The sequence below is a fragment of the Pseudophryne corroboree genome, chromosome 5 (genome assembly GCF_028390025.1).
Source record: "Pseudophryne corroboree isolate aPseCor3 chromosome 5, aPseCor3.hap2, whole genome shotgun sequence".
NCBI classification, from domain to species: Eukaryota; Metazoa; Chordata; class Amphibia; order Anura; family Myobatrachidae; genus Pseudophryne; species Pseudophryne corroboree.
This window is the reverse complement of record NC_086448.1, coordinates 875,092-947,180: the sequence shown is the minus strand read 5'-3', so window position 1 is coordinate 947,180 and position 72,089 is coordinate 875,092. Positions and strand designations below refer to the sequence as shown.

The window sequence follows — 72,089 nt, the reverse complement described above, 5'->3', positions numbered from 1 at the left end:
AGGCACATAACAGAGGGGCTGCTCCAGGCAGCCCTGAGAAAAGCTTTTTACTTCAAGGGCAGCAGTGGTGGTAAATGTCTTGTGACATTCACTGCTGCAGCTCCAGCTCTCCCCAGCGGCGCTGTACACTCCCGAGCCCTGGTTGCCGGGTACCTACAGCGGAGGCTCCGGTTTTCTTCACGTTAGACACACACGGCTGGGGCTCTCCAGGATCGCGTGGCCGCGCTTCGGGAGGTGGTAAGTGGGTCCCGCTTGCGGGACCTGGGCTTTATCGCGATCCGGCACGGTCAGTGGGAGGCGGGCCGCGCGCGCTGGACACTGTGGCAGTACAGGAGATCCCACTAGTTCACCAGGGCATGGGTGCAGGTCAGGTTTTCTCTCTAAACCAATTCTTGTATCGCCCACAGTACCCGGTGGTTTTGCCAGCAGAGGAGATAAGGCTTAGACCTGAAGCCCCTCCCCCAGCCCCAGGGAGCCATTTCCAGCAAGTGTTCCCGCCCTGGAGCTGCATATCTGTCTCTCCCTCACTCCCTGGCAGTGTCTGCGGCGCCATTACTCCTCAGCTCACTGTTCCTGGGACTGCTTGGGCAAATCCTCCTATGTAAAGCCGCCTGGTTGTCAGCGCTGTGACTTTACAAGACACTTAAGTCTTCTACCTGCCTTTTTAGTCAGTGTTAGTTAAGAAAGAGTGCATTTAGTCAGGGGTTTATAGTACAATTACCCTGTGATATACATCCAGTTCTTACTGTGTACTGTTATATCTATTGTTATATAGCTGTGTAAGCTAGTCCAGTGCAGTATTATTGTTAGTAATAACCTCTGCATTGTACAGACTGTGACTTTCTGTGTGTGCATTGATAGCTGAGTGGTGTCCATTTCGTGTCTTTCACTCAACCTGCTATCCCTATATTCTATAACCTGAGGGGGCTTGGTGCGTCAGGTGTTATTTAATATAGGATTTTCACAAAGATATACTGTATTACGTATTTTTCTCTGTGATTTAGTCACCATATCTCTCCTTTATCTCTGCTGGTGCTGACTACACTGCGCAGGGGTTTGGGTTTAGGGATATAGTGCTGCTGATAATTGTACTGTGTTACGTCATACTGCAAGTTATATCATGTCTGCTTCTGAGGGTAATGGTTCTGGGGCGGAACACACTGCCGGTGTTGCTGAAGCCACAGGTCCCTATGAGGAGAATATAGCAGCTGTGGGCTCTGGTCCTGGGGGCTCCTTACCCCCCAGTGGGACTGTGGCAACGGAGGCACATACTGACCCACCGTGGGCCGCTTTTTCCACGCTTCTGCATACGCTAGTTCATAAACTAACACCCCCTATGGGACCCCCAATGCCGGTACAACCGTATGTGGTCCCTGCAGCTAACCCGCCGTGGGCGGAAGATTTATCTGCTCAATTAAAGAAGTTGAACCAGTGCCTGTGTCACGATCTGGGTATCTGGACGCCATTATTTACCTTTCAGGTGTCTCCTAAGGCTGGCTCAGCGTCCTAGGCCCGGTTCCCAGCTATGTCATGTCTCATCTTTGCTGATCCGTGGATATTGTCCTTCCAATGCCCGGGCGACTGGCATGGCGTCACCTGCCGGCGGGGCCTCGGGCATCGTCTCCGTATTCTCAATGCATTACAGGGTATGTGGCACTCCTCACCTACTGCGGCCGCGGCCGTCCATGCTGGAGGTTTGAGACGCAAGTCGGCGTTCTCTGTGTTCACTGCCGCCATTACAGAGGAATCTCCATGTGGTGTTACAAACAAGGTTTCCCTCCACTGGCCGGTATGGGCGCAGCCATCTTAGTTCCAGTCACATGATCCTGACCTCCAATCCATAGCTCCGCTGAAGTCTGCCTAATTGCTCATCCAATCCCTGCATACCTAAGGGTATAAAGGGATTGAGCCTGCACCAGGAAATCGTCAGTGCTTTGGTTGTCAAACCTTGTTTCCAGTCTCTCTCTCCTGTGGTTGTTTTCATTCCAGGTTTCCAGCTCCTGTTTCCAGTTACCACTAAGAGACCCGCACCAGCTTACCACCTTGCGGTGCAGCCTGACTCTGCAGTCTTCTGTGTTTGCTCCAGCTTCCAGCTACAGTTTAATCTGCTTCCAGCGGTCAGCTTCCAGCAGTGATCAGCTTCCTTAAAGACCCGGTGCTTCTCCAGCGGATACCTGCATACCATCGGTACCCGCACACCATCGGTTCCTATATCCTCGCTCCCTAGCTTCATTCTACTATTTTGCTGGTTCCATCCAGCATCCACAGCAGCTACCTCAACTACAGTGTTACCGGCTTCCAGTGATACATCTGCTGGTGTGTTCCTTGGCTTCACTTAATACTACGGACAGGTCTGGTAAGGACATTCCATCTCTGGGACATTAAGAACTGTACCTACTGCTACCAGTAACCTGTGGCCATTGCCAAACCCATAGTTATCCAGGAACTGTTTTATCATATCTGCTGTATATCTTCATTCATTTATCACTGCTGTGAATACATGGAGTTCTGTTAATAAACTTTTATTGACTTTTAATTCTGGTTGTCATGGTCACGCCTTTGGGCAACCTTTCTACATCCTACTCGTATGTCCAAGGGTCTGATTAAACCTCCGAAGTTTAGCTTCACCTCAGCCCCTACAACTGAGGCTTCCTCCCGTCAGCTCAGGCCCTCAGTTGTGACACCCTGACTACTAAAAAGTCTGACCATCGCTCACCTAAGTCCAAGGGGTACTCTAAGCGAGCACTTGTCTCCTCACAATCTACTGCTGCCACTGACACCTCATCTGATGAAGACGGCACGTATACTGACCCCACAGGTTCTGACTCAGATACGGCTGATGGGGAGGCTAGTTCACATGTGGATGTTCCTGATCTTGTGGAAGCTATTAAGTTAATTCTACAGATTACGGATGATCCCGAGCCATCCATTCCTCCTAAGAAACCAGATAGGTTCAAGCGTCAGAAGGTGGTTAAACAAGTTTTACCTCACTCTGACCACCTAGTGGATATACGTCATGAACCCTGGGAAAACCCGGGTACGAAGTTTGTGCCTCACAAGAAAATGCTGGCTCGCTATCCCCTCGCGCCAGAGCTAAGAATTGGGAAACGCCTCCTCCAGTGGACTCACATGTGGCTAGGATGGTGGTTTCCTCAGGTCTGCCTGTCACTGGCGTCACGTCTCTAAAAGAGCCTACGGATAAGCGTGTGGAGGGTTGTCTGAAAGCGATTTACACCCTCACGGGTGCTGCGCAAAGGCCCACTATTGCAGCTACATGGGCTGCCGAGGCTATTGAAGCATGGTCCTTGGAGTTAGATACTGAAATCTCCTCTGACCATGCTAGACAATGTCTGTCATATATTGCCACAGCTTCTCGCTATATTAAAGAGGCGGCTTCGGATGCAGGTATCCTAGCAGCCAAGGCCTCTACTACGTCAGTCCTGGCTTGCCGGATATTGTGACTGAGATCCTGGTCTGTGGATCTGGACTCTAGAAAAACCCTGGAGGTACTCCCTTTCAAGGGAGATATTCTGTTTGGGGAGGACTTAAATAAGATAGTGGCTGACTTGGCTACTGCCAAAACTGCCTGTCTACCAAATACCGCTCCTTCTGTGTCGAAGGCTAAAGGTACGTCCTTTCGCCCTTCAGGTAAAGCAAAAGGTCAGGCGTACCACAAGCAGGCCCGCACTTCCAAACCTGGTAAGCCGAAGCCCAAAAGAGCCTGGGCTGCCCGTCAGCCAGCTTCCAAGACCGATAAGCCTGCCGCATGACGGGGCGGGCCTCCCCCTGGGGGATCCCAGGGTGGGGGGCCGGCTTCTAGGGTATACCCAGGAATGGTTGAAGACCACTTAAGATGCCTGGGTACGGGAAGTCGTCACTCGAGGTTACGCCATAGCCTTCAAAAACCGACCCCCTCATCGATTTTGCCAGACAGACGTCCCATCGGACCAGACAAAGGCAAACACTCTGCATTCGGTGGAACAGGCCCTCCTGGATACAGGAGTCGTAGTACAGGTGCCTCTTGCTCAGAGGGGCCGGGGATACTATTCTCCGCTGTTTCTAGTCCCGAAACCGAATGGGTCCTCCCAGCCCATTCTCAACCTCAAGGCATTGAACAGGTTTGTGAAGGTTTCCAAGTTCCGTATGGAAACCCTTCGCTCTATAGTTCTGGCCTTGGAACCTGGGGACTACATGGTCTCCCTGGATATACAGGATGCTTACCTGCATATTCCTATAGCAGCGTCACATCAGCAATACCTGAGATTCGCTATTGGCAACCTTCATTACCAGTTTCGGGCGTTACCTTTTGGTTTGACAACGGCTCCGCGAGTCTTCACCAAAGTAATGGCGGTGGTGACGGTGGCACTCCGCCGTCAAGGGGTCAGGATACTGCCGTACCTGGACGACTTGTTAATCCTGGCAAATTCCCCAGAACTTCTCCTGTGTCATCTGAATATGACGGTCCGGTTTCTACAAGCCCACGGGTGGCTAATCAACTGGAAGAAATCATCCCTGGTCCCTGCTCAGAGCATGGGGCACCTGGGAGCGCTATTGGACACTCGCAACCAGCGGTTGTTCTTGTCTCAGGAGAAAGTCCTGAAGCTTTAGGACAGGATTCGTTGCTTCCTTTCTCGTCCGCAAGTGTCGATACATTCGGCAATGCAGGTGCTGGGCCTCATGGTCTCAGCATTCGACATGGTGGAGTATGCTCAATTCCATTCTTGCCCCCTTCAGAGGCTGATTCTAGCCAAGTGGGATGGCCTGCCTCACCGGATCAGGTCTCACATGATCTCATTGACTCCGGAGGTCCGTCTGTCGCTACTTTGGTGGCTCCGGGACCAACAGTTGTGCAGGGGCCGTCCCTTCTGGATATCCAACTGGGTCCTGTTGATGACAGATGCCAGTCTAAGAGGTTGGGGCGCGGTGCTGGAGCAACACTCCCTTCAGGGTCGGTGGACCAAGAAGGAGTCTCTCCTCTCGATCAACATTCTGGAATTGCGGGCTGTCTTCAATGCGTTGAACCTGGCCCAGCATTTTATTCAGAACCGTCCTGTTCAAATACAGTCGGACAATGCCACCACTGTGGCTTACATAAATCATCAAGGCGGCACTCGAAGCCGTTCAGCAATGAAGGAAGTCTCACGGATTCTACGTTGGGCGGAACGCCATCTACCGGCCATATCGGCAATATTCATTCCGGGAGTCCTGAATTGGGAAGCGGACTTTCTCAGTCGTCAGGACATGCATGCCGGCAAGTGGAGCCTCCATCCAGAAGTGTTTCAACTCCTAGTGGAAAAGTGGGGTCTTCCAGATGTAGATCTGATGGCGTCTCGACACAAGGTTCCGGTCTTCGGAGCAAGAACAAGGGATCCTCAAGCAGCATTCGTGGATGCGCTGTTGGTGCCGTGGAGGTTTCGGCTGCAGTACGTGTTCCCTCCGGTGTCACTCCTGCCCAGGGTAATTCGGAAGTTCAAGCAAGAAAAAGAAAATCTGCTTCTCATAGCTCCGGCATGGCCCAGACGGCACTGGTTCTCAGACCTGCAAGGCCTATCGTCAGAGTGTCCACTTCTGCTTCCACAACGCCCAGACCTCCTCGTTCAGGGCCCCTGTGTCTACCAGGACTTAGCCCAGCTGTTTTTGACGGCGTGGCTCTTGAAGCTTCCGTCTTGAGGGCTAAGGGTTTTTCTGAAGAGGTCATTAAAACTATGTTGCAGGGCCCGGAAACCGGCTTCTGCTCGGATTTACTATAGGGTCTGGCATTCCTACTTTATTTGGTGCGCATCTAATAATTATGACACTTCCAAGTTTAGTACAGCCAAACTTAAGGCTTTTCTGCAGCAGGGCCTAGATTTAGGCCTGCGTCTGGCCTCCCTCAAGGTTCATATTTCTGCCTTTTCGGTGTGATTTCAGAGAAAAATTGCGACTTTACCTGATGTTCATACTTTCACTCAGGGTGTGTTGTGTATCCAACCTCCCTATGTCCCGCCTGTGGCCCCTTGGGACTTGTCGGTGGTTTGGAGGCGTTGCAGGAGCCTCCATTCGAACCTCTTGGTTCAGCTGACCTTAAGTGGCTTTCCCTTAAGGTGGTGTTCTTGCTGGCTATTGCCTCTGCTAGAAGAGTGTCGGATCTGGGTGCCTTGTCTTGTAGTTCCCCATATCTGATTTTTCACCGTGACCGGGGCGGTTCTTAGTATTCGTCCCGGATATTTACCTAAAGTGGTTTCTTCATTCCACCTTAATCAGGAGATTGTGGTTCCGGCCCTTGTCTCTCCTGATCTGTCTCCCAAAGAGAGGTCTTTGGATGTGGTACGGGCTCTCCGTATCTACGTGAAGAGAACTGCTTCTGTTCGAAAATCTGATTATCTCTTTGTTTTGTTTGGATTTCACAAACGTGGCTGGCCTGCTCACAAACAGACCCTGGCCAGATGGATTAGAATGGTGATTGCACATGGTTATGTGAAGGCTGGTCTATCAGCTCCTACTAACATTACGGCCCATTCTACTCGGTCTGTTGGACCTTCTTGGGTGGCCCAATGTGGTGCGACCCTTGAACAATTGTGCAAGGCGGCTACGTGGTCCTCCGGGAACACGTTCATAAGGTTCTATGCCTTCGATACTGCCGCTTCCCAGGATGCTTCCTTTGGACGCCGGGTTCTTGTGCCCGCTACAGTGCGTACCCTCCCATAAGGAACTGCTTTAGGACATCTCCATTGTCCAATCCTTGTGGAGCCCAGTGTACCCCGCAGCAGAAAACGAGATTTATGGTAAGAACTTACCTTTGTTAAATCTCTTTCTGCGAGGTACACTGGCCTCCACAAGGTGCCCACCCTGACGCACTTAGCTTCTTTGGGTTGGTATGGCATTAGCCACTGACACTTCTCTTGTCGTGAGAGTGTGGTGTATGTGGCTACTAACCGTTGTCGTCTCTTTTCCTGCTACTGCATTGGGCTGGTTAACTAAAAACTGAGCTCCTGTGCAGGGAGGTGGGGTTATAGAGGAGGTGGTGCTGTGCATTCTGGGAACAGTCAAAGCTTTGAGCCTGTTGGTGCCTCGGATCAAGATCCTACTCTACACCCCATTGTCCAATCTTTGTGGAGCCCAGTGTACCTCGCAGAAAGAGATTTAACAAAGGTAAGTTCTTACCATAAATCTCGTTTTTCTCTTACGTCCTAGGGGATACTGGGAATCCATTTAATACCATGGGGAAGTACCAAAGTTACCAAACCGGGTGGGAGAGTGTTTTGGTTCCTGCAGAACAGATTGACCAAACTGAAGGTATTCAGAGACCAAGGTATCGAACTTATAAAACTTAACAAATGTGTTCAAACCCGACCAAGTAGCTGCTCGGCAGAGTTGCAATTCCGAGACACCCCGGGCAGCCGCCCAAGAGGAACCCACCGACCTAGTAGAGTGGGTCTGTACAGATTTCGGAATCGGCAAACCTGCCGTGGAATAAGCATGTTGGATAGTGAGCCTGATCCAGCGTGCAATTGCCTGCTTTGGAGCAGGGCACACAATTTTTTTGGCATGAAAAAGAACGAACAGCGAGTCCGATTTCCTGTGACGAGCAGTTCGCTTTACATATACCTTCAAAGCCCTTACAACGTCCAAAGACTTTGAAGTAGCAGAGGTGTCAGTAACAACCGGAACCACAATTGGCTGGTTGATGTGAAACGCCGACACCACCTTTGGAAGGAGTTCCTGACAAGTCCTGAGTTCAGCTCTGTCCTAATGGAAAATCAAGTAGGGGCTCTTGTGAGACAACGCCCCCAGCTCCGACACGCACATTGCTGAAGCCAAAGCCAACAGTGTGACAGTCTTTCATGTAAGATACTTTACGTCTACCTCCTGTAATGTTTCAAACCAGTCCGATTGGAGGAATTGAAGAACCAAAGTGAGATCTCAAGGTGCTGTGGGAGGCACAAAGGGAGATTGGATATGAAGAACACCTTTCAAGAACATCTGGACCTTAGGGAGAGAAGCCAATTGTTTCTGAAAGTAAATAGACAATGCTGTGATCTGAACTTTTATGGAGCCTAGGCGTAGGCCCACGTCAACACCCGACTGCAAAAAAAAAAGCAGGAAACGTTACAGATGAAATTCCACAGTGGAATATTGTCTGCTCACACCAAGAGACATATTTTTTCCAGATACAATGGTAACGCTTTGACGTTACCCCCTTCCTGGCCTGGATCATAGTTGGGATGACCTTGTCAGGAATCCCTCTCCTAGCTAGAATCAGTCGTTCAACTTCCATGCCGTCAAACGTAGCAAGTCTTGATAAATGAACGGGCCCCGTTGCAGAAGATCCTCTCGAACAGGCAGAGGCCATGGATCTTCTATTAGCATCTCGAGAAGATCCGCATACCAGGCCCTTTGTGGCCAGTCCGGAGCAATGAGAATTGCTTGAACTCTTTCCCTTTTTATTCTTTTTTTTTTTTTTAAACAATGTATTTATTGAAGGTCAAAGCAGAACACAGTACAACAGAAAACACAAATTACATGAAACATATTGAGGCATTAAGTCTGAAACCAGCAGAGTTAGGTTAATGGTGGAGACGAAGGCTAAATCGGCCAACATGTAATATGTGTCACTGCAATAACCGATTTTAATTTATATCAACAAAAGACGTCTAGAAACATAAACAGCATAAAACAATAGACTAAAGGGGGGGGAAAGAAATGCAAGAAAAGTAAATGGCGTGGCTAGAACCATTAAAAAGAAAGGAAAAGAGACAGAACAATTGGGAAAAGATAGAAAAAAGGGGGGTTTACGTAAAAGGAGAGCTAGCTTTAAAGAAGGACAGCCAGGGGCCCCATATTTTGTCAAAAGATTTAAGTTTAATCCCTTTTCATTATTTTAAGAATTCTTGGGATCAGAGGAATGGGAGGAAACAAGTACACCAGCTGGTAGACCCACGGAGTTGTCAGGGCATCGACCGCTACAGCTTGTGGGTCCCTCGACCTGGAACAATACGGCTTGAGCTTGTTGAGTCGAGAGGCTATCATGTCTATTTGTGGATACCCCCACCGACGTGTCAGCCACTGGAACAGCTCCGGGTGGAGGCCCCATTCTCCCGGGTGCAGGTCGTGTCTGCTGAGGAAATCTGCTTCCCAGTTGCCTAAGCCCGGAATGAAGACAGCCGACAACGCCATGGCGTGTTTTTCCGCCCAGAGGAAAATTCTTGACACCTCTGACATTGCAGCTCTGCTTTACGTTCCGCCCTGTCGGATTATGTACGTCACCGCCATCACATTGTCCGATTGAACTTGAATGGCCTGATTCTGAAGAAGATATGAGGCCTGCAGAAGGGCATTGTAGACTGCCCTGAGCTCCAGGATGTTTATAGGAAGGACGTCTTCCTGACTTGACCATCTTCCTTGACTGCACCCCAACCTCTGAGGCTTGCGTCTGTGGTTAAAAGAATCCAATTCTGTATCCCAAACCTTCGACCCATCACTAGGTGAGAAGTTTGTAACCACTACAGGAGGGAGATTCTGGTTTTTGGCAACAGACGAATCCTCTGATGCATGTGAAGATGCGATCCGGACCTTTTTGTCCAACAGATCCAGCTGGAAGGTCCTCGCATGAAACCTTCCGTACTGAATTGCTTCGTAGGAAGCCACCATTTTCCCCAGAAGGCGGATGCACAGATGTACTGAGATTCGGGTCGGTTTCAAGATGGCCCGAACCATCGACTGGATTACTAATGCCTTTTCCAAGGGAAGGAACACTGTCTGAGACTCTGTGTCCAGTATCATTCCCAGGAAATGAAGCTTCTGTGTTGGTTCTAAGTGAGATTTTGCTAGGTTCAGAATCCACCCATGATCCAGGAGTAATCTGGTTGTGAGACCAATGTTCTCCAAAAACTGCTCCCTGGACGTAGCCTTTATCAGAAAATCGTCCAGGTAAGAAATTACCTTCACTCCTTGTTTGCAGAGTAATATCATCTCTGCCATCACTTTGGTGAACACGCCCTGTGCCGTGGAGAGACCAAATGGCAGGGCCTGGAACTTGTAGCGGCGGTCCTGCAGTGCAAACCATAGATAAGCCTGATGAGGCGGCCAGATCGGAATGTGAAGGTATGCATCCTTAATATTCAGAGACACTAGCAATTCCCCTTCTTCCAGACCTGAGATCACTGCTCTCAGAGACTCCATCTTGAACTTGGACCACTCGTAAGTATGGGTTTAATGACTTGAGGTTCAGAATCGGTCTTACCGAACCGTCCGGTTTCAGTACTACAAACAAGCTGGAATAGTGACCCTTGTTTTGTAGATGAGGTGGAACTGGAACAATGACCTGAGTCTGTAACAGTTTTTGAATGGTGTCTTGTAAGGTTATTCTTGCCTCTTGTGAAACTGGTAAGATTTGAAGAATCTGTGAGGTGGGAGATCCTGGAACTCCAGCCTGTAGCCATGGGATATAAGGTCTATGACCCAGGGATCCTGGCAAGAACTTGTCCAGGTGAGACTGAAGAATTTTAGCCGGGCTCCCACCATCGCGGTCCACCATCATGCGGAAGGCTTTGAGGAGGCAGAGCCAGAGCTCTGTTCCTGTAAACCAGCAGCCGCTAATTTGCGTGGTTTACCTCTAGCACCTCTGGCGGCGGTAGAAGAGCCTCTGGCCTTGCCCCAAAACTTTGCAATCCGAAAGGACTGTAAATTGGGTCCCAAGTAGGCCTTTATAGCTGGCGGAGCAGCAGAAGGTAGATAAGTGGATTTACCCGCAGTAGCTCGCGAAATCCACTTGTCGTGTTCGTCGCCAAATAAGGCCTCACCTGTGAAAGGCAGGCCTTCCACACCTTTTTTGGAGTCCGCGTCAGCAGTCCACTGATGTAGCCATAATCCCCTGTATGCCGACACTGCCATAGCTGTGGTGCGTGCATTAAGCATTTCCTTAATGGCTTCCACCATAAAGTTTTCAGTATCTTGGATGTGCTGCAGGAGTAAAACAATTTCCTCTTGAGGTAAGGGGCCAAATGTAATAGAGAGTTTCAGAAAGTGAGAGATTTGGTAAGGTTTTTTTTAAGTGGCAATCATTTACACTGCAAAACCAGGTTGATCTTGCTGTGTAAATGATTGCCACTTTAAATAAAACTGCAAAACCTCACCAAATCTCTCACTTTCTGAAACTGTCAAGGCCAGTACTGACGGGAGGGATGTGTGCTGAGCAATGTTAACACAGACCGCTCAGCACACATCTCTCCCCCCGCTCAGCACAGCGCGATGTGCTGAGCGAGGAGGGGCGGCAACGGGGGGCCGCTCACTTCACACAGCGCTGGCCTACATGCAGGCTCAATCGAGCACCGGCGATAGCGATGCGCGCGGGGGGACAGACACACGACAGATCCGTGCTTAAAATCTAAGCAATCTGGTCAGATTGCTTAGATTTTAAACACAGATCTCTCCGTGTGTACCCCCTTCACTCTATTACATTTGGCCCCAGGAGTCTAAATTAAATTACCAGACCATTTATCAATGGCTCGAGTAATCCACCCACATGCTATAGCGGGTCTCTGGGCCACCCCGGTAGCAGTATACAAAGATTTGAGTGCAGTCTCAATCTTACGATCAGCTTCATCCTTTAGGGAGGCTGCAGCAGGAACAGGTAATACTATATTGCGTGAGAGCCTGGAGACTGATGTATCCACTATCGGTGGATTTTCCCATTTTTTCCTATCCTAAGGAGGAAAAGGAAAAGATGATAACCGCCTGGGAATTTGACATTTCTAATCTGGATTAACCCACGGTTCCTCAAACAGGGTATTTAGTTCCTTTAAACACAGGAAAAGTGGTTGAGGATTTTTTCTTCACATTAAAGAAAGATTCCTCACACACCTCTGTCACCTTATCAGGAATATTAGGACTTCCCTGATAGAGTCTATGAGAGCCTCTACACCTTGTGACAGAGTACCCTCCACTACCTCTATGTCCACCTCATCTTCCTCCATTTCTGACCCTTCATTATCAGAGTCAGAATGCAGGATTTGGGCTAAAGTATGTTCTTGCGGACAAATGGTAGAGGACTGAGACGCTGGTCTGAGTACTGAGGGGGTCAATCTGACCTGATCGCACACTAGCTATTTTTTGCAGCGCTGCGATCAGGTCAAAACTTAGCAAAACTGCGCATGCGTATGTACCTCATTGCGCAGGCGTGTCGTACGGGTGGGTGCTGGGCGATGGATTTTACGAAGAACAGCCGATCGCAAGAAGATTGACAGGAAGAGGGCGTTTATGGGTGTCAACTGACCGTTTTCAGGGAGTGTTTGGAAAAATGCAGGCATGTCCAAGCGTTTGCAGGGCGGGTGTCTGACGTCAATTCAGGGACTGGACAGGCTGAAGTGATCGCAGCGGCTGAGTAAGTTCAGAGCTACTCAGAAACTGCACAAAACTTTTCTGTACCGCTCGGCTGTACAAGCGATCACACACTTGCAAAGCAAAAATACACTCCCCCATAGGCGGCGACTATCTGATCGCAGCGCTGCAAAAAATAGCTAGCGAGCGATCAACTGGGAATGACCCAGAGTCGTTTTGCATAAACTCAGTCATAGACTGTCTTAAGTATTGTGTCTCCTTCTCATTACGAGATAATTTAGTAGAGATGGTGGAAATCATCCCCCAAATGGAGTCCAGCCATGTTGGCTCTGTCCCACTAGCCTGAGAAGGGATACTACACTGAGTACACGCTAGTGAACCCCCTGGAGAAGAGGAACACTGGGAGTCATTCCGAGTTGATCGTAGCCGTGCTTAATTTAGCACAGCCACGATCGGAAACTCAGACATGCGGTGGGACGCCCAGCACAGGGCTAGTCCGCCCTGCATGTCAGTGCCGTCCCCCCCGCACAAATACAAAAGCATCGCACAGAGGCGATGCCTTTGTATCTGTGGAGAAACTCCTGGCCAGTGCAGCTCCTGCGGCTGGCAAGGAGTTGTGTGTCGCTGCCGCTGGCCGCAGCTACTGCGTGAGACGTCACGACGACGACGCGCCACGCCCCCACAACGGTCCGGCCACGCCTACTAAACGGCAGCGTAACGCCGCCATTCAGCCCCCTCTCGCCCAGCGATCGCCTCTGTCTCAGAGGCGATTTGCTGGGCACCGACGACTGCCATGCGCCGGTGCACTGCGGCGCCGGCACATGCACAGTTTCAACCCGATCACTGCGCTGCGACAAACAGCAGCGAGCGGGTCGGAATGACCCCCACTGTGCCTTGCATGATACACACTCTTTGCCTGACATCCTGCATTAGTAACAGCACACACAGGAAAAGGTTAAAAGCACAATTAAACCACAAAGAGCCCTTCCCGAGAGACACAAAGAGAGGATATAACCAGCACACGGCGCCCTTATCGCTAAAGCCGAGCGTAGGTCGCAGACTAAGTACCTAGATCAGGGGCTTAATACACAAGTATAAAGCTCCCCCCCGCTATGCCCCCCTGTACCGCTGAGGTAATCTGGAGTCTCTCCGGAGGAGCTGCGCGTCCCTGCAGTCAGCGTCTGTGTAGCTGCAGTAGGGTAAAATGGCGCTGTCAGGAATCGGGACTTAACGTCACAGATCTTACCAGTGCGCAGCCTAGTCCGGCTCCGGTGGTCCTGCAGGTGTCATGTCGCCTCCCACTGTGCTGGCTCCAGTACCCCTGAACTCCATTCCAGCTCACCGCTATCCTCCCCGCTGGCCGCAGGTACTGGGCGCCGCCATGTTGCCGATGATCAGCTGACCGCAACTCTACCAACCACGGCTGTCGGTTCAGTCACATGATTCCACTGCCCAATCACTGTCCAGCAAGGGGGATAAAGGGGCTGGGCAGGGCCCTAGCAAATCGTCCAGAACAACGTCGCTTCCTAGCTGCGTCTAGACTCATACTTCAGGGTTCACTCCTTGTGCCCTGAAAGCTCTTTAAACTACCTGTGATTCCAGCTCATTGTATATCATCAGCACAGAGACTTCAGTTCTTAGCAGCATTACCAGCACTGTGATTTCAGCTCAAAGCAAGCATTACCAGCACTGTGATTTCTACTCACTGCAGCAATACTAACACTGTGATTCCAGCTCATAGTAGTAACACCTGTGCTGAGTTTCCTGAAGTTAAATAATCTTCCAGTGTGTCCTTGAGTGTGCTGCTGCAAGCATTCCTGAAACAGCTCAGTCCAAGTGCAAGCTAATCAGTGTGAATTCATGTGGACTCCAGTTCCAGTTGTCTCACCGGATTCCAGGCCGGTTCAAGCAAGTCTGATATTTAACTGACTCCAGTTCCAGTTGTCTCACCGGATTCCAGGCCGGTTCAAGCAAGTCTGATATTTAACTGACTCCAGTTCCAGTTGTCTCACCGGATTCCAGGCCGGTTCAAGCAAGTCTGATATTTAACTGACTCCAGTTCCAGTTGTCTCACCGGATTCCAGGCCGGTTCAAGCAAGTCTGATATTTAACTGACTCCAGTTCCAGTTGTCTCACCGGATTCCAGGCCGGTTCAAGCAAGTCGGATATTAACTAACTCCAGTTCCAGTTGTCTCGCTGGATTCCAGTCCGGCTCAAGCAATCCAGATATTGAACTGATTCTTTTGCCAGTATATTTCATGTAATCTACAATAAAGCATATCAATATTAACCTCATCTTCCTGTGTACCTCATCCGCAAGTCTTATCTACGCCCACCAAGTTTCCTGCACTGTGCGCCCACCACAGAACCACATATTGATTTTAACTTGGATACACAAAATACCAGAGTTCTGACAGTTTGTTCTGGACCAAATGGATTCAAGTGATGATCAGAGTGTTGGTCCAGGGGCTCTTCAAAGTCTTATAACCAGTCAGGAAACCGCCCAGTGGCAAGTGGTTCAGTTCTTGCAAGAGGTCTCTACACATCTTAATAACATGCAATCATCTTTAAGTTCAGCTACTCCAGTATCCAGTCCTGCACCAGTTACATCAATCCAGCTAGCAACAGCCGACACCCGGGTGTCACATCTTCAGCTGCCCACACCTTGCAAGTTTGACGGCAATCCAAAACTCTGCCGAGGCTTTTTAAATGTTTGTGAAGTACACTTCGAATTACTTCCTCATAACTTTCCTACGGATAGAACTAAAGTGGCCTATATCGTGTCCTTGCTGTCAGGTTCTGCTCTGAACTGGGTGTCACCATTATGGGAGCGTGCTGATTCTCTGTTAACCAACTACAAGGACTTCGTGAGCACCTTCAGAAGAATATTTGATGAGCCCGGCAGGTCTTCCTTCGCTTCTGCTACCATTCTCCAGATACAGCAGGGATCACGCCCTGTTGGGCAATTTGTAATTCAGTTTCAGACTTTAGCATCCGAGCTAAATTGGAATAATGATGCTTTGGTGGCTGCTTTTAGGCATGGACTTTCTGATAAACTAAAGGATGAACTGGCAACGCGTGATCTTCCGACTAAGTTAGATGACTTGATCTCCTTATGCGTTAAGATTGATCTACGTATGAGAGAACGGATTAGTGAGAGATTCAGGGGTGACCATACAAAGATACACTCTGTTCCTCGTGCATCTTCTCCATCTGCATCCTCAGAAGAACCAATGGAGATTAATCGATCACGCCTATCCTCTGAGGAGCGCTCTCGAAGACAGCGATGGAAGTTGTGCCTTTATTGTGCTGCTCCAGGTCATTTCCTGGGTTCTTGTCCCACCCGTCCGGGAAACGCCAGAGCCTAACCTGTAAAGGGGAAGTCAGGTTAGGAATCCTTCAGAAAACTTCTCCACAGAAAGATTGTATTCTGCCTGCAACTCTGGAATACTTCCATGGTACAAGATTTCTCTCAGCACTCCTAGACTCAGGAGCTGCAGGCAACTTTCTGACCCTCTCTGTAGTACATGAATTGGGTCTGCCTACTAAAACATTACTCAGGCCTATAGCTTTGACTGCGGTTAATGGAAGTCGCATACCAGAAAGTAATATCACCCTTCAGACAGCACCTTTGTCTTTACGTATTGGGATTCTCCATTCTGAACAGATTGAGTTCTTTGTGATTCCCAAGGCTACCCACGAGATGGTTCTAGGTCTTCCATGGCTGCAATTGCACAATCCATCCATTGACTGGTCCACTCTTCAGATTTCTGCTTGGAGCCCCTCTTGCTTCAAGTCCTGTTTACAGCATGTTATTCCCGTCCGACAGACTAAAGCTTCAGATGTATTACCAGATGTATACCAGGACTTTTCAGATGTATTCAGTGAGCAAGCTGCAAATGAGTTACCTCTTCATCGAGAGTGGGACTGTCCCATTGATATCATTCCAGGGAAAACTCCACCCAAGGGACGTACCTATCCACTATCTGTTCCAGAGACTACAGCAATGTCAGAATACATTAAAGAAAATCTCCAAAAGGGTTTCATTCGGCCTTCCTCATCTCCTGCAGGCGCTGGGTTCTTCTTTGTTAAAAAGAAAGATGGTGGTCTTCGACCTTGTATAGATTATCGTGGTCTTAATGATATTACAGTTAAGAATGGTTATCCTTTGCCCTTAATTACCGAGCTTTTTGACAGAGTTAAAGGAGCCACTATCTTCACCAAGCTCGATTTACGAGGTGCCTACAATCTTATAAGAATACGCAAAGGAGATGAATGGAAAACAGCTTTTAACACTAGAGATGGTCATTATGAATACCTTGTGATGCCTTTTGGGTTAAGTAATGCTCCTGCAGTGTTTCAGCATTTTGTAAACGAAATCTTCAGAGACATTTTGTACAAATTTGTCGTTGTTTATTTAGACGATATCCTCATTTTTTCTCGAGATCTTGCAACACATCGTCAACAAGTCAGAGAAGTTCTCAGCCGTCTTCGTCAGAATAGTTTGTATGGAAAGTTATCAAAATGTACATTCGAAGTCTCATCTATTCCATTCCTTGGATACATTATATCTGGCTCTGAACTCTGTATGGATCCTGCCAAGTTAGATTCCATACTCAATTGGACTCTTCCTACAACTGTGAAGGCAGTACAAAGGTTTTTGGGATTCGCTAACTATTACAGAAAGTTTATCAAAGGATTTTCAACACTGGTAGCACCAATTACTGCTTTAACCCGCAAAGGTTCTGATCCGGCTCACTGGTCCAAGGAAGCTCTGTCTGCTTTTCACCTTATCAAGCAAGCTTTTATCACCGCACCAGTTCTCCATCAGCCTGATGTTCAGAAGCCTTTCATTTTAGAAGTGGATGCGTCCACAGTAGGTGTGGGAGCAGTTCTCTCACAGACTTCTGATGCTGGAAAGTTGCATCCATGTGGTTTTTTCTCCAGAAAATTTTCCCCTGCAGAAAGGAATTATTCTATTGGTGATCAAGAATTGTTAGCAATCAAGTTGGCTCTGGAGGAATGGAGATATCTTCTAGAAGGAGCTAAATTTCCTGTATCAATTCTTACAGATCATAAAAACTTGCTGTACCTCAAGTCTGCTCAATGTCTCAACCCACGTCAGGCCCGGTGGGCTTTATTCTTTTCTAGATTCAGTTTCCTTATCACATTTCGTCCTGGGTCTCAAAACGTGAAAGCGGACGCCTTATCACGTTCCATGGTTCCAGATACAGAGGCAAATTCACAAGAAGAACGTCCTATTATTACTCCAGTATCATTTGCTACTACTCAAGTTACGTATTCTACTCCTCCTCCTGGCAAAATGTTTGTAACACCAGAATTGCGGAAGAAATTACTGACTTGGGCACATACTTCTCAGTTCTTTGGACATCCTGGAGTTCTTAAAGTTTATAAAACTCTTCAAAGGTCCTATTGGTGGCCCAACATGAAGTCCGACATTCAAGATTTTGTGCAGTCATGTCCCAAATGTGCTCAACATAAAACCTCCCGGCAGTCTCCAGCTGGAACTTTACAGCCATTATCTATTCCTACACGACCATGGTCCCATATTTCTATGGACTTTATCTCTGAGTTACCGCCTTCCCGTGGTCACAATACCATCTGGGTAGTGGTCGACAGGTTCTCAAAAATGGCTCATTTCATTCCACTCACAGGGCTACCATCAGCAAACAAGCTGGCCCAGCACTTTCTTCGAGAAATCTTTCGTCTTCATGGACTTCCAACTGAAATTATATCTGACCGAGGAGTACAGTTTGTGGCGAAGTTTTGGAAAGCCCTCTGTTCAGCTCTTCAAGTAAAACTGAAATTCTCCTCAGCATACCATCCACAGACAAATGGCCAAACAGAAAGGGTAAATCAAGAATTAGAAACATTTATCAGGCTTTATGTCTCTTCATCTCAAGACGATTGGGTAGATCTACTACCCTGGGCAGAGTTTGCTCACAACTTTCGTTACCATACTGCCACTGACACAACACCTTTCTTCACAGTTTATGGCCAACATCCACGAGTACCTGATTTTCAATCATTACCGGCAGTTGATGTCCCAGCTGCTTCCGTTTCTTTACAACAATTCTCTAAAGTGTGGAAGTCAATTCATCAGTCTTTAAAGAAAGCCTCCGCCAGATATAAATTTTTTGCTGATCAGAAGAGACGAGCTGTTCCCAGTTTAAAGCCAGGAGATCGAGTTTGGCTGTCTACTCGTAATCTTAGACTCAAAGTTCCTTCCATGAAGTTTGCTCCAAGATTTATCGGTCCTTTTCCTGTGGAACAAGTAATCAATCCAGTAGCTTATAAGTTGACTTTGCCCTCATATCTAAAAATTCCGAATTCTTTCCATATCTCTCTCCTCCGGCCTCTAGTGCTCAATCGCTTCCAACAGACTCCTCCAAAAGCTCCGAAAGTTGTTACCAGCCGTGGTGTGGAATTTGAAGTTGACAAAATTCTTGATTCTAGATGTCGTTATGGTCGTCAGCAATACCTAATCGACTGGAGAGGATATGGTCCTGAAGAGAGAGCTTGGATCAATGCTTCAGATGTGCATGCTCCTTATTTAGTCCGAGTCTTCCATAGCAAATTTCCATTGAAGCCTAAAAGGTGTCCGGTGGCCACCCTTGAAGGGAGGGGTACTGTCAGGAATCGGGACTTAACGTCACAGATCTTACCAGTGCGCAGCCTAGTCCGGCTCCGGTGGTCCTGCAGGTGTCATGTCGCCTCCCACTGTGCTGGCTCCAGTACCCCTGAACTCCATTCCAGCTCACCGCTATCCTCCCCGCTGGCCGCAGGTACTGGGCGCCGCCATGTTGCCGATGATCAGCTGACCGCAACTCTACCAACCACGGCTGTCGGTTCAGTCACATGATTCCACTGCCCAATCACTGTCCAGCAAGGGGGATAAAGGGGCTGGGCAGGGCCCTAGCAAATCGTCCAGAACAACGTCGCTTCCTAGCTGCGTCTAGACTCATACTTCAGGGTTCACTCCTTGTGCCCTGAAAGCTCTTTAAACTACCTGTGATTCCAGCTCATTGTATATCATCAGCACAGAGACTTCAGTTCTTAGCAGCATTACCAGCACTGTGATTTCAGCTCAAAGCAAGTATTACCAGCACTGTGATTTCTACTCACTGCAGCAATACTAACACTGTGATTCCAGCTCATAGTAGTAACACCTGTGCTGAGTTTCCTGAAGTTAAATAATCTTCCAGTGTGTCCTTGAGTGTGCTGCTGCAAGCATTCCTGAAACAGCTCAGTCCAAGTGCAAGCTAATCAGTGTGAATTCATGTGGACTCCAGTTCCAGTTGTCTCACCGGATTCCAGGCCGGTTCAAGCAAGTCTGATATTTAACTGACTCCAGTTCCAGTTGTCTCACCGGATTCCAGGCCGGTTCAAGCAAGTCTGATATTTAACTGACTCCAGTTCCAGTTGTCTCACCGGATTCCAGGCCGGTTCAAGCAAGTCTGATATTTAACTGACTCCAGTTCCAGTTGTCTCACTGGATTCCAGGCCGGTTCAAGCAAGTCTGATATTTAACTGACTCCAGTTCCAGTTGTCTCACCGGATTCCAGGCCGGTTCAAGCAAGTCGGATATTAACTAACTCCAGTTCCAGTTGTCTCGCTGGATTCCAGTCCGGCTCAAGCAATCCAGATATTGAACTGATTCTTTTGCCAGTATATTTCATGTAATCTACAATAAAGCATATCAATATTAACCTCATCTTCCTGTGTACCTCATCCGCAAGTCTTATCTACGCCCACCAAGTTTCCTGCACTGTGCGCCCACCACAGAACCACATATTGATTCTAACTTGGATACACAAAATACCAGAGTTCTGACAGGCGCCTGTGAGCTGCTGGTTCCGCTCATAGTGAATCCCCGCCCCTTCAATGGCACGCAGTCTTCCCGCTCTTCTTTATACTGGTGTTATGTGTCTAAGTATAAAATGTAAAATGGAGTAAGCCCCCTTTTAAGCTGTAATGCCAGTCTGGGTACGGTGTACACATGCTGTGTACTAAGTCTGGAGACTCAGTCTGCCTCCTTAGAAGCCGTGCGCCTCTGTACCCTCATGCCGCCATAATGGCCAGCAACCCGCTAACCAGGATGCCGACTTAGCACTCACCACTCTTCATTGTACTGGCTGTTAGGGGTGGCGGCGTTGCTGTGGGAATGTACGCTCGCCGTGGTGGGGCTTGCGAATAGTTCCCTCAGGAGCTAGCATCCTGTCAGCAGGGAACGGGACCATTAACCCTTAGTGGGGTTGGGATGTTCCCCCCCCCCCAGTCCCATAAAGCAGACAGGCTGGTGCTATCCAGTCCTGCCTGAAAATAACAAACTTATAAAATAAATGCAGAAAACTCTTCAGGAGCTTCCAGAGATGTGACCGGCTCCTCCGGGCACATTTTCGAAACTGAGTCTGGTAGGAGAGGCATAGAGGGAGGAATCAGCACACGTTATCAAACTTCCATAGTGCCCATGGCTCCAAGTGGACCCATCTATACCCCATAGTACTAACTGGATTCCCAGTATCCCCTAGGATGTAAGAGAAAAGGAGATTAAGGGGGTCATTCTGAGTTGATCGCTCGCTAGCTGCGATCAGATAGTCGCCGCCTATAGGGGAGTGTTTTTTCGCTTTGCAAGTGTGTGAACGCCTGTGCAGCCGAGCTCTGCAAAAACATTTTGTGCAGTTTCTAAGTAGGTCTGAACTAAGCCGCTGCGATCACTTCAGCCTGTCTGATCCCGGAATTGACGTCAGACACCCGCCCTGCAAACACTTGGACATGCCTGCGTTTTCCCATACACTCCCAGAAAACGGTCAGTTGACACCCATAAACGCCCTCTTCCTGTCAATCTCCTTGTGATCGGCTGTGCGAATGGATTCTTCGTTAAATCCATAACTCAGCAACGATCCGCTTTGTACCCGTACGACGCGCCTGCGCATTGCGGTGCATACGCAGTAGTGACCTGATCGCTGCGAAAAACGGCAGCGTGCGAACAGGTCGGAATGACCCCCTAAGAGGGGACATGATTAACATTTACAAATATATAAGGGGACAATACACAGAGCTAGTGGAGGATTTGTTTTGGTAAGATCATCACAAAGGACACGTGGTCACCGGCTTAGGTTACAGGAGACGGAAAGGTTTCTTCACAGTAAGGACAATACATATTAGTAATTCCCTCCTGAGAAAGTAGTAATGGCGGACTTGCTTTTATAAATGGGCTAGATAAATTCCTAATGGAGAAAGATATACAGGGTTATGGTGGGTAAATCATGTACTATAGTATTAAAACCCCCCCAAAAAAAACAAAGTATTTTAGTTTATGGCTAACCATTCTCTGCAGGTTGAACTTGACGGACAAATTGTCTTTTCAACCTCGGTAACTAGGTTACTATGTTCCATTTCTCCATCCTATCTGTCGACTCCTCACACAGAAAACACAAGAGAAGGGTGAGCAGTCTGCAGGAACCATTTTAATTCATTTCTCAGCAGAAGAAAATAAAACATACACAGATGTAGAGAGACTGGATCTACTGGACTCCATCGTGTGCACATGTTCCAGCAGAGGATCAGTCCATCCATTTCTATCCACAGGGGACTGGCCCTGAGACCATGTACAATTGGGGTACGTCATGTCTTCCTTCAGACTATCTCCAAATGACAAAAATAAATAAGTGTCCAGCCCAACCCTAGCAGGAAAATGTGCTTCATGTATTCGGAAACTCCAGGGACCTTACATTCATAATATATTGCATACGGGATTCCAGTTTCTGAAGGTTTCATAACAGCAGTCGCCCAGTAACCAGGAGGTATAAGCAGCCACATCTGTAAGACCATAATTATTCTGTAAACGGAATACAATGTCTGGGGAATCGCCCATACAGTGCCCGGACTCCACTTATCACCGCCCATCACCCCCATTCCATGGACATCCCAGATACCCGGCCCCTGATCACACCGAGCTACATGATAAACGTTCCACATCACAGCCATCCAGTACCCGGACTCCACTTATCACCGCCCATCACCCCCATTCCATGGACATCCCACAGACACCCGGCCCCTGATCACACCGAGCTACATGATAAACGTTCCACATCACAGCTATCCAGTGCTCGGACTCCACTTACCACCGGCCATCACCACCATTCCATGGACATCCCGCAGACACCCGGCCCCTGATCACACCGAGCTACGTGACACACATTACACGTCAGAGCCACCCAGTGCCCGGACTCCACTTATCACCGCCATTCAGTGGACATCCCACAGACACCCGGCCACTGATCACACCCAGCTAAATTACACACATTCCAAGTCACAGCCATCCAGTGCCCAGACTCAACTTAGCACCAACCATCACCACCATGCAGTGGACATCCCGCAGACACCTGGCACTGATCACGCTCAGCCAAACGATACACATTCCACATCAGAGCCATCCAGTGCCCGGACTCCACTTATCACCAGCCATCACCGCCTTTCCATGGACATCCCACAGACACCCGGCCCCTGATCACATCGAGCTACATGATAAACGTTCCACATCACAGCTATCCAGTGCTCGGACTCCACTTACCACCGGCCATCACCACCATTCCATGGACAACCCACAGATACCCGGCCCCTGATCACATCGAGCTACATGATAAACGTTCCACATCACAGCCATCCAGTGCCCGGACTCCACTTATCACCAGCCATCACCGCCTTTCAGTGGACATCCCAAGGACACCCGGCCCCTGATCACATCGAGCTACATGATAAACGTTCCACATCACAGCCATCCAGTGCCCTGACTCCACTTATCATTGATAATCACCACCATTCTGTGGACATGTACAAGACACCAACCACTGATCACACCATCTCAAACAGTTGTACTCCATAAGTACAGTAACTAACCGATAATCCACAGATTTATGAAGGTACAAACAGAAAACACTGCACCTCTGTGACAGAAATTAAACAATTCCACACAGCACCTTTAAGGAAAGGACCCAAAGTCCTGATAAAAACAGGGACCTATCCGTTCAGTATATGTGTGCGTGACAGCAGATCTATATGTTCATGGTGTGTGCTGCCCATGTTATTAGTCATCCTCGTTTGGCTGGTGGAGTATTTAATGGAGATGGATAATCTGAGGCATATTGAGTTTAGCTGCCCCATGTTTTAATATAAACCTGTATTCAAAATGGATGATTACATGACCCACTTAAAGCCGCAGAGGTAAGTGAATGGATTAGTAAATCCTACGTCTAGTACTACTCCATCCAATCTCATATCTCAGCTCGCACAATCAGGCGAGACCACAGAAGAGTCCATCATCTCCAGCAAACTCTACATAACGTGGTGGAGATATTTCTCGGCACACGGGCAGTGGAGCTGCTTTCACACTGTGAGGAATGTCGCAACAATGGTGTTCTAGATCAGGCCTGGCCAACCTGTGGCTCTCCAGCTGTTGTAAAACTACAAGTCCCATCATGCCTTGCCACAGTTTTGCTACTAGGGAATGCTGAAACTGTAGCAGGGCATGCTGGGATTTGTAGTTTCACAACATCTGGAGAGCCACAGGTTGGCCAGGCCTGTTCTAGATGGAGGCCGGTGACCCTGCCACATTGTCCACAGAGCTGCATGGAGTAACCAGGCTGCGGGCGTCTGTGGCAGGAGATACCTGCCTGAAGGGTAGATGAAACGTTTCGTACAGAAAACAATTCTATTTATCTGCTGCAAATTGCGGAATGAAAGTAAATTTCTGTCTGTACCCACTGTGGATATCACCACCTTCTGTCCACCAGGAGTTCCATCATTTTCCTGCCAGGTCCAGATTAATAATCCATTAACAGTGCTTTGCCCAGTACTATAAAGTATGGAGTGCTATCGGCGGGAAGAGGATTACTCCATACTGTGTTAGCAAATACAGGCATATTTACTAACCTAGAATATACAGAGGAGTCAGGGAGATGGAAGCCACATGGACACCAATATCACATATATGGTCTAGCATAAGAGGAAAATAGTCCTTAATGGTGGCAGAGGTCACTTATAGGATGGCCTTCTCCAGCACACATCGCACTAAGCCTATCCCAGGTGGGAATCCTAAACCTTCATAGATGGAGATCTGAAAATACGGACGTTCACTAGGAAGAACAGAAACAATGGTGTATCGGTAAAATAAAGAGCGGGCACGGAGGCGGCAGGACGTGGGCAGGCTTTAATAAGCGCTGAAATGAGGGCGTGATAGGGGGACCCACACAAGGAAGAGAGTGGATAAATATCTAGCATACACATGCAAATTACAAATTAAAAGCAAACAAATTAAAAAGAAACACAGAAAGCCCTCCATCTGTCCACATCCCTTCTGCTAAGAAATAGGTCTACTCTAGAAGCGCAGGTTGGACAAGGAAGCCGGCTGAGGTAAGTCAGGGTCACTTCTGGATCTGGAATATAAAGAGCCGGAGATTGATGTTCTTTGCGGCCAACAGTTTGTTACATTCCACAGAGTCTATGATGGGTAGAGGTACATACTCAGTCTCATTATTCTCAGTGGTGAACACAAAGTGATAGATAACGGGGTGGATCTTCACGTCGTCATAAGGGCCTTTGAGCAGCAGGAAGGAGCACTCCATGGAGAAGTTGATCTTGCTTTTTAGAATGAGCTGGAAGGAGAGGGTTCGCTTGCAAGACAAATTGGGATTCCTCTCTGAGTCGTTGACACGAGCCTTCAGGACCCAGGTCTGGTTGAGCACCGTGAAGCGTGGGGTTTCATAGTACAGGCGGGTTATGAAGTCGTCTGTTCTGTACGGCCGGAACTGGACTTCTGTGACAAAGGCGGAGGGAGAAGAAAGAAACAATTACCGTGTGAAGAGGTCATCGTACATTCCCCCGTCTACACCACATTACCTGATACCGGCGAACGTTCACGTGTTGCTTCTGCACTGGTTTGCCTCAAAAAGGGGAAAGGGAGATGAATGCGCTAACTACTTTTACAAAACATATGCAGTGAATGGTGTGTGACACAGATACAGACACGGTTCATTTACAGTATACCTGGCAATAGTATAACCCTACGCCAGCCACAGAGGCTACCTGTGTGCTAGATATACACTGCAACATTCACTAACAGGAGAAGATGTCTTCAGAGTCCACAAGTGAGCATCTGATTTGGAACTTCTCTAGGAGACACAGAATGTGACTTCTGATTGGACAATTTTCTAGGACTAATAAGCCGCAAGAAGCATCCGCCATACATCTGGTGCTCCTGGATAGAAACTCACACGTTGCATCAAGCGTTTGCATCTTTTACTACACAAGGCTACACTGTATTCTACAATTCAGCTGTGGAACTGTGTGACGTTACCAAACTTACAACACGAGTTGTTTGATACAACTTTAAATGCATTTTGTAAGAACACACGGGACAGATCCAGTTCAGAAAATAAAGCAAGTTTATTCCAATGTGTTAGCAGTACAGATCTAGAAAAAGCAGACTGCAGGTTCATACAATGCTGAGGTCCCCGCCTAAGGGACCAGAATAGACATTACAGGAGTAATTCACAGTCAATGTGTTCCTCTGGTGGAAAACGTATCATACAGACATGTTCAAAGACCATCGAAGGCAGTTATGTAATATACACAAGGCCTCATGTGACAAAAGTCCATCCGTAATAAGGGTGAAGACAACATTAAAGGTTATTTCCAAGGAGCATAATATTTCATCATCTGTACTAGACGTCAACACTTACCTGATGTCCCTGCAAGCAGCTTATTAATCCCTCTCCACCCTCTATAACACATGCCTGCTGGGACATGACCAAGAACTGGAGCCCAGGTCCAAACCCTATTTACCTAGAGCTCTGTCCTGGAGCTGGACACAGAAGACCGATGTGGGCAGGTTAGAGATATCAGAATGTAATGAGAAGAGAAAGATCCAGGAGAGAGAGAGAGACAAGGAGAGAGACTCTGTAACTAAAGGTCCTCCGCAGGTCACAGCCCCCCATTACTAACAGCCATCTCCTGTCTACTTGTGGTATCACGAAGCAGATGTGATAATTCTACATTCCCGGGTGTAAGATATTTCCAGGTGGTTTCCCTGCTGCTGGAGCACAAAACAAAAGGGTTCTGCCTTACCTCCCACCAGACCAAGCTGAAAGGCATCCATAATCCGAGCGGCCTGAATTGGTGACTGGGATGGGATACAGGGGGGAAGACTGCCTGCATAAGTGGGGCACAGTCCTGCTTTTATACATGGGGCATCTCTCCATCTTCTTCTCAGGGCTGCTTCTCGACAACAAGAATGATAACAGACACTCTTAACGCACTGCCTCAAATCTACAGTGCGTATGGAGAACATTATTGCGTTACATGCCATCAAGGAGACCGAAACTTGAGGGTCACTTCACAAAGATCAGCAGCTGAGTCTCAGTGACAGCTGCCCCTCTTCATGTCCTTGGTGACTCTTACCCTAGAATAAAACATGAAACGCGGGGATGTTGGACTAACCAAGCTCTTCAGTGGCTGCAGAATGAGAGATAGATCCTTATCGTCACCTGGAAAGCAAAAAAGTGACATGCACAAAGAACGGGTGTGTATAATCTAATCAGTGAAAGCCCCACAGACACGTATCAGCGATACAGCCAAGTGGCCCAGGTGTAGACCTTACCTGTGTAACCGATCTTCTCAAAGCTCAGCAGCCCGAAGATGCTGTTGTACAACTGCATCTCCTTCTTGTGGGACTGATCCATCTCATCTAGTATCTCCATAAGCTCGTTCCCAGTCTTGGTGGGATGACAACACTCAGACTCGTGCACAGTCAGCTCGTGGAATGGACCTTGCCATGGGCAGCCAATCCGCTTGTATTTACACTGTGTTACTCTGCAGAAAAAAACCAGACACATTTTCATGAGCCATGGAGACAGTCTACCAAAATTCCAAACTACTGAGGTTGCAGTGACAGTAGAAGTGTCTGTAATTGAGGAATACAGCAACGTAGACATCCTACTGTGACCTACAGCTGGAACTTATGGCAGAAAGTAAATGCAACCACGTGTTTCACCATCAGCAACATCTAAGAAGATCTACTGAAAACTATCTCCGTTCTGCTGCTGGACCCAGTGATTTCACAACTATCACTGCTGTTTCCCATGATAGGTGATCCCGGCGGCCTGCTTAATGGCAGTAGCTGCCACAAGACATGGGGAACAGCTATCATGGTTCCGTTTACAGCATTAAACTACACAGTAAACTAGCAACATGAAAAGCAGCAACTTCTCTAGCATCAGATGAATGAGCCCCACATAAGATAGCGAGGGACAGTTATGGCTGACAGCACCAGATGTAAAATTTCTTCATGTCTCCACCTCGCTCGGTCTCTCATTCCACTGTACCCGCCAGCAACACCTACACAGAAATACCAGGCACCTACGACTGCTATATTACTGGAGCTGATAATGCTGCTGCCTAACAGTTCCTTTCCCTGCCACCAGCTGTTATTCTAACCCCTTATACATCAAGTGCTCTCCACACCTCTTGGATTGCTAACTCATGGGGCAGGGCCATCTTTACCTTCTGGCTCACATCACTATAAATAACAAACAACCCAAGTAATAATACTAGAAGTAACCAGACAGGCAATAATACCGACTCCATGGACACATACGCATATAAAACGTACATGGCGGTTTTGGTCAACAGTATGTAAATAGCAGTAAGTTCTAGAAATGGCCGTACCGGTCCTGGCACTCCTCCTTCTTATGTCTGTCCAGCAAGGAGCGAGGGAAAGGTTTCAGGCAGAAGCCGCAGTCCGAGGGCAGCTCGCTCACCGCCTTCTCCACCGCAAGGTTCCTACAGCACAGGCTCTTGCTGATCTCACACCGGCAATTGGGGCAGGTAGATTGTTCTTCCTTCAGCCGGGCATCGGCCAGGAGATGGATGAAACACCCGGCACACATCAGGTGGCCATTCGTGCACTGTGGAAAGGAAAGAATTAGGCTAAGGAGAGCTGCATATACAGAACTTCAAAATGTCATGTATAAGGGTTACTGCAGTCCCTCAAGTTTCATTCTGCAGGACAGTCTCCTCAGGCTTCTATGGGTATTGCGATCTGGCTGAATGAATCAAGCTCCAAAAAGCCTAGCTATGTTTAATTGCATTAATGATCGTTAAGCGTTAGCCAAATATTTAGAGATCCTTTGGAAAAACCAGGATACATCGCTGCTGGGTATTAGCAGGCATTCCATACACTTTTGGTCTTTGGGATGAATTATCTGGGACTGTGCTGTTCCCGATTCGGCAATGCTGGAATGTTTCCACTGATTGTTATAAAGTTTAGTTAGGAACTTTAGGACTTTTTCCGCTCCAGATTTCACAATACAGGGTTTACGTCCGCGGACAGAACGTTCTATAAGATGTGAAGCTGTGGTCATGTTGCTACTTATATACTACCCAACCGTTTATAAGGTGTAATACCTAGTAGGGCAGAGTATGTTTATATATGCTACTGTGTCTGAGTAGACTCAGAGCATCTGTAGGTTATTTTCTATATGCATCATCGTTACTATTTTATGACAATTGTTTCTTCCAGATATATATATATATATATATATATATATATATATTATATACATTTCTACTTTGTAGGTGTATTGAGCGTATACCCCAGCGTGGTCTCTATCACTGGGGCTACCAGGTGTCTTACAGTAGCAGGGGTTTAATCTGACCCACGCCTGAATGATGGGCCTCACAGAGCAGCCTGATGTCTTCTGCTGCCTCCACTATTATACAGTGAAACGTGTGGTCATCCAGACCACCTGTGATTGGCAGAGACCGAAAATCCAAATAAGCCAGGATGTGTTCCCTCTGATGTTACAGCCCATCACAGGTGACCTATGTGAGAACCAGGCGCATTACAGGAAACCAGACTGGCTGCATACTTGGGGTGAAGAGAGTTCTCAGCTGTCTGTGCAATGCTTATTTCTGCTGGTTATCTGCTTATTCTGGATTGGCAAAGCTATGTGTGCACACATGAGTCAATTTCCACAACATAGAACCTGACGCTGCTATATTTGTTATAGATTATTCTATGCAGTAGAAAGGGAAGCTCTAATGTTGGCCTTCTACCTAGACATGGATGTTTATTCTTTGTGAAAATGTTTCCCAAAGAGTGGGAGTTACTATTTTTCTTTATTGGTGTGGCCGGAGAGGCCCCAGCCACGAGAATGGCCGCCGCGGCACTGAAGGGGTTAACCCCTAGTGCCGGCGCCATTTCAAAGACAATGGGCGCTTGGCGCCATATTTAAAAGACTGTGGGCGCTAAGCGCCGTGTTTATAAATATGTTTAAAAAAATGTACTTTTGTGTGTGCCGTGGTCCCGGATCTCTCCGGAGACCACGGCAGTGAGGACAGCCCCCCGGCGCGCTGAGCAGTGTGTGCGCGCCGGGGGAGAGGGCAGCCGCTGACCGCCAGAGTCCGGGAGCTCCGCTCCCGGCAGCGGTCAGTGCAGCCCCGGGCGCACTAGCAGTGTGCGCGTCGGGGCGGAGAAGGGTGAGCCGCTGCGGCTGGGAGCTCGGCTCCCGCTGCAGCGCTCTCTGTGTGTGCCGCCGCTGGGGACCGGAGGCGGCAAGGGGGGTGCGCCGCAGCCCGGCTCCCCGCCGGACGCTGCGGCGAGTCCACAGATCCAGCGCCGCATACAGGGGACAGGGCTAGCCGGCTCCCTGGCGGCGAGGGGATGAGTAGGGTGGTGAGTGCTGGGGTCCGGGAGCTACGCCCCCGGCACCTCAGCGCTGCAAAGGAGCCAGAGACACAGCGGCCGGGACAAGTGTCCCGGGCCGCTGGGCTCCAGATCAGGGGGGTGCGCCGCACTGTGCGGTGAGGCCACCGAGTTAGTGCCACACTGGGGGGACAGGGAGAGCCAGCTCCTTGGACCCCAGTGGCAGGCAGGCTGGAGGATGGGGGAAGCCAGCCCCATACCTCCAGCACTGAGAGCCCTAGCAGCCAGGCTGCAGGGCTAGGGAAGCCCAGCGCTGAGCGCTGGGCACAGTAGTTAAGAAACCAGACATTGTGTTACCAATAATAAAAAGTACAGTGTGTTGTAAGGCACTGCAGTGCCTGAGTATGTAGAGTCTGTGCAGGGCACAGGCTCAGTGTATATGTAAAGGGGAATGTAGAGTGTGTTTTAAATGTGATGTATTTAAAGGTAAATTGCACTTACTTTGTTGTGTGTCCCAGGAGGGGAGAATCCATGGCTGTGCAGGCTGATGGATTCTCCCAGACCTTTTCCCCAAAAACGGAATGCTTTCCCATCCAGCCTCACACTTCAAAGGGGCACTGGGAGAAAGAGAAGCAGCTCAGCTATGAAACAAGCTGAGTGGTTTCTAGGAGCTCCATGGAGATCACCCGTAGTGGCCAAGAAACCTGGACCGGGGAGCCAGGCTGCCCAGCTCTGGAGCCCAAATCCAGGCTGCAGGCAGTGAGCTGGGTCCTGGGCAGGTTTCTGGAAGTCAGATTTAGGAGGGAAAACTTCCCCCCAGCCTAGACTGAACGGCACCGGGGCGTATCCTGATCCTACAAGATGGGATAGTCAAAGGAGACCGACCACTCCCCACTGTCCATAGGGAACAATGTTAGCTGTGCATGTGACCAAGGCATGCACAGCTCATGGGTAAACATTGATTGGTTGTGCACCACAGGGCGGGCTTACCCCCTGTGGTAATGGGTCTTGGAGAGGGATAAAAGGAGGGCAGTTGGCCCATAGGATTGGGTATTATACCATCTTATTCTGCTGAAAACATCTGATTGTATGCTGTTGCCCCTAGCAATAGGGAGGAGCCTTTTTAAAGGTTATCATTGAGCAAATAAACATTATTGCCTCAAGAAGACTGCTTCATCTTGTGACCTACAGGGTTAGGCCAAACCTAGCCCCGTTCTCGGGCTGTCCAGGGAAGCACCTAACGTCTCCAAGCTCCGCCTTCCGCCAGCTACCGGTAGAGGCCTAGCAAGTGGCTAGTGGGGATTCGTCAGCACCACACAGCTGTGGTAAGGCAGTGCGTCGGCACATACAGAGCAGAACCGTGGTTCCAAACGCCACGGCAGGTTAGGAGTTTGGTGGTGGCAGCATAAACCCGCCCACAACGCAGTGGGTGGAGTCAGTAACAGGCGGTTACTGACGGTAAGCGGGAATCCCCTATGTGGTCAGGCCTCGTGTGACTTGACCTTCCATTCTGTGCGCAGTCAACGGGACGCGAAAGCGGCGAGTGCTTTCGTACGGGACCGTCCTGTCACAATTGGTTAATTGTTTTCCTAACAAACGTCTGCCTGTGTGGATATTTATGTTAATGTTCATTTGGTTCCTACTTAGAACCACTCATTAGTGCAGAGCAACGTCGATCCACAGAGGGGACAGGAGTTTTTCCACAGACAGCCTCCTGTACCCTGCAGTGAAGAGACACGGTAGGGGGGGGCTTTTACTTCCAGCATGTATGTCAGATCCACCAATGGTCTGTAAAGGTCAAGGAGGGAGCCTGAACGGAGACTAAGGCGGGGAGCCGGCGGACAGAGTAAACGATAGAAGGTACACCTGACATACATTTTGCTGACAGGAAATGAAATAGTACCCACTACGATCTGGAATAACTCTGTTATTATACCGGGTGTATATGGTCCTATCTTATTGTCAAAGATACATATGATACAAATGATGGGACCGTAATGTGATGTTTTTAAAGCACATCCCTTTTTAAACTATATAGAACACTGTTTACATTTTGGGAGCCTTTGTGGCCAAGGAATTCAGGTCCCAGGACATTGTGAGCCGATTAGGCTGTGACTGTGTGGATCCATTTATACTCAGATGGACTAACATGGGAAATAGATTACATTGATGTTTTATTGTGTTCATAAAGATTTTTTATTTGAGTTAAATAAAAGCGCTGTAATTTTATTCAGTCTGGCACTTTCCTATATTTTGTCTTCTCCATTTCTTTTCCTTTTCATCTTTTATTTTTCCATTTAAATATTGCGCCTGGAATTCTTATTTTTAAGCTACAACCATTAAGGGTAACGGTTTGTCCTACGGCTGCAAATTTAAATACTATTTCCGTTAAGGAGTTTGCGCAGATAATATTTCCTTTATTGTAAAGGTAAGTTAGCTCTCGCATGGGCACTCCTGGTGGGGGTGGGGTTGGCGGGGGTCTAGTCTTGGGCCGGGGGCCATTCCAGCTTCTCCTGCCAGAGTCACACAGCGTTGGGAAAACAGTCTACATTTAGCTGACAGAATTTATGTAAAAACAATTTCATTATCAGACCCAAGTCCATCTTCCTCATATAGCTGCAATAAATAGGCCTTGTGTATAAGTATAGGTAAGTACACTTCAGACCAGGGACGTGCAGTGAGCTAAATGGCTCAGGAGGCACTGGCTAGCACCAGAGACAGATTTAAACGCAATATATGAGCCAAAGGGTACATCTGGGCATTGTACACAGGTGCAGCAGTATAAAACTCTGGAAATTTTGTGAGTTTTGATCTGAGAAGTGCTGAAAAGATTGCAAGGTCAGGCACTGCCTCATCTGCCATAGACTTTTCTCTATCGTCCTAGTGGATGCTGGGGTTCCTGAAAGGACCATGGGGAATAGCGGCTCCGCAGGAGACAGGGCACAAAAAGTAAAGCTTTAGGATCAGGTGGTGTGCACTGGCTCCTCCCCCTATGACCCTCCTCCAAGCCTCAGTTAGATTTTTGTGCCCGGCCGAGAAGGGTGCAATCTAGGTGGCTCTCCTAAAGAGCTGCTTAGAAAAGTTTAGCTTAGGTTTTTTATTTTACAGTGAGTCCTGCTGGCAACAGGATCACTGCAACGAGGGACTTAGGGGAGAAGAAGTGAACTCACCTGCGTGCAGGATGGATTGGCTTCTTGGCTACTGGACATTAGCTCCAGAGGGACGATCACAGGTACAGCCTGGATGGTCACCGGAGCCTCGCCGCCGGCCCCCTTGCAGATGCTGAAACGAGAAGAGGTCCAGAATCGGCGGCAGAAGACTCCTCAGTCTTCTTAAGGTAGCGCACAGCACTGCAGCTGTGCGCCATTTTCCTCTCAGCACACTTCACACGGCAGTCACTGAGGGTGCAGGGCGCTGGGAGGGGGGCGCCCTGGGAGGCAAATGAAAACCTTTTTTGGCTAAAAATACCTCACATATAGCCTCCGGGGGCTATATGGAGATATTTAACCCCTGCCAGAATCCGTTAAGAGCGGGAGACGAGGCCGCCGAAAAAGGGGCGGGGCCTATCTCCTCAGCACACAGCGCCATTTTCCCTCACAGAAAGGCTGGAGGGAAGGCTCCCAGGCTCTCCCCTGCACTGCACTACAGAAACAGGGTTAAAACAGAGAGGGGGGGCACTAATTTGGCGTTAGAAATATATAAAAAAGATGCTATAAGGGAAAACACTTATATAAGGTTGTCCCTATATAATTATAGCGTTTTTGGTGTGTGCTGGCAAACTCTCCCTCTGTCTCTCCAAAGGGCTAGTGGGTCCTGTCCTCTATCAGAGCATTCCCTGTGTGTGTGCTGTGTGTCGGTACGTGTGTGTCGACATGTATGAGGACGATGTTGGTGAGGAGGCGGAGCAATTGCCTGTAATGGTGATGTCACTCTCTAGGGAGTCGACACCGGAATGGATGGCTTATTTAGGGAATTACGTGATAATGTCAACACGCGCCAAGGTCGGTTGACGACATGAGACGGCCGACAAACGATTAGTACCGGTCCAGACGTCTCAAAAACACCGTCAGGGGTTTTAAAACGCCCGTTTACTTTAGTCGGTCGACACAGACACAGACAGGGACACTGAATCCAGTGTCGACGGTGAATAAACAAACGTATTCCTTATTAGGGCCACACGTTAAGGGCAATGAAGGAGGTGTTACATATTTCTGATACTACAAGTACCACAAAAGAGGGTATTATGTGGGATGTGAAAAAACTACCGTAGTTTTTCCTGAATCAGATAAATTAAATGAAGTGTGTGATGATGCGTGGGTTCCCCCCGATAGAAAATATGGGCGGTATACCCTTTCCCGCCAGAAGTTAGGGCGCGTTGGGAAACACCCCTTAGGGTGGATAAGGCGCTCACACGCTTATCAGAACAAGTGGCGGTACCGTCTATAGATAGGGCCGTCCTCAAGGAGCCAGCTGACAGGAGGCTGGAAAAATATCATAAAAAGTATATACACACATACTGGTGTTATACTGCGACCAGCGATCGCCTCAGCCTGGATGTGCAGAGCTGGGGTGGCTTGGTCGAATTCCCTGACTAAAAATATTGATACCCTTGACAGGGACAGTATTTTATTGACTATAGAGCATTTAAAGGATGTATTTCTATATATGCGAGATGCACAGAGGGATATTTGCACTCTGGCATCAAGAGTAAGTGCGATGTCCATATCTGCCAGAAGATGTTTATGGACACGACAGTGGTCAGGTGATGCAGATTCCAAACGGCACAAAGGTGTATTGCCGTATAAAGGAAGAGGAGTTATTTGGGGTCGGTCCATCGGACCTGGTGGCCACGGCAACTGCTGGAAAATCCACCGTTTTTACCCTAAGTCACATCTCTGCAGAAAAAGACACCGTCTTTTCAGCTTCAGTCCTTTCGTCCCTATAAGAGTCATATCTGCCCAGGGATAGAGGAAAGGGAAGAAGACTGCAGCAGGCAGCCCATTCCCAGGAACAGAAGCGTTCCACCGCTTCTGACAAGCTCTCAGCATGACGCTGAGACCGTACAGGACCCCTGGATCCTACAAGTAGTATCCCAGGGGTACAGTTTGGAATGTCGAGACGTTTCCCCTTCGCAGGCTCCTGAAGTCTGCTTTACCAAGTCTCCCTCCGACAAGGAGGCAGTATGGGAAAAAATTCACAAGCTGTATTCCCAGCAGGTGATAATTAAATTACCCCTCCTACAACAAGAAAAGGGGTATTATTCCACACTATATTGTGGTACTGAAGCCAGAAGGCTAGGTGAGACCTATTCTAAATCTAAAAAAATTTGAACACTTACAAAGGTTCAAATCAAGATGGAGTCACTCAGAGCAGTGATAACGAACCGGGAAGAAGGGGACTATCTGGTGTCCCGAGACATCAGGGATGCTTACCTCCATGTCCCAAATTTGCCCTTATCACTAAGGGTACCTCAGGTTCGTGGTACAGAACTGTCACTATCAGTTTCAGACGCTGCCGTTTGGATTGTCTACGGCACCCCGGGTCTTTACCAAGGTAATGGCCGAAATGATGGTTCTTCTTCGAAGAAAAGGCGTCTTAATTATCCCTTACTTGGACGATCTCCTGATAAGGGCAAAGTCCAGGGAACAGTTGGAGGTCGGAGTAGCACTATCTCGGATACTGTTACAACAGCAGGGGTGGATTCTAAAGATTCCAAAATCGCAGCTGATCCCGACAACAAGTCTCCTGTGCTTAGGGATGATTCTGGACACAGTCCAGAAAAAGGTGTTTCTCCCGGAAGAGAAAGCCAGGGAGTTATCCGAGCTAGTCAGGAACCTCCTAAAATCAGTGCATCATTGCACAAGGACCATGGTAAAAAAAATGGTGACTTCCTTCGAAGCAATTCCAGTCGGCAGATTTCATGCAAGAACTTTTCAGTGGGATCTGCTGGACAAATGGTCCGGATCGCATCTTCAGATGCATCAGCGGATAACCCTATATCCAAGGACAAGGGTGTCTCTCCTGTGGTGGTTACAGAGTGCTCATCTTCTAGAGGGCCGCAGATTCGGCATTCAGTTTGGATGTTGGTGACCACGGAGGCCAGCCCGAGAGGCTGGGGAGCAGTCACACAAGGAAAAAATTTCCAGGGAGTGTGATCAAGTCTGGAGATTTTTCTCCACATAAATATAGCTAATGGTAAATTTATAATGCTCTAAGCTTAGCAAGACCTCTGCTTCAAGGTCAGCCGGTATTGATCCAGTGGGATAAAACATCACGGCAGTCGCCCACGTAAATAGACAGGGCGGCACAAGAAGCAGGAGGGCAGTGGCAAAAACTGCAAGGACTTTTCGCTGGGCGGAAAATCATGTGATAGCACTGTCAGCAGTGTTTCATTCCGGGAATGGAAACTGGGAAGCAGACTTCCTCAGTAGGCACGACCTCCACCCGGCAGAGTGGGAACTTCATGGGGAAGTTTTCCACATAATTGTAAACCGTTGGGAATTACCAAAGGTGGACATGATGGCGTCCCGTCTGAACAAAAAACGGGACAGATATTGCGCCAGGTTAAGAGACCCTCAGGCAATAGCTGTGGACGTTCTGGTAACACCGTGGGTGTACCAGTCGGTGTATGTGTTCCATCCTCTGCTTTTCATACCTAAGGTACTGAGAATTATAAGACGTAGAGGAGTAAGAACTATACTCATGGCTCCGGATTGGCCAAGAAGGACTTGGTACCCGGAACTTCAAGAGATGCTCACAGAGGACTTATGGCCTCTGCCGCTAAGAAGGGACTTGTTTCAGCAAGTACCATGTCTGTTCCAAGACTTACCGCAGCTGCGTTTGACGGCATGGCGGTGGAACGCCGGATCCTAAGGGAAAAGGCATTCAGGAAGAGGTCATTCCTACCCTGGTCAAAGCCAGAAAGGAGGTGACCGCACAACATTATCACCACATGTGGCGAAAATATGTTGCGTGGTGTGAGGCCAGGAAGGCCCCACGAAGAAATTTCAACTCGGTCGATTCCTGCATTTCTTGCAAACAGGAGTGTCTATGGGCCTCAAATTGGGGTCCATTAAGGTTCAAATTTCGGCCCTGTCGATTTTTGTTCCAGAAAGAATTGGCTTCAGTTCCTGAAGTCCAGAAGTTTGTCAAGGGAGTATTGCATATACAACCCCCTTTTGTGCCTCCAGTGGCACTGTGGGATCTCAACGTAGTTCTGGGATTCCTCAAAACACATTGGTTTAAAACCAGTCAAATCTGTGGATTTGAAGCATCTCACATGAAAATTGAACATGCTCTTGGACCTGGCCTGGACCAGGCGAGTGTCAAATTGGTGGTTTTTTTCTCAAAAAAGCCCATATCTGTTTGTCCATTCGGACAGGGCAGAGCTGCGGACTCGTCCCCAGTTCTCTCCCTAAGGTGGTGTCAGTGTTTCACCTGAACCAGCTTATTGTGGTGTCTTGCGCCTACTAGGGACTTGGAGGACTCCAAGTTGCTAGATGTGGTCAGGGCCCTGAAAATATAGGTTCCAGGACGGCTGGAGTCAGGAAAACTGACTTGCTGTTATCCTGTATGCACCCAACAAACTGGGTGCTCTTGCTTTTAAGCAGACTTTTGCTAGTTGGATGTGTAATACAATTCAGCTTGCACATTCTGTGGCAGGCCTGCCACAGCCAAAATATGTAAATGCCCATTCCACAAGGAAGGTGGGCTCATCTTGGGCGGCTGCCCGAGGGGTCTCGGCTTTACAACTTTGCCGAGCGGCTATTTAGTCAGGGGCAAACACGTTTGTAAAATCCTACAAATTTGATACCCTGGCTAAGGAGGACCTGGAGTTCTCTCACTCGGTGCTGCAGAGTCATCCGCACTCTCCCGCCCGTTTGGGAGCTTTGGTATAATCCCCATGGTCCTTTCAGGAACCCCAGCATCCACTAGGACGATAGAGAAAATAAGAATTTACTTACCGATAATTCTATTTCTCGGAGTCCGTAGTGGATGCTGGGCGCCCATCCCAAGTGCGGATTATCTGCATTACTTGTACATAGTTACAAAAATTGGGTTATTATTGTTGTGAGCCATCTTTTCAGAGGCTCCGCTGTTATCATACTGTTAACTGGGTTCAGATCACAGGTTGTACAGTGTGATTGGTGTGGCTGGTATGAGTCTTACCCGGGATTCATAAATCCTTCCTTATTGTGTACGCTCGTCCGGGCACAGTACCTAACTGAGGCTTGGAGGAGGGTCATAGGGGGAGGAGCCAGTGCACACCACCTGATCCTAAAGCTTTACTTTTTGTGCCCTGTCTCCTGCGGAGCCGCTATTCCCCATGGTCCTTTCAGGAACCCCAGCATCCACTACGGACTCCGAGAAATAGAATTATCGGTAAGTAAATTCTTATTTTTACTGCAGAATTTTGGCTATTAAAATTATTATAATAATAGAAAAAAAGATATGTCAAACATATTCTTTGTATTTTATATATACAGTAAAAACTCTGGTGCAAACGTTAGTATGACAGGAAAGGCTCTGCCTCACCCAACCGCACATCACTGCTTCAGACAGTAAAATCACCCTCTCCACTCTATGCGATTGACTGCAATTGAAAGTAATTATTCCTAGTGTCATAGAATATTAAAATGTGTCCGGGTTAGATGTCTATATAAGCACGATCCTTTCCATGTATTGTAAGGCTATGCCAGACGCATGCATGCATATTATGAAGTGGGGAACCACTGAGAGGCATATTATAAATTGGGGTACTGCTGGGAGGCATATTATGAATTGGGGGTACAGCTAGGAGGCATATTATGAATTGGAGCACAGCTGGGAGGCATATTATGAATTGGGAGCACTGCTGGGAGGCATAGTTTGAATTAGGGGGCACCGCTGGAAGATTTAGTATTGGAGGCACTCCTGGGAGGCATATTTAGAATAGGGGGTACCGTTAGGAGGCATATTATGAAGTGGGGAGCACTAAAAGGAGGCATATTAATTGGAGGCAGAGCTGGGAGGCATTTATGATTTGGGGGCACCGCTGGTAGGCATATTAATTGGGGGCAACGCTGGGAGGCATATGATGAATTGGGGGCAATGCTGGAAGGCATATGATGAATTGGGGACACCACTGGTAGGCATATTATTAATTGGGAGCAACAATGGAAGGCATATTAAAAATTGGGAACACCGCTGGTAGGCATATTATGAATTGGAGGCACCGCTGAGATGAATATTATGAATTGGGAGCACTGCTGGTAGGCATATTATGAATTGGAGGTACCGCTGAGATGAATACTATGAATTGGGGGCACTGCTGATATGCATATTATGAATTTGGGGAACAAATGGGGTGTTTTCTACTCGGATCAATAACTGCATGTAACGAATGTCAAGTAGGCACCAACAGCCGGTGGATGATTTCCTCATGGGTCATGGTCACTTTCCTCTATCCATGTCTTTACCCTCTCTTATAACAAAGTACCAACACCATTACTCATTCCATGGACACTAATCTTCATGAAACTTCCAGTCATTTTAATTTCACACAGGCTCCCACATAAAGCACAATGCTGTATCTGTAAGAGAATGTGCTAGAAACCAGTAAGAGACATTGGGGCAGATATATTAAGCCTGGAAAAGAGGAAGAAAATAACGCACCAGCCAGTCAGCTCCTGGCCTTTTTTAAACCCAACCTGTCACTTGACAGCAGCTGATTGGCTGGTGTGTTATCCCCTTCCACTTTATCACTTCTCCAGACTGAACACATCTTCCCCGCTGGTGCCGAGTTACCACCCACATGGGGAGCCAATACTATGTACATATAACATTACCTATGGAATAGGAGGATTTTTTTTATTTGTTAGGAAGGATTAATTGTTGCTTTATAGTGACATCATTACAGGTTCTCAGCTGCTGTGCGTCAGTCCATACAGGACGAGGAACATTCCCAGTTTATATGCTCTGTTGCCCAAACACCGCCTTTATAAAGTACCCTGAGATGTGACAAAGACGGGCAGGGTAATGGATACAATTCTGGCCTGTGATGTATAGGGGGAGAGGTAACGGATATAACTCTGGGCTGTGACGTATAATGGAGGGGTAACGGGTATAACTCTGGACTGTAACAATTAAGGGAAGGTAATAGGTATTCTGAGTTGTGACGTATAGGGGTGGATTAACGGTTATAACAGTGGGCTGTGACGTTTAATGGAGGGGTAACGTGTATAACTCGGCTGTGATGTAAAGGGGAGGGTAACAGGTAATCTGGGCTGTGATGTATATGGGAGAGTAACGGGTATTCTGGACTGTGAGGTATAGGGGCGGTGTGACCAGATGGTCCTGTATGAAAGCCCTCACCACTTCGCATCCCGTCCCAAGTCACAGAATGGAGTTTTAGGTCCCACGGGACCTGGCCAATTAGGGTATTCTCGCTTACCATCAGTAGCCGCCTGTTACTGACTCCAACCACTGCGCAGTGGGTGGGTACTATGTTTCCACCACCAGACTCCTATATGCCATGGCGTCTGGAACCCTGGTTCTGTTATGTATGCATCAACACGCTGTCTTACCACCCGTGTGGTGTTGGCGAAGCCCCAATCATCGCTTGCCTAAGCACAGCACGGTAGCAGGGGAAAGGCGGAGCTTGGGGATGCTGGGTGCACCCTGGACAGCCAGAAAACTGAGCTAGGTTTCACCTAGCCCTGCAGGTCACAAGATAAAGCGGTCATCTTGAGGCAAAAGAACTCAGCAATACAGTAGATGTTTACAGCAGTGAAAATGGTATAATACACCTCTGGAGGCTCACATGCCTCCTTTTTATGTCCATTTTCCACACAGTACCACAGGGGGTAAGTCCACCCTGTCGTTTACACAAATCACTGTTTACCCATGTGCTGTGCATGCCTTGGTCACATGCAGAGCTACCCTTGTCCTCTATGGACAGTGAGGAGTGGTCACTCTCCTTTGATCGTCCCATCCTGTAGGACTGGTATCCGCTCCACTGACATTCAGTCTGGGCTGTGGGAAGTTTTCCCGCCTAAACTTACTTCCAGGAATATGCCCGGGACCTAGCACACCATCTGCAGCCTGGATTTGGGCTCTAGAGATGGGCAGCCCAGATCCCTGGTCAGGGTTTCCTGCTCACCACGGTGATCCCTATGGAGCTCCAGAAAACCACTTAGCTTGTTGGGAAGCTGAGCTTCTCCTCTCTCTCCCCATGCTATTTTTATGTGGAAGGCTAGAGGAGAAGGCATTCTGTTTTTGGGGAAAAGGCCTGGAGGAATCCAACAGCCTGCACAGCCATTGATTCCACCCTCCTGGTACACAACAACCAGTAAGTGCATTTTACATGAAATCCACTTCACATATATCTGTTTAAAATACATACTGAGCCTGTGCCATGGCATACCCAGGCACTGCAGTGCCTCACCACACAATATATTTTTTTTTGCTGTACACATTGTTTTCTTGCTTTACTGTGCCCAGCGCTCAGCTCCCTTAGCCTGGCTGCTAGGGCTCTCTCAGTGCTGGAGGTAAGGGGCTGGCTTCCCCTGTCCTCCTGCCTGGACAATGCCTGCCACTGTGGTTTAGGCAGCTGGCTCTCCCTGTCCCCCCAGTGCGGCACTCACTAATTGGCCTCGCCACTGCGTGTGGCACACCCCCCTTCTGTAGCCTGGCAGCCCGTGGCTCTGTAGCACTAAGGCGCTGGACCCCAGTGCTCAGCATCCTACACACACCTCCGCCGTATAAGGGGACGGCTAGCCCGGTCCCCCATGAGCGGCACACTCCCCGGCAGCGCAGCAGCCTGGGAATCTCATCCAGGCTGCCACGGCTGGCCACCTGCATCGCGCTGAGGCGCCAGCACCTACACAGCGCTGCTGCGGGAGCTAATCTCCCGGCTGCAGAGGCTTCGCAGCGGTTAGCACAGAGCGTTGATGCTGGGAGCGGAGCCCTCTTCGCCGCCGGCGCAGCACAGTGGGGGGTAACACATCACAGCGGCCGCTGGATAGGTCCGGGGACATGGCACATCAAAACACATTTTAAAACATTTTTTAACTAAACAGTGCCTAGCGCCCAATAAATTTAAAGATGGCACCTAGCGCCAATGCATTTTAAAAGTGGCGCCAAGCACCCATTGTCCTGGAAAATGTCGCCGGCAGCTGAGGGTTAACCCCTTCAGTGCCGCGGCAGCCATTAACCATGTGGCCACCAGGGTCTCCTGCCACAGGCGGGATAACGTGTATAACTCTGGGCTGTGACGTATAATGGAGGGGCAACGGGTATAACTCAGCTATGACATATAGGGGATAGGTAACGGTTATAACTCTGGCCTGTGATGTAAACGGGCGGTAATGGGTATAATTCTGTGCAGTGACGTATAGAGGGGTAGGGGTAATGTGGGTATAATTCTGGACTATGATGTACACAGGGTAGGGGTAATGTGGGTGTAATTCTGAACTGTGACGTATACGGGGGTGGGGATAATGTGGGTGTAATTCTGGACTGTGACATATAGGGGGATGGGGTAATGTGGGTGTAATTCTGGACTGTGACATATAGGGGGTGTGGGTAATGTGGGTTTAATTGTGGACTGTGACATATAGGGGGTGGTGTAATTCTGGACTGTGACTTATACGGAGGTAGGGGTAATATGGGTGTAATTCTGGACTGTGACGTATACGGGGTAGGGGTAACATGGGTGTAATTCTGGACTGACATATAGGGGGTGGGGGTAACGTGTGTAATTCTGGACTTTGACATATAGGGTGTGGGGGTAATTCTTGACTCGGAGGTATACGGTGTTAGGGGTAACGTATGTAATTTTAGACTGTGACATTTAGGGGGTGGGGGTAATGTGGGTATAATTCTGGACTGTGACGTATACGGGGGTAGGGGTAGCTTGGGTATAAATCTGGACTGAGACATAGGGAGTGGGCATAATGTGGGTATAATTCTGGACTGTGACCTATAGGTGGTGGGGGTAATGTAGGTATAATTCTGGACTGTGACGTATACGGGGGTAGGGGTAACATGGGTGTAATTCTGGACTGTGACATAGGGGGTGGGGGTAATTCTGGATTGTGACATATACGGGGTAGGAGTAACATGGGTGTAATTCTGGACTGTGACAGAGTGGCTGGGGGTAATTCTTGACTGACGTATACGGCGTTAGGGGTAACGTGTGTAATTTTGGACTGTGACATATAGAGGGTGTGGGTAATGTGGGTATAATTATGGACTGACGTATACGGGGGTAGGGGTAACTTGGGTATAAATCTGGACTGCGACATATAGGGGGTGGGGGTAATGTGGGTGTAATTCTGGACTGTGACATATAGGGGGTGTGGGTAATGTGGGTATAATTATGGACTGTGATGTATACGGGGTTAGTGGTAACATGGGTGTAATTCTGGACTGTAACACAGAGGAGCTGGGGATAATTCTGGACTGTGACGTATACGGGGTAGGGGTAACATGGGTGTAATTCTGGACTGTGACGTATACGGGGGTATGGTAGTGTGTAATTCTGGACTGTGACATATAGGGGGTGGGGGTAATGTGGGTATAATTCTGGACTGTGACGTATAGGGGGTGGGGGTAATGTGGGTATAATTCTGGACTGTGACGTATAGGGGGTGGGGGTAATGTGGGTATAATTCTGGACTGTGACGTATACGGGGGTGGGGATAATGTGGGTGTAATTCTGGACTGTGACATATAGGGGGATGGGGTAATGTGGGTGTAATTCTGGACTGTGACATATAGGGGGTGTGGGTAATGTGGGTTTAATTGTGGACTGTGACGTATACGGGGGTAGGGGGAACATGGGTGTAATTCTAGACTGACATATAGGGGGTAGGGGTAACGTGTGTAATTCTGGACTTTGACATATAGGGGGTGGGGGTAATTCTTGACTGATGTATACGGGGTAGGGGTAACTTGTGTAATTTTGGACTGTGACATACAGGGGGTGTGGGTAATGTGGGTATAATTCTGGACTGTGACGTATACGGGGGTAGGGGTAACATGGGTGTAATTCTGGACTGTGACGTATAATGGGGTAGGGTACCGTGTGTAATTCTGGACTGTGACATATAAGGGGCAGGGGTAATGTGGGTATAATTCTGGACTGTGGCGTATATGGGGGTAGGGGTAATGTGGGTATAATTATGACCTGTGACATATACGGGGGTAGGGATAACATGGGTATAATTCTGGCCTGTGATGTATACGGGGTAGGGGTAACATGGGTATAATTCTGGCCTGTGACGTATACAGGGGTAGGGGTAACATGGGTATAATTCTGGACTGTGACATATAGGGGGTGTGGGTAATGTGGGTATAATTCTGGACCGTGACATATACAGGGTAAGGGAAACATGGCTGTAATTCTTGACTGTGACATATAGGGGGTGGGGGTAATGTGGGTGTAACTCTGGACTGTGGCATATAGGGGTTTGGGGTAATGTGGGTATAATTCTGGACTGTGACGTATATGGGGGTAACATGGGTGTAATTCTGGACTGTGACGTATACAGGGGTAACATGGGTGTAATTCTGGACTGTGACGTATACAGAGGTAGGGGTAACGTGTGTAATTCTGGACTGTGACTTATACAGGGGTAACATGGGTGTAATTCTGGACTGTGACTTATACAGGGGTAACATGGGTGTAATTCTGGACTGTGACGTATACAGGGGTAACATGGGTGTAATTCTGGACTGTGACGTATACAGAGGTAGGGGTAACGTGTGTAATTCTGGACTGTGACTTATACAGGGGTAACATGGGTGTAATTCTGGACTGTGACTTATACAGGGGTAACATGGGTGTAATTCTGGACTGCGACGTATACGGGGTGGGGGTAACATGTGTAATTCTGGACTGTGACATATATACGGGGTGGGGGTAACATGGGTGTAATTCTGGACTGTGAAGTATACAGTGGTAGGGGTAACATGGGTATAATTCTGGCCTGTGACGTATACAGGGGTAGGGGTAACATGGTTATAATTCTGGACTGTGAAGTATACAGGGGGGTAGAGGTAATGTATGTAATTCTAGACTGTGACTTATACAGGGGTAACATGGGTGTAATTCTGGACTGCGACGTATACAGGGTGGGGGTAACGTGTAATTCTGGACTGTGACATATATACGGGGTGGGGGTAACATGGGTATAATTCTGGACTGTGACGTATACAGGGGTAGGGGTAATGTATGTAATTCTAGACTGTGACTTATACAGGGGTAACATGGGTGTAATTCTGGACTGCGACGTATACGGGGTGGGGGTAACATGTGTAATTCTGGACTGTGACATATATACGGGAGTGGGGGTAACATGGGTGTAATTCTGGACTGCGACGTATACGGGGTGGGGGTAACAATAAGAATTTACTTACCGATAATTCTATTTCTCATAGTCCGTAGTGGATGCTGGGGACTCCGTCAGGACCATGGGGAATAGCGGCTCCGCAGGAGACAGGGCACATCTAAAGAAAGCTTTTAGGATCACATGGTGTGTACTGGCTCCTCCCCCCATGACCCTCCTCCAAGCCTCAGTTAGGTACTGTGCCCGGACGAGCGTACACAATAAGGAAGGATCTTGAATCCCGGGTAAGACTCATACCAGCCACACCAATCACACTGTACAACCTGTGATCTGAACCCAGTTAACAGTATGATAACAAACGAAGTAGCCTCTGAAAAGATGGCTCACAACAATAATAATAACCCGATTCTTGTAACAATAACTATGTACCAGTATTGCAGACAATCCGCACTTGGGATGGGCGCCCAGCATCCACTACGGACTACAAGAAATAGAATTATCGGTAAGTAAATTCTTATTTTCTCTAACGTCCTAAGTGGATGCTGGGGACTCCGTAAGGACCATGGGGATTATACCAAAGCTCCCAAACGGGCGGGAGAGTGCGGATGACTCTGCAGCACCGAATGAGAGAACTCCAGGTCCTCCTTAGCCAGAGTATCAAATTTGTAAAATTTTACAAACGTGTTCTCCCCTGACCACGTAGCTGCTCGGCAAAGTTGTAATGCCGAGACCCCTCGGGCAGCCGCCCAAGATGAGCCCACCTTCCTTGTGGAGTGGGCCTTTACAGATTTAGGCTGTGGCAGGCCTGCCACAGAATGTGCAAGTTGGATTGTGCTACAGATCCAACGCGCAATCGTCTGCTTAGACGCAGGAGCACCCATCTTGTTGGGTGCATACAATATAAACAACGAGTCAGATTTTCTGACTCCAGCTGTCCTTGAAATATATATTTTTAATGCTCTGACAACGTCCAGTAACTTGGAGTCCTCCAAGTCGCTAGTAGCCGCAGGCACCACAATAGGCTGGTTCAAGTGAAAAGCCGAAACCACCTTAGGGAGAAAATGAGGACGTGTCCGCAGTTCTGCCCTGTCCGAATGGAAAATCAGATATGGGCTTTTGTACGATAAAGCCGCCAACTCTGAAACTCTCCTGGCTGAAGCCAGGGCCAGTAGCATGGTTACTTTCCATGTAAGATACTTCAAATCTACAGATTTGAGAGGCTCAAACCAATGAGATTTGAGAAAATCCAAAACTACGTTTAGATCCCACGGTGCCACTGGAGGCACTATTGGGGGTTGTATATGTAGTACACCCTTGACAAAAGTTTGTACTTCAGGCACTGAAGCCAATTCCTTCTGGAAGAAGATTGATAAGGCCGAAATTTGAACTTTAATAGACCCCAATTTGAGGCCCATAGACAATCCTGCCTGCAGGAAATGTAAGAATCGACCCAATTGAAATTCTTCCGTTGGGGCCTTCTTGGCTTCACACCACGCAACATATTTTCTCCAAATGCGGTGATAATGTTGTGCGGTCACTTCCTTCCTAGCCTTAATCAAGGTAGGAATAACTTCCTCTGGAATGCCCTTTTCTTTTAGAATCCGGCGTTCAACCGCCATGCCGTCAAACGCAGTCGCGGTAAGTCTTGGAACATACAAGGTCCCTGCTGAAGCAGATCCCTTCTTAGAGGTAGAGGCCACGGATCCTCCGTGAGCATCTCTTGAAGTTCCGGATACCAAGTTCTTCTTGGCCAATCCGGAGCCACTAGTATTGTTCTTACTCCCCTTTTCCGAATAATTCTCAGTACCTTTGGTATGAGAGGCAGAGGAGGAAACACATACACTGACTGGTACACCCATGGTGTTACCAGAGCGTCCACAGCTATTGCTTGAGGGTCTCTTGACCTGGCGCAATATCTGTCCAGTTTTTTGTTGAGGCGAGACGCCATCATATCCACCTTTGGTTTTTCCCAACGGTTCACAATCATGTGGAAAACTTCCGGATGAAGTCCCCACTCTCCCGGGTGAAGGTAGTGTCTGCTGAGGAAGTCTGCTTCCCAGTTGTCCACTCCCGGGATGAACACTGCTGACAGTGCTATGACATGATTTTCCGCCCAGCGAAGAATCCTTGCAGCTTCTGTCATTGCTCTTCTGCTTCTCGTGCCGCCTTGTCTGTTTACGTGGGCGACTGCCGTGATGTTGTCCGACTGGATCAACACCGGCTGACCCTGAAGCAGCGGTTTTGCCAAGCTTAGAGCATTGTATATCGCTCTTAGCTCCAGTATATTTATGTGAAGAGACGTCTCCAGGTCTGACCATACACCCTGGAAGTTTCTTCCCTGTGTGACTGCTCCCCAGCCCCGTAGGCTGGCATCCGTAGTCACCAGGACCCAGTCCTGTATGCCGAACCTGCGGCCCTCTAACAGATGGGCACTCTGCAACCACCACAGGAGAGACAACCTTGTTCTTGGTGACAGTGTTATCCGCTGATGCATGTGCAGATGCGATCCGGACCATTTGTCCAGCAGATCCCACTGAAATGTTCGTGCATGGAATCTGCCGAATGGAATTGCTTCGTAAGAAGCCACCATCTTTCCCAGGACTCTTGTGCATTGATGTACTGACACAGTTCCTGGTTTTAGGAGGTTCCTGACCAGTTCGGATAACTCCCTTGCTTTCTCCTCCGGGAGAAACACCTTTTTCTGAACCGTGTCCAGAATCATTCCCAGGAACAGCAGACGTGTTGTCGGGGTCAATTGAGATTTTGGAAGATTCAGAATCCACCCGTGTTGCTGAAGCACTACTTGGGTTAGTGCTACACCGACTTCCAGCTGTTCTCTGGACTTTGCCCTTATCAGGAGATCGTCCAAGTAAGGGATAATTAATACGCCTTTTCTTCGTAGAAGAACCATCATTTCGGTCATTACCTTGGTAAAGACCCGAGGGGCCGTGGACAAACCAAACGGCAGCGTTTGAAACTGATAATGACAGTCTTGTATCACGAACCTGAGATACCCTTGGTGTGAGGGGTAAATTGGGACATGCAGATAAGCATCTTTTATGTCCAGGGACACCATGAAGTCCCCTTCTTCCAGATTCGCTATCACTGCTCTGAGTGACTCCATCTTGAACTTGAATTTCTGTATGTACAGGTTCAAGGATTTCAGATTTAGAATAGGTCTTACCGAACCGTCCGGCTTCGGTACCACAAATAGTGTGGAATAATACCCCTTTCCCTGTTGTAGGAGGGGTACCTTGACTATCACCTGCTGAGAATACAGCTTGTGAATGGCTTCCAATACCGTCGTCCTTTCTGAGGGAGACGTTGGTAAAGCAGACTTTAGGAACCGGCGAGGGGGAGACCTTTCGAACTCCAACATGTAACCCTGAGATACTATCTGCAGGATCCACGGGTCCACCTGTGAGCGAGCCCACTGATTGCTGAAAATCTTTAGTCGACCCCCCACCGCTCCTGAGTCCGCTTGTAAAGCCCCAGCGTCATGCTGATGGCTTTGTAGAACCCGGGGCGGGCTTCTGGTCCTGGGCAGGGGCTGCTTGCTGCCCTCTCTTACCCTTTCCCCTGCCTCGCGGCAGATAAGACTGTCCTTTTGCTCGCTTGTTTTTATAGGAGCGAAAGGACTGCGGCTGAAAAGACGGTGTCTTTTTCTGTTGGGAGGGGGTCTGAGGTAAAAAAGTGGATTTGCCGGCAGTTGCCGTGGCCACCAGATCCGATAGACCGACCCCAAATAATTCCTCTCCTTTATATGGCAACACTTCCATATGCCTTTTGGAATCCGCATCACCTGACCACTGTCGCGTCCATAAACTTCTTCTGGCAGATATGGACATCGCACTTACTCTTGATGCTAGAGTACAAATATCCCTCTGAGCATCTCGCATATAAAGAAACGCATCCTTTAATTGCTCTAGAGTCAATAAAATACTGTCCCTATCCAGGGTATCAATATTTTCAGTCAGGGAATCCAACCACACTACCCCAGCACTGCACATCCAGGCTGAGGCTATTGCCAGTCGCAGTATAACACCAGTATGAGTGTATATACTTTTCAGGTTAGTTTCCAGCCTCCTATCCGCTGGATCCTTGAGGGCGGCCGTATCAGGAGACGGCAACGCCACTTGCTTTGATAAACGTGTGAGCGCCTTATCCACCCTAGGGGGTGTTTCCCAGCGCGTCCTAACCTCTGGTGGGAAAGGGTATAATGCCAATAACTTCTTAGAAATTAGCAGTTTTCTATCTGGGTTAACCCACGCTTCATCACACACGTCATTCAATTCCTCTGATTCTGGAAAAGCTACAGGTAGTTTTTTCACCCCCCACATAATACCCCTTTTTGAGGTACCAGCAGTATCAGAGATCTGCAAAGCCTCCTTCATTGCCGTGATCATATAACGTGTGGCCCTGTTTGGAAAATACGTTTGTTTCTTCACCGTCGACACTAGATTCATCTGTGTCGGTACCCGTGTCGACTGACTGAGGTAAGGGACGTTTTACAGCCCCTGACGGTGTCTGAGACGCCTGAGCCGGTACTGACTGGTTTTCCGGCCGTCTCATTTCGTCTACTGACTTTTGTAATGTACTAACATTATCACGTAATTCCATAACTCAAGCCATCCATTCCGGTGTCGACTCCCTAGGGGGTGACATCACCATTACCGGCAATTGCTCTGCCTCCACACCAACATCGTCCTCATACATGTCGACACACACGTACCGACACACAGCAGCCACACAGGGAATGCTCTAATCGAAGACAGGACCCCCTTAGCCCTTTGGGGAGACAGAGGGAGAGTTTGCCAGCACACACCAAAAGCGCTATAAATGTATATAAACAACCCTAAAAGGTGTTGTTTTTGTTATAAGCGCTTTTAATATATAAATATCGCCAATTTATGCCCCCCTTCTCTTTGTTACCCTGTTTCTGTAGTGCAGTGCAGGGGAGAGTCCTGGGAGCCTTCCTCACAGCGGAGCTGAGCAGGAAAATGGCGCTGAGTGCTGAGGAGAATAAGCTCCGCCCCTTTTCCGGCGGGCTTTTCTCCCGGGTTTTGAGAAATCTGGCCTGGGTTAAATACAAAATGAATGTGGCACCACGTGGCGCTAATTATATACCCTCAGGAAGAAGACCTTACACGATGGAGTCTGACTTGTTCTCATAGATGGTAAAAATTCATATGAGGCATATTGATTTCTAAAATACAAAAGTACACACAAACATAGTGTAACTCTGTTTTGACACCAAACAACACTTCAATCTCTATGGTCTCACTCACATAGAGCAATTTTTATATTGCATGTAGAAAATCAAGGATGATGGAATGGCCTCTGTCACTCAATGGAACGAGATTCCTTATTGGATGGCTCCCAACATGAACCTCTCCAGGAAGGACACAATGCTCTGCCTCTTGTCTTCCCTCTTCATTTATTATTGCAATAATAAATGAAGAGGGAAGACAAGAGGCAGAGCATTGTGTCCTTCCTGGAGAGGTTCATGTTGGGAGCCATCCAATAAGGAATCTCGTTCCATTGAGTGACAGAGGCCATTCCATCATCCTTGATTTTCTACATGCAATATAAAAATTGCTCTATGTGAGTGAGACCATAGAGATTGAAGTGTTGTTTGGTGTCAAAACAGAGTTACACTATGTTTGTGTGTACTTTTGTATTTTAGAAATCAATATGCCTCATATGAATTTTTACCATCTATGAGAACAAGTCAGACTCCATCGTGTAAGGTCTTCTTCCTGAGGGTATATAATTAGCGCCACGTGGTGCCACATTCATTTTGTTTCACATATTGCAAACCACGGTGAAAGGTTTTTTGGTATCCAAGGGCTGCTATTAGTATTTAAAGCGCACAAGGGGTCTATTTTTTCTTTTGTCTCCTGGGTTAAATACATACATATAGCCTTAATGGCTATATGTGATGTATTCTTTGCCACTAAAGGTATTTAATATTGCTGCCCAGGGCGCCCCCAGCAGCGCCCTGCACCCTCCGTGACTGGTCAGTGAGAAGTGTGTAGCAACAATGGCGCACAGCTGCCGTGCTGTGCGCTACCTTCATGAAGACTGAAGAGTCTTCTGCCGCCTGTTTCCGGACCTCCGATCTTCAGCATCTGTAAGGGGGGTCGGCGGCGCGGCTCCGGGACGAACCCCAGGATGACCTGTGTTCCGACTCCCTCTGAAGCTATGTCCAGTAGCCTAAGACTCCAATCCATCCTGCACGCAGGTGAGTTGAAAATCTCTCCCCTAAGTCCCTCGATGCAGTGAGCCTGTTGCCAGCAGGACTCACTGAGATTTAAAACCTAAAAAAACTTTTTCTAAGCAGCTCTTTAGGAGAGCCACCTATATTGCACCCTGCTCGGACGGGCACAAAAACCTAACTGAGGCTTGGAGGAGGGTCATGGGGGGAGGAGCCAGTACACACCATGTGATCCTAAAAGCTTTCTTTAGATGTGCCCTGTCTCCTGCGGAGCCGCTATTCCCCATGGTCCTGACGGAGTCCCCAGCATCCACTAGGACGTTAGAGAAATGTGTAATTCTGGACTGTGACATATATACGGGGGTGGGGGTAACATGGGTGTAATTCAGGACTGTGAAGTATACAGGGGTAGGGGTAATGTACGTAATTCTGGACTGTGACATATACAGGGATAACATGGGTAGTGTTCACGCTAGGTGTCTTTCACAGGGCGCTGCGCCCTGCCCCTTTTTCAGACAGCTGAATCCCACCCTGCCTGTTTTTCTGCGCCCTGCCGCCCCGCCGTTTGCTGCCCGCTGGACCCAGCCGTGCGCCGCCGGACCCGGTAAGCACACTGTCTCCCTGCATGAGAGTCCCCCTCGGCCAGCCCCGCCCCTCCGTAGCTGTCAGCCGCCGCTGTCTCAGCCTTGCGCTGACACCGTGACTGACAGCAGCTCCCCTCCTCTGCGAGAAGACTATAGGTCTGCTCATGATCTGGTGTGACAGGAGGGCTGGGTTTACCTCTCCCGCCGAGGCAAACCCAGCCCTCCTGTGTATGAATGTTAAAAAGGACTCGGGAGACGCCAGGGAGGATCAACCGGTTGCCATCTTTAATGCAGCTCCGCAAGTGTGGCGGTGATCAGCGCTCCCCCTCTGTGTCCTGGGCTAAATGTACCTTGTAAGTACTGCAGCTGTAAACTTCAATCTCAGTGCTCTCTACCTGGTGCAATGTGCCTCAGTGCTCTCTACCTGGGGCAGTGTGCCTCAGTGCTCTCTACCTGGGGCAGTGTGCCTCAGTGCTCTCTACCTGGGGCAGTGCGTCTCAGTGCTCTCTACCTGGGGCAGTGCGTCTCAGTGCTCTCTACCTGGTGCAGTGCGTCTCAGTGCTCTCTACCTGGTGCAGTGCGCCTCGGTGCTCTCTACCTGGTGCAGTGCGCCTCGGTGCTCTCTACCTGGTGCAGTGCGCCTCGGTGCTCTCTACCTGGTGCAGTGCGCCTCGGTGCTCTCTACCTGGTGCAGTGCGCCTCGGTGCTCTCTACCTGGTGCAGTGCGCCTCGGTGCTCTCTACCTGGTGCAGTGCGCCTCGGTGCTCTCTACCTGGTGCAGTGCGCCTCGGTGCTCTCTACCTGGTGCAGTGCGCCTCGGTGCTCTCTACCTGGTGCAGTGCGCCTCGGTGCTCTCTACCTGGTGCAGTGCGCCTCGGTGCTCTCTACCTGGTGCAGTGCGCCTCGGTGCTCTCTACCTGGTGCAGTGCGCCTCGGTGCTCTCTACCTGGTGCAGTGCGCCTCGGTGCTCTCTACCTGGTGCAGTGCGCCTCGGTGCTCTCTGCCTGGTGCAGTGTGCCTCGGTGCTCTCTGCCTGGTGCAGTGTGCCTCGGTGCTCTCTGCCTGGTGCAGTGTGCCTCGGTGCTCTCTGCCTGGTGCAGTGTGCCTCGGTGCTCTCTGCCTGGTGCAGTGTGCCTCGGTGCTCTCTGCCTGGTGCAGTGTGCCTCGGTGCTCTCTGCCTGGTGCAGTGTGCCTCGGTGCTCTCTGCCTGGTGCAGTGTGCCTCGGTGCTCTCTGCCTGGTGCAGTGTGCCTCGGTGCTCTCTGCCTGGTGCAGTGTGCCTCGGTGCTCTCTGCCTGGTGCAGTGTGCCTCGGTGCTCTCTGCCTGGTGCAGTGTGCCTCGGTGCTCTCTACCTGGTGCAGTGTGCCTCGGTGCTCTCTACCTGGTGCAGTGTGCCTCGGTGCTCTCTACCTGGTGCAGTGTGCCTCGGTGCTCTCTACCTGGTGCAGTGTGCCTCAGTGCTCTCTACCTGGTGCAGTGTGCCTCAGTGCTCTCTACCTGGTGCAGTGTGCCTCAGTGCTCTCTACCTGGTGCAGTGTGCCTCAGTGCTCTCTACCTGGTGCAGTGTGCCTCAGTGCTCTCTACCTGGTGCAGTGTGCCTCAGTGCTCTCTACCTGGTGCAGTGCGCCTCAGTGCTCTCTACCTGGTGCAGTGCGCCTCAGTGCTCTCTACCTGGTGCAGTGCGCCTCAGTGCTCTCTACCTGGTGCAGTGCGCCTCAGTGCTCTCTACCTGGTGCAGTGCGCCTCAGTGCTCTCTACCTGGTGCAGTGCGCCTCAGTGCTCTCTACCTGGTGCAGTACGCCTCAGTGCTCTCTACCTGGTGCAGTGCGTCTCAGTGCTCTCTACCTGGTGCAGTGCGTCTCAGTGCTCTCTACCTGGTGCAGTGCGCCTCAGTGCTCTCTACCTGGTGCAGTGCGCCTCAGTGCTCTACCTGGTGCAGTGCGCCTCGGTGCTCTCTACCTGGTGCAGTGCGCCTCGGTGCTCTCTACCTGGTGCAGTGCGCCTCGGTGCTCTCTACCTGGTGCAGTGCGCCTCGGTGCTCTCTACCTGGTGCAGTGCGCCTCGGTGCTCTCTGCCTGGTGCAGTGAGTCTCGGTGCTCTCTGCCTGGTGCAGTGTGTCTCGGTGCTCTCTACCTGGAGCAGTGTGCCTCGGTGCTCTCTACCTGGAGCAGTGTGCCTCGGTGCTCTCTACCTGGAGCAGTGTGCCTCGGTGCTCTCTACCTGGAGCAGTGTGCCTCGGTGCTCTCTACCTGGGGCAGTGTGCCTCGGTGCTCTCTACCTGGGGCAGTGTGTCACAGTGCTCTCTACCTGGGGCAGTGTGTCACAGTGCTCTCTACCTGGGGCAGTGTGTCACAGTGCTCTCTACCTGGGGCAGTGTGTCACAGTGCTCTCTACCTGGGGCAGTGTGTCACAGTGCTCTCTACCTGGGGCAGTGTGTCACAGTGCTCTCTACCTGGGGCAGTGTGTCACAGTGCTCTCTACCTGGGGCAGTGTGTCACAGTGCTCTCTACCTGGGGCAGTGTGTCACAGTGCTCTCTACCTGGGGCAGTGTGTCACAGTGCTCTCTACCTGGGGCAGTGTGTCTCAGTGCTCTCTACCTGGGGCAGTGTGTCTCAGTGCTCTCTACCTGGGGCAGTGTGTCTCAGTGCTCTCTACCTGGGGCAGTGTGTCTCAGTGCTCTCTACCTGGGGCAGTGTGTCTCAGTGCTCTCTACCTGGTGCAGTGTGTCACAGTGCTCTCTACCTGGTGCCGTGTGCCTCAGTGCTCTCTACCTGGTGCCGTGTGCCTCAGTGCTCTCTACCTGGTGCCGTGTGCCTCAGTGCTCTCTACCTGGTGCCGTGTGCCTCAGTGCTCTCAACCTGGTGCAGTGTGTATAACGTGCTCTTTACCTGGTGCAGTGTGTATAACGTGCACTCTACCTGGTGCAGTGTGTATAACGTGCACTCTACCTGGTGCAGTGTGTATAACGTGCTCTCTACCTGGTGCAGTGTGTATAACGTGCTCTCTACCTGGTGCAGTGTGCCTCAGTGCTCTCTACCTGGTGCAGTGTGCCTCAGTGCTCTCTACCTGGTGCAGTGTGCCTCAGTGCTCTCTACCTGGTGCAGTGTGCCTCAGTGCTCTCTACCTGGTGCAGTGTGCCTCAGTGCTCTCTACCTGGTGCAGTGTGCCTCAGTGCTCTCTACCTGGTGCAGTGTGCCTCAGTGCTCTCTACCTGGTGCAGTGTGCCTCAGTGCTCTCTACCTGGTGCAGTGTGCCTCAGTGCTCTCTACCTGGTGCAGTGTGCCTCAGTGCTCTCTACCTGGTGCAGTGTGCCTCAGTGCTCTCTACCTGGTGCAGTGTGCCTCAGTGCTCTCTACCTGGTGCAGTGTGCCTCAGTGCTCTCTACCTGGTGCAGTGTGCCTCAGTGCTCTCTACCTGGTGCAGTGTGCCTCAGTGCTCTCTACCTGGTGCAGTGTGCCTCAGTGCTCTCTACCTGGTGCAGTGTGCCTCAGTGCTCTCTACCTGGTGCAGTGTGTCTCAGTGCTCTCTACCTGGTGCAATGTGTCTCAGTGCTCTCTACCTGGTGCAATGTGTCTCAGTGCTCTCTACCTGGTGTAATGTGTCTCAGTGCTCTCTACCTGGTGTAATGTGTCTCAGTGCTCTCTACCTGGTGCAATGTGTCTCAGTGCTCTCTACCTGGTGCAATGTGTCTCAGTGCTCTCTACCTGGTGCAATGTGTCTCAGTGCTCTCTACCTGGTGTAATGTGTCTCAGTGCTCTCTACCTGGTGTAATGTGCCTCAGTGCTCTCTACCTGGTGCAGTGTGCCTCAGTGCTCTCTACCTGGTGCACTGTGCCTCAGTGCTCTCTACCTGGTGCAATGTGTCTCAGTGCTCTCTACCTGGTGCAATGTGTCTCAGTGCTCTCTACCTGGTGTAATGTGTCTCAGTGCTCTCTACCTGGTGCAATGTGTCTCAGTGCTCTCTACTTGGTGTAATGTGTCTCAGTGCTCTCTACCTGGGGCAATGTGTCTCAGTGCTCTCTACCTGGTGTAATGTGTCTCAGTGCTCTCTACCTGGTGCAGTGTGCCTCAGTGCTCTCTACCTGGTGCAGTGTGCCTCAGTGCTCTCTACCTGGTGCAGTGTGTATAACGTGCACTCTACCTGGTGCAGTGTGTATAACGTGCTCTCTACCTGTTGCAGTGTGTATAACGTGCTCTCTACCTGGTGCAGTGTGCCTCAGTGCTCTCTACCTGGTGCAGTTACCGCAGTGCTCTCTCCCTGGTGCAGTGTGCCTCAGTGCTCTCTCCCTGGTGCAGTGTGCCTCAGTGCTCTCTCCCTGGTGCAGTGTGCCTCAGTGCTCTCTCCCTGGTGCAGTGTGCCTCAGTGCTCTCTCCCTGGTGCAGTGTGCCTCAGTGCTCTCTCCCTGGTGCAGTGTGCCTCAGTGCTCTCTCCCTGGTGCAGTGTGCCTCAGTGCTCTCTCCCTGGTGCAGTGTGCCTCAGTGCTCTCTACCTGGTGCAGTGTGCCTCAGTGCTCTCTACCTGGTGCAGTGTGTCTCAGTGCTCTCTCCCTGGTGCAGTGTGTCTCAGTGCTCTCTCCCTGGTGCAGTGTGTCTCAGTGCTCTCTCCCTGGTGCAGTGTGCCACAGTGCTCTCTCCCTGGTGCAGTGTGTCTCAGTGCTCTCTACCTGGTGCAGAGTACAGTGTGTCTCAGTGCTCTCTACCTGGTGCAGTGTGCCTCAGTGCTCTCTACCTGGTGCAGTTACCGCAGTGCTCTCTCCCTGGTGCAGTGTGCCTCAGTGCTCTCTCCCTGGTGCAGTATGCCTCAGTGCTCTCTCCCTGGTGCAGTGCGCCTCAGTGCTCTCTACCTGGTGCAGTGCGCCTCAGTGCTCTCTACCTGGTGCAGTGCGCCTCAGTGCTCTCTACCTGGTGCAGTGCGTCTCAGTGTTCTCTACCTGGTGCAGTGCGTCTCAGTGTTCTCTACCTGGTGCAGTGCGACTCAGTGCTCTCTACCTGGTGCAGTGCGCCTCAGTGCTCTCTACCTGGTGCAGTGCGTCTCAGTGTTCTCTACCTGGTGCAGTGCGTCTCAGTGTTCTCTACCTGGTGCAGTGCGACTCAGTGCTCTCTACCTGGTGCAGTGTGTTTCAGTGCTGCCTGGTGCAATGTGTCGAACGTGCTCTATCTGGCGCAATATGTATAACATTCTCTACCTGTCACAGTGTGTATAGGAGGTTCTACCTGGTGCAATGTGTATTAGGTGCACTACTGTGTGGTGTAATGTGAATTGCCACTATTATGTGGCCACACCCCTTCCCCACGAAACAACGCCCCTAAATTTTTGCTGTGCGCCTTCGGCACGCACTGTCCATGCTTTCACCTATAGGGATGGGAGCACCAAGCATTATAGTATGTACCTAATTCTGCCCTTCTAACTGAAAAATGTGCCCTCCCCGTGATCAGCATCCTGCCCTAAAAAAAAATCCTAGAGTGAACACTACATGAGGTGTAATTCTGGACTGTGACGTATACAGGGATAACGTGTGTAATTCTGGACTGCGGCGTATACGGGGTGGGGGTAACATGGGTGTAATTCTGGACTGTGACGTATACGGGGGGGTAATGTGGGTATAATTCTGGACTGTGACGTATACAGGGGTAGGTGTAACATGGGTGTAATTCTGGACTGTGACATATAGGCGGTGGGGGTAACATGGGTGTAATTCTGGCATGTGACATATGGGGGGGTGGGGGTAATGTGGGTGTAATTCTGGACTGACTTATAGTGGGGTGGGGTGTAGACGAGGGATAAGTGGGGTGTGATGGTAACAGGGCGAGGAGGAAGTATGAGGGGGGATCAGTACGTGTGTATGGGTCTATTGTAATGTCAGTCTCTATTACAGCTACATTTACATATAAAGGCGTATATATGGCGAGTCTCCGGCACCATCTGCTGTTATGTCGCTTATCCTCAACCCCGATTGCTGGGTCACACAGGGCACACTGACCTCCGGGACACATCCAGGGATAACAGTGTAAGACTCTATATAGTGCTGGGTCACACTTATCTGGCATCTTCCGGTGTGTAATAGCCCCTAAACATACTATGCTCTCCAGTCATGTATTTATATCATCAGTCATGGGCCCCACACACTTACTGATTACACTGACAGATATGTACGGAATCATTCATTAATGAGCGAGATACCGATCATATCGGTCAGTGTGGAGGCACCAGTGATGAATGATGCGCAGCCCCGCGCTCGTTCACCGTTGGTGCCGGGTCGTTTATGCAGGCCAATATGGACGATCTCATCCATATTAGCATGCAGGGCTACGGGGCCAGGTGATGGGGGGTGAAGAAACCAGGAAGTGATGATTTGCAGGACTACTCTGAAGTGGGGGCAGACATCTAGTACCCCTTTCACACTGCACACCCGGGTCCGACCCTTTCACACTACACTTTTACCCCGGGTTATTGCAGGGTTGGCTCCTTTTAACTCAACCTGCATCAGCAATTAAAACACCATGGATGTCATTTTAAATGGACTTTCTTTGGCTCAGAAAGATGAGGTGTCAGAAGGGGACAAAAGGAGAGGGTGGGGACAGTGGACAGCATTGCAGGAATCATGGCTGACAGAGCGATGTTTTTATACAGAATTGCATCTTTAACTGTTCCAGTAACATACCTCCCATCTGTCCCGATTTTCGTATGACAGTCCCATTTTTTGGGACTGTCCCACCTGCGGGCCGCAGTGTCTCACGGTGGAGGAGGGGGGGCAGTTGGGAGGCTTAGCAGAGCAGCGGTGAATAGACACTGTGCGCATGTGTCTATTCACAGGTGACAGAGGGAGCATGCCAGCAGCTCAGTGATGGTACAAGGGGGCATGACTCACAATCAAGGCTCTCCCGCGAGGCCATGCCCCTTTCAGATAGGCCACGCCCCTTTTCGGGCGTGTGCAAAGGTCCCTCTTTGTACCTTTAATAAGTTGGGAGGCCTGCAGAAAGCTGCCTAGCAATCTCTCGTTGGTAATGCTCTCTCCTGTGTATCAGGGCTCAGTCTGCTGACATCATCAAGGCACGCGGAGAACAGCCAATCAGCACTTTCACACAGAACCCGGGGTGGACACTTTATACCCCTATCACACCGCACAAATTACCCGGTATGGACACGGCATATTGCCGGGTCAACACGGGTCAGTGTGCAGTGTGAAAGCGCCATGTCGGATTTCCAGGGTTATAAGCAGTGTTATTCCCAGGCTGAATACCGGGTCAGCGGCACTGTGAGCGGATTCCCGTGTCGAGGCGACCCGGCACCCGTTTACAAGATAGAGAGAGGCGGAGAGGAGCTCATCTCCCAGCACCGTCTCCACCTTTTGGAATCTATAGGGTGTAGCAACAGAAATTTCGAAGTGACTTGGTGCGGGAATGAGGATAGTCCTCAGAGGGAACTGGGCATGGAGCATATCCGGACGGGGACCAGACCTGAGTGGAAGATGGTGACAAATCCTGGAGGGAGTATAGATGACATGGTGGTAGAGGAGACACCAACAGGTAAAATCTGGAATGTACCTCAGGGGGGAGGATGATGATACATATAGCTATGCAGGGGGGAGGCACAGACCTCGGGGTGCAGGCTAAGGAAAGGGGGACAGACTTTGGCTAAGGAAGGGGGGACGGCCCTGGGAGTGCAGGCTGGGGAAGGGGGGACAGACCCCGGGGTACAGGCTGGGGAAAGGGGGGACAGACCTCTGAGTGCAGGCTGGGATAGGGGGGGGACAGACCTCGGGGTGCAGGCTGGGGAAGGGGGGACCGACCCCGGGGTGCAGGCTGGGGAAGGGGGGACCGACCCCGGGGTGCAGGCTGGGGAAGGGGGGACAGAACTTGGGGTGCAGGCTGGGATAGGGGGGGACAGACCTCGGGGTGCAGGCTGGGGAAGGGAGGACAGAACTTGGGGTGCAGGCTGGGATAGGGGGGGACAGACCTCAGGGTGCAGGCTGGGGAAGGGGGGACAGACCTCAGGGTGCAGGCTGGGGAAGGGGGGACAGACCTCGGGGTGCAGGCTGGGGAAGGGGGGACAGACCTCGGGGTGCAGGCTGGGGAAGGGGGGACAGAACTTGGGGTGCAGGCTGGGATAGGAGGTGACAGACCTCAGGGTGCAGGCTGGGGAAGGGGGGACAGACCTCGGGGTGCGGCCAGGGCCCCCTCACCTGGTAGACCGAGGCCTTGGGCAGGTCCAGGCAGACCGTGCAGCACAGCACCGAGTACAGCCGCTCCTCCAGCCGGACACTCCCGGATCCAGCCTCCACCCGCAGCCGCTTCTTGGGCGGCCAGTCCGCGTCCTGCTCGGGGGGCAGCAGAAGGAGGCGGGCCGGGCCCGGGGAGTCCTCCTGATCGGCGGCGGAGGAGGAAGATGCGGCCATCGGCCCCTGATCCTCCCGCTCCTCCGACATCTCCTCTCAGACGTCCGCCGCCGCCATGACTGTTATCGCCGCATCGCGCCCCGCCCCCTGACGTCACGCTTCATGTGACCAGCAGCCGCCGCGTCCGCCATCTTTACTCCTCCCCTGCCCGGCCCCGTCACATCGCCCTGGCAACGTCACCCACTGACTGGCTGTATACTGCTCATGTACCGGCGCTGTGCTGTGTAACCCGGATCAGGGCTGCAGGGGGGCTCACATCTACCGACACTACCACCCGGGGGGCTCACATCTACCCATACTTGCCTACCTGCCCCTCTCCATGAGGGAGAAAATGCTCTGTTCCTGGACTTTCCTGGTAACCTTTGGTGAAACACCTTTCTTATCAATTAACTAGCTCACCACAGGTGATGGCAATCATACATTACCAGGAAAGTCCAGGAACAGAGCATTTTCTCCCTCATGGAGAGGGGCAGGTAGGCAAGTATGCATCTACCGACACTACCACCCAGGGGGCTCACATCTACCGACACTGCCATCCAGCTAGGGGGCTCACATCTACCGATACTGCCAGCTCACATCTACCGATACTGCCGGCCGAGGGGGTGCTCACATCTACCGATACTGCCGGCTGTGGGGCTCACATCTACCGATACTGCCGGCCGAGGGGGGGCTCACATCTACCGATACTGCCGGCCGAGGGGGTGCTCACATCTACCGATACTGCCGGCTGTGGGGCTCACATCTACCGATACTGCCGGCCGAGGGGGTGCTCACATATACCGATACTGCCGGCTGTGGGGCTCACATCTACCGATACTGCCTCTCGGGGGGCTCACATCTACCGATACTGCCAGCCAGGGGGGCTCACATCTACCGATACTGCCAGCCGGGGGGCTCACATCTACCGATACTGCCGGCCGGGGGGCTCACATCTACCAATACTGCCTGCCGGGGGGGAGGGGGGCTCACATCTACCAATACTGCCTGCCGGGGGGGTCTCGCATCTACCGATACAGCCTGCCGGGGTTCTCACATCTACCGATACTGCCAGCCAGGGGGGTGGGGGGGGGGCAAACATCTACCAATACTGCCCGCCGGGGGGCTCACATCTATTGATACTGCCGGCCGGGGGGAACTCACATCTACCGATACTGGCGGCCGATGTGTCGCTAATGCTGGCCACGCACTGGCCGATGAGTCGCTAATGCTGGCCACGCACTGGCCGATGAGTCGCTGACGCTGGCCACGCACTGGCCGATGAGTCGCTGACGCTGGCCACGCACCGGCCGATGAGTCGCTGACGCTGGCCACGTACCGGCCGATGAGTCGCTGACGCTGGCCACGCACCGGCCGATGAGTCGCTGACGCTGACCACGCACCGACCGATGAGTCGCTGACGCTGACCACGCACCGGCCGATGAGTCGCTGACGCTGGCCACGCACCGGCCGATGAGTCGCTGACGCTGGCCACGCACCGGCCGATGTGTCGCTGACGCTGACCACGCACCGGCCGATGAGTCGCTGACGCTGGCCACGCACCGGCCGATGAGTCGCTGACGCTGGCCACGCACCGGCCGATGTGTCGCTGACGCTGGCCACGCGCCGGCCCATGTATCGCCAACACATACACACAGAAAAAAGAAGCTGTTTTCTGGGGGCACTGAGAACCCCAAAATTGACACATGAATAGATAAAACATCTTTTATTTTCACCAGGAAAATGATTGTAAATTATGATAATGTAAATATATTAATGAGATCCTGTCATTCCTTATGCCCCCTACACATTTGGCGATCCGCCACTGAGCTACCCAATGGCGGATACGGGCGACCAGGCGGCGGGGGGGGGCAGTGACGGGGGGAGTGAAGTTTCTTCACTCCCCCTGTCACCTGGCTCCATATCCCTGCATGTTAATATGGCTGAGATCGTCCATATTGGCCTGCGTGCACAAGTGACAGTGCACCAACGATGAACGAGCGCGGGGCCGCGCATCACTCATCACTGGCGCCTCCACACTGACCGATATGAACGAGTGCTCTTCATTAACAATCGAGAACGTTCATATCGATGAGTGAAATCTAGAAGTGTGTAGCGCTCTTAGGCCCTCATTCCGAGTTGATTGCTGCGTAGCGATCATTTAAAAAGACGGCAAAACTGCGCATGCACCGCAATGCGCACACTCTGCGAACGGGTACAAAGAGCATTGTGGTTTTGCACAGGTTCTAGCGACGCTTTCAGTCACACTGGCGAACGCAGGGAGATTGACAGGAAGTGGGAGTGTCTAGGTGGCAACTGACCATTATCTGGGAGTGTTTGGAAAAACGCAGGCGTGGCCGGGCGTTTGCTGGGCGGGTATCTGATGTCATTACCGTGTCACTCGTCGCAGCAATCATCGCACAGGATAAGTAACTACAGGGCTGGTCTTGTTTTGCACAAAATGATTTTGCAGGCGCTCTGCTGCACAGGCGTTCGCACTCCTGCAAAGCGAAAATACCCTCCCACGTGGGCGGCAACTATGCGTCTGCACGGCTGCTAAAAACTGCTAGCGAGCGATCAACTCGGAATGAGGGCCAGAGTTCCCAAGAAATCTCAATTTCTCTTCATAAAGAGTTGTAGGCATCACATTAAACAGTGTCACTCGTTACATGTTACATTACACTATATGTTCTAGTGCATGTGTGATACATTGTTGTTGGTGTGACGTTACATGGACACAACAGACAGTTCTTCTTATTACAGTCGCAGCCGTACAATTATCCTGCTATTACTGGAATTGTATTATTTCTGCATTGTGTAGATCAGAGTGCCGGTGTCCGGCGGGGCCGCCTGTGACACCACACCTTGTCATTAGCTATTCATAACCATTAGCAATTCAGTAAGCACATATATCGCAATGGTGCGCATCTGCTAATTATTAGGGTTTAATTGTGTCTCATTTGCGCTGTGTAATGCCCCTATCAAATATTAATTAATGGTTGTAATGGATCTTATATTTATCCTGTTCTCACAAATATGTGAGTTCACTCGTGCAGTGTATATACATACCGTAGACTGAGGAAGAAGAGGAAAGAATGTCTCTCTGTTGGCGCACGTGAGAAGATATTAAAATGTAACTTTTAATAGATACATTAAAATTGTCCAAACACGAAATAAAACAGTGCAATACGTCCAATATTACAAAATAATACACAAACTACCCAAAGTGAGTGAAACAATTAATAAAGTGACATTTTTAAAACCAAGGCTCACTACCTGTGTTATGTCTTATATTATTATGTTTAGTTATATCTTATTACGGATCAGAATGTTCTGGGACAACCATCTAATACTCAAAATATGATATATTAGTAAATTTATGATCAGTCTACTTAGTTACATATCGGGATAGTTGTCCTATCAATATACAGAAATTATAATGCTGGAGACTGAATTATAACTGGGGATTTATTCAGAGTAATATCCCTTCTCCAGTGATTATATTTACTTCCAACATTGCAGGTTTATTATCACTGCACAAAATCATCAAATATTCTGCAATATTTGGATTAATATATGTGACCCGATCATTGATAAGAATAATTTGTCCCCATAATGTTAATTAGTTCACAACAGTGTACAATAATTTGCTGAATATTAGTTAAACACTGTGAGGTGTTATATTATATCACTCCATATTCTGAATTTCCACTTATCCAGAGAGCACATAGTAACTGTGCTACTTGTATCCATGAATAGTATCTATTGTAGCAACATTAAGTTCCTCATAGCTTGCCTTGGTTACTGGCAGCTGTAGAAAAAAGAATGTGTGATTGTAACTTCCTTCATTGCAAATAGAGACAAATGTATCTTTCAGCAGGTGACTGTGCTGCTTGTAAGTACATACAGTGTAGCTTGTTACAATGAGATCACTGAGTCTGTCCTCAATGCCTGAGTGTAATAGGTAAGCGGCTTGTAACTAATATATTATCTAGCTCTTTATTGATTAATGAATGCTGCAGATATTACAATTTGCACTCTGAAATCTTTACATAGAATATGCACATTCACCATTGTCAAAGTCGAAAATATTTCATTACACACATCACGTACAAACTACACACAGATGGCCTCCGTGCGCGTACTTGTTCTGCCGTGCATGCACATATTCGCAATTTGCGTATGATCGCTCCCGCGGTCCTGCGTATTAGCGAGTGGTATGAGTAATTACGGTAGTGTTTGTAATCGCATGGAAAAGCCATAAAAACACATTACATATTTAATCCACATAGTGCACAATGTACACATAGTCTCCCTGCACCACACCAGCGAGTTACACTTGCTTAAAGGGTATAAGAACAAAGGGATTCACCTTTACAGGATAGGAGGGGACAGAATTAGGTTAGGAGGTGGTGTTTTGTATCCAGCTGTGGGGTATTTTAAGAGCAATATTCCGGTGTTAGTTTGCAGAAGATCACACGCTCCTGCGAATAGTTATGCGCAGGAGCAGAATATTAATATCTACTTTATGACTTCCGGTTCCGGCGCCCATGTGAGGAGAAGCTGATTGCTGCAGCTCTCCTGCACCCTCGGCAACCGGAGCACACAGCGCCTCCAATTCGCGGCTTTTCTCCGCGCCGGTTGCACAATACCAGTGGGAAGGTGTAGAGAACTGGATGGAGAGGTTTCTGTCCTCCCCTATGCCCCCTAAAGTCCAAAGATCGAGCTCTGAAAAACGGCCGGGAGAATCCAAGATGGCCGCCGCATCTAACTCACAAACGAGTCTGCAGGCTGCTGGCAGCACCAAACAGGCTTCTGCAAAACACACTTCTCCCTCAGGTGAGCCTGACTGTACCCCTGTCTCTCCAGTGACTTATGCTGATGTAGTAAGAGCTGTTAGGGATACCATGGAGCCTATCATGGATGCACATGCTGTTAAAATGCAGCAGGCAGTAAAAGATCTAAAATCCCAAATCAAGCAGTTATCTAAGACTGTTCTTACAAATGAACAAAGGCTGGGGGAGACTTTTCAGGATGTTGGGGATCTTAAGAACAGATATGATGAGCTCCAGAAATCTCACTTTCAACTGCTGAACAAGGTTGATGATCTTGAAAATAGATCGAGGAGATCGAATCTTCGGGTGCTGGGGCTCCCTGAGTCACTGAAAGGTCCTGATTTTACTCTGTTTTTGCAAACGTCCCTCCTTGATTTACTGCATATCCAAGATGAATGCACCGGCTTAGTTATTGAGAGAGCCCACAGACTGGGTCCCCCACGTTCTGCACCTAATAGCAGACCACGTGTGGTCATATTTAAATGTCTGAACTTTCTCCATAAGGAGGCAATATGGTCGGCATCCAGGAAGCATAGAAATTTACAATGGGAGGGAGCTCGTTTGGCCATTTTCCAGGACTACTCCACGGAGGTTTCCCGGGCCCGTCGAGAATTTACCCCCCTTTGCTCTCGTTTGGTAAAGGAGAATAAAAAATTTGCTCTGCTCTTCCCTGCAAGACTACGTCTGTTTGATGGAAATTCTTTTCGAGACTTTACAAACCTTGCAGATGCAGAGGCTTATGTTTCCGAGGCCTCCCAGGCAGATGACGACTCCTCTCAGGTGGACGACACCCTGGAGAGGGATGGCTGAGTATTGCTCCTGGACTTATCTGTTTCTGGCGATGCCCGCCTGTGACAGGACGGTACCGTACGGAAGCACTCGCCGCTTGCCGCGTCCCGTCGGCTGCGCACAGAATGGAAGGTCAAGCCGCACGAGGCCTGACCACATAGGGGATTCCCGCTTACCGTCAGTAACCGCCTGTTACTGACTCCACCCACTGCGCTGTGGGCGGGTTCTTGCTGCCACCACCAAACTCCTAACCTGCCGTGGCGTTTGGAACCACGGTTCTGCTCTGTATGTGCCGACGCACTGCTTTACCACAGCTGTGTGGTGCTGACGAATCCCCACTAGCCACTTGCTAGGCCTCTACCGGTAGCTGGCAGAAGGCGGAGCTTGGAGACGCTAAGTGCTTCCCTGGACAGCCGGAGGACGGGGCTAGGTTTGGCCTAACCCTGTTGGTCACAAGATGAAGCAGTCTTCTTGAGGCAAAGATGTTTATTTGCTCAATAGTTCTAAAGAGAACCCTTCCCTATTGCTAGGGGCAACAGCATACAGCAAGATGTTCCAGCAGAATAAAGATGGTACAACTACAACTCTGGAGGCACGCAGGTCTCCTTTTTATGTCAGTTTTCCACACAGTACCACAGGGGGGTAAGCCCTCCCTGTCTTCTCCAACCAATCAGGTTATTCTACAAAATACCAATAAATTACATTTTACAAGGATATAAGTGCAATACAGGTTGAGTATCCCATATCCAAATATTCCGAAATACGGAATATTCCGAAATACAGACTTTTTTAAGTGAGAGTGAGATAGTGAAACCTTTGTTTTTTGATGGCTCAATGTACACAAACTTTGTTTAATACACACAGTTATTAAAAATATTGTATTAAATTACCTTCAGGGTGTGTGTATAAGGTGTATATGAAATATAAATGAATTGCGTGAATGTAGATACACTTTGTTCACTGCACAAAGTCACAAAAAATATTGGCTAAAATTACCTTCCGGCTGTGTGTATAATGTGTATATGAAAGATAAATGCATTCTGTGCTTAGATTTAGGTCCCATCACCATGATATCTCATTATGGTATGCAATTATTCCAAAATACGGAAAAATCCGATATCCAAAATACCTCTGGTCCCAAGCATTCTGGATAAGGGATACTCAACCTGTAAAACAATATCCTCCTTCCTGTCACCCAGACAACGTTTGGTATCAGATTAACATCACTATTGATAAATTTATCACATAGCTTCAAAATACAGATGTTTCTGGTCATTCACATCTACAGGCAATCCCAGTGTTTAAGATTACAACAGGAATGGCTACAATACAAACAAACAGTCTTCCTTCCTACATCGGTCGTTCGTATGTCAATTAAATCAGGTACATGAAACAAGTTCCAAGCCCATAGACCCAGTGATTAGCATCTCTCTCTAAGGAACTTACACATCAAAAGGTATCAGGGGCGGATTGGGATCGAAAACCAGCCCGGGAAATTTATGGAAGCAGCCCTCATGAAGGGGGGTGAGGGGGGGCTGTTGAGGGGGAGGAGTCTGTTGAGTGGGAGGGATTACTGCTCAGAAAGCCTGATTATAGAAAGCACTTAGAGCGTGCCGTTGGCGCGCCTCAAAATTTTAGGGGTGTGGCTTCATGGGGAAAGGGGCATGGCCACATAATACCGCCAATTCACATTACACCACACAGTAGTGCCGCTTATAGACATTGCACCAGAAATAACCTCCTATACACACTGCGCCAGGAAGAGCACGTTATACATATTCCGCCAGATAGAGCACGTCTACACTTTGCGCCAGGTAGAGAACGGTATACACTTTTTACCCCAGGCAGAGAACATTATACACATTGCCCCAGGTAAAGCACATTATTTTCGGGCTTGAAACGATGATAAAAAAAAATATATAGTATATATATAGTATATGACAGACCGCAATAATGAACACCACACAGGAGGTATGTTTCAACGTTTCAATGCCTTAACATAATATATGGCATTTTCATCAGGTAGTCATATACAGTATGTTTAGGCAATGAAACGTTGAAACTTACCTCCTGTGCGGTGTTCAATATTGTGTGGAGTGCCGCTGTCTGTCACATACTATATATCCTTCTGCGGGAAACCAGCTAAGTAATGGTGACATATGGAGTGCGGTTAACGCTGCCGCGATCGGAGCTAAACACCGCTCAGGGCAGCCGGCCAGCATGAGGGATAACGGCGGCCACTGAGGGGACGTCCGGACCAGCCAAATGGCATCTGGTCCGGCATCCCGGCATGCCAATCTGCCGCTGATTACAGCGTACGCAGGTGCCTATACCCCTTTTCTTTACTCGGTACGCTCTTTGAAGCCTCACCTTTCCCTTTAGTCTTTATTCTCATTTACTCTCCCTTTCTTTTCTAGATCATCTCACTCACTTTTCTTCCTTTCTCATCTCTCAGATAACATACTGACCTTGACTCTTCTAACCTCTCACACAGAGCATCTCACCATACACAGAGCATTTCACAATACACAGAGCATCTCACTATACACAGAGCATCTCACTGTACACAGAGCATCTCACTAGCTTTCTTTTCTCTATCACCTACTTTTCTTTGCTGCCTCAGGTGCCCTAGTCTTTTCTTTCCCTCCACTGTCATTCCTAACTCACATTCCTCTCTTCACTCTCACTTATCCTTATACCTTTCTGCACTGCAGCTTACTGTACTCACTACTAATCTCTTCTTCTGCCTCACGTCTTCCTCACATTCTCCAAGTCTCTGTAGTGTGTAGTTAAATGGAAGCAGACAGTTCTGTGCAGAGTGCTGATCCCGCTCCCTGTCGTCATAAAGAGGGCGGGGCTTACAGTGAGGAAGTGCTGCACACTGACAGCTCACCGAGCACGAGCAGCTCTACACAGCCTGCAGCTAAACAGACTATGAAAGGGGGCTGTTTCTCAGCGCTACCCGATCGGAGCTAAGCTCCGATCGCGGTAGCCGGCCTGGTGGAGGAGAAAGTCGGCCCACTGAGGGGACAACGGGGCCAGCCTACCAGGAACTGGCATGGTGTCCCGGCGTCCCAATCCGCCCCTGAAAGGTATTGTCCTTCACACCTCGCTGCTAGGACAGAGCCCTTAGCATGCCACTTCCTATTTCCAGAGGATAAGAGATGCTTATTCAGACATCTATAGTAACTGCATTTTTTCCTTTAAATACATTTCATTTAAACACGTGTTTCCCTTTAAATATACACAGAGCCTGTCTTGAATATAAAATAGATACAGTTAAACATGCCTTCCTGCAATGGTGCACAGAGCACTACGTATGACATCTTAAAACACATCATTCAACAAACTTTCAAACAGTCCGTAACATGGCGCCGGGCACGAGGGTTAACCCCTTCAGTGCCGCAGACGCCATTACACGTGTGGCTGGCTAGTCTCTCCGGCCACACCGCCAATCTAATATAATTTAATTATTGCGGTAGAAGCTGCCGCAGGTGTTTTTTCCCCACAAAAGAGCATTTGGTCTTATACAACGGGCCGAACCATTTTACTTTGTTTTATGTTTTAGATTTTTCTTATACATCTGCTGTTTTCTCCTGGAAATGCAATCTTTCTAGAATGTTTACATATGTTTAGAGGAGATATTTCCCCCCTTTTATTTATGTGACAGGCTGCATTTTTCTTTTTCTGTAACATGCTCTGTGTGCTCTGATATTTTCTGGTTAATTTTCTTAGATATATTTTCATATAATATGTTGCCGAGGGTGGGTAAGGGCGCCCCCTCCCTCACTTTTTTTCTCAGGTTATCAAATTCTGGCTGGCTCAGTGGTGGTCTATGACGGCTTCTGTGCTTGCTTGTTTTCTGAAGTTATGATCGTCCTTAGCAGGACTTTCTTTCACAATTTTAATGTTATATTCTGTGTGTTTTCTATGTTTTTGTTCTTCTTTTCTTCTCCCCCTCCCCTTCTTTTCCTTATGTGTCCACCCCGGTATGTTTGGTATTTGTTTCTCGACGGCTGTAGATATTATGGTTACTGTGCATGTTTTCAGGTTTTCCCAGTTCATTTGATGCATGGCTAGTTAGAGTGTCGGCACGTGGAATGTGGGAGGGATCAACTCCCCAGCTAAACGCAGAAAGATTTTGCTCTATCTTCGGAAGGTGGGGATGGATGTTGTTTTCATTCAGGAATCTCACCTTATGCCAAATGAGGTGGTAAAACTGAACACTATGGGTTGGTCTGTGGTAGCCTCTTCCTCCTTCTCTTCTAAGGCTAGGGGAGTGATTATTTTAGCACGGCACACGATCCCTATCTCCGTCCATGCGATTTTAGATGACACTCAGGGTCGGTATGTACTGGCAGATGTCACATTGTATGCATCCAGGTTCCTACTTTGTAATATTTATGCTCCCAATCAGTACTCTAAGCAATTTTATACGAACATGGTCACTAAGCTACTAAATTACTCTGAAATTCCCATAATCCTGGGTGGAGATTTTAATTTATATTCTTCTCCAACCTTGTATAAATCCCCCCCCCCCCTCGTGCTCCCCCCTGGTTACCACGTATTGGTATCCCCTATATCTGCTCGCAGTTGTCCTTAGTGGATGTGTGGCGCGCATGCTACCCATTAGAAAGGGAGTTTACATGTCTCTCAGCTGCGCACCACACGTTCTCGAGGATTGATTATCTGCTGTTATCTGACTCCCTTTTCTCAAAAGTGGCTGACTCAAAAATTGAGAATATCTGTATTTCAGATCATGCTCTATGCTGGATGAAATTGATGCTCCTTTCAGAAAAATCCCCATTCCGCTCCTGGCACTTCCCCTCTCATTTAAGTGGCTCTCTAAAATTCCGCTCCTCATTAGATGCAGCGTGGCTGGATTATCATACGCACAATGGAGAAACTCTGAGCGACGATCCTGCTCTTTTCTGGCAGGCGTCAAAATCAGTTATCCGGGGACACATTATTTCCTATAGTAAAAAAAGGGATTTAGATTTAAATTCACAATATTTGGAAGCCCAGGCGGCTCTCACTCTCGCTTTCCAGGAATTTAAGTCCTCCCCCTCCCCTTCTACTAGAGAACGGTACCTTACACAAAAAACACTGTTCGATACCCTCCTTTCTCAATTGGAAGCGAAATATTCATTTTCAAGAGACTGTAGCATTTACAGATATGGCAACAAGTCTGGCAAACTGTTATCACGTTTATTAAAGGGCAGACACCCTAAAGTGGTCATTCACTCTCTGCTCACCCAAGGTGGAGACAGAGTACGGACCTCGGTTGAGATTGCTGAGGTGCTACAGTCTTTTTATTCCACTCTGTATGCACGTCCTATTATCAACCAGACACACAAGTCTAGCTTTTGGTCTTCTACTGATCTGCCTCAAATGTCAGAGTCGCACTGTACCTCTCTTCTTGCACCTATCACCACTGAGGAAGTTTCTCTAGCAATAGGTGGACTGAAGACTGTGAAGACTCCGGGTCCTGACGGTTTCGCCAATGACTACTATAAAATTCTATCTACTAGACTGAGCGAACCTCTTTCTGTCTTATTTAATTCTTTTATGCAGGGTGCTTCCTTGCCCCAATATTTTAATTCAGCCGTCATAAAGGTTATCCCGAAGCCTGGCCGGGATCCTGAGTCTCCCAGCTCTTATCGTCCGATCTCCCTTTTAAACACGGATTACAAATTATTCACTAAAATCCTCTCAAATAGACTCAAATTCATAGTCCCTGACATAGTGCATACGGACCAGACTGGATTTGTCTGGGGTCGGCAATCAGTGAGCAATATCCGAAAGGTCTTGACTGTTATGCAGGCCTTTCAGCTTTCCAAACCCACGGATACTAATGTATTATTATCCATTGATGCCGAAAAGGCGTTTGACCTGGTCACCTGGGACCATCTGTATGA

The 72,089-nt window shown here is 49.3% G+C and overlaps 1 protein-coding gene across 6 annotated transcripts; it reads right to left on the bottom strand.

Moving 5' to 3' along the window:
- Positions 1-24,535: 24,535 nt before the first annotated feature.
- On the bottom strand, positions 24,536-68,952 carry ZFTRAF1 (zinc finger TRAF-type containing 1). Of its 6 annotated transcripts, XM_063921047.1 has the most exons (6): positions 60,359-60,673; positions 28,066-28,304; positions 26,999-27,210; positions 26,839-26,885; positions 25,240-25,283; positions 25,069-25,156 (listed from the first exon to the last, which is right to left on the bottom strand). In XM_063921047.1, exons 1-5 carry the CDS (start codon positions 60,599-60,601, stop codon positions 25,257-25,259), a joined length of 768 nt encoding a protein of 255 aa, XP_063777117.1. In that variant the 5' UTR covers positions 60,602-60,673; the 3' UTR covers positions 25,069-25,156; positions 25,240-25,256. The 6 variants fall into 6 exon arrangements, with proteins under 6 accessions (XP_063777112.1, XP_063777113.1, XP_063777111.1 ...); XM_063921042.1 differs by lacking the exons at positions 25,240-25,283; positions 26,839-26,885 and adding an exon at positions 24,536-24,776 and having other exon boundaries at positions 24,865-25,156; positions 60,359-60,672; XM_063921044.1 differs by lacking the exon at positions 25,240-25,283 and having other exon boundaries at positions 25,026-25,156; positions 60,359-60,672.
- Positions 68,953-72,089: the final 3,137 nt, after the last annotated feature.

What these genes read in the sequence shown, in the direction of transcription:
- ZFTRAF1 (XM_063921041.1), bottom strand. Translation starts at nt 60,601, where the DNA reads ATGTCGGAGGAGCGGGAGGATCAGGGGCCGATGGCCGCATCTTCCTCC. An exon ending in AAGGAGGAGTGCCAGGACCG is followed by an intron (nt 27,211 to 28,065) that starts GTACGGCCATTT and finishes TTTTTTCTGCAG; the next exon opens with AGTAACACAGTGTAAATACA. An exon ending in TGAGAAGATCGGTTACACAG is followed by an intron (nt 25,157 to 26,998) that starts GTAAGGTCTACA and finishes CCTTTGTCACAG; the next exon opens with AAGTCCAGTTCCGGCCGTAC.